At 41.0% G+C, this 70451-nt stretch overlaps 4 protein-coding genes and 2 long non-coding RNA genes across 7 annotated transcripts; 4 read left to right on the top strand and 2 right to left on the bottom strand.

The window, feature by feature from the left end:
• The first annotated feature begins 13461 nt into the window (after positions 1 to 13461).
• On the top strand, positions 13462 to 18008 carry LOC148159626 (uncharacterized). Its single transcript, XR_015762827.1, has 3 exons — positions 13462 to 16714; positions 16903 to 16982; positions 17347 to 18008. It is a non-coding gene; the product is annotated as an uncharacterized LOC148159626 (long non-coding RNA).
• Positions 18009 to 19234: 1226 nt separating this feature from the next.
• On the top strand, positions 19235 to 21050 carry celf4 (CUGBP, Elav-like family member 4). The gene is made up of 3 exons (XM_015009376.2): positions 19235 to 19370; positions 20046 to 20198; positions 20555 to 21050. The coding sequence occupies exons 1-3, from the start codon at positions 19253 to 19255 to the stop codon at positions 20803 to 20805; spliced, it is 522 nt and encodes a 173-aa protein (XP_014864862.2). The 5' UTR covers positions 19235 to 19252; the 3' UTR covers positions 20806 to 21050.
• Positions 21051 to 21971: 921 nt separating this feature from the next.
• On the top strand, positions 21972 to 34610 carry LOC148159625 (uncharacterized). 2 transcript variants are annotated; one of them, XR_015762826.1, is made up of 4 exons: positions 21972 to 23016; positions 24242 to 24385; positions 26502 to 26697; positions 28598 to 34610. It is a non-coding gene; the product is annotated as an uncharacterized LOC148159625 (long non-coding RNA). The 2 variants fall into 2 exon arrangements; XR_015762825.1 differs by lacking the exon at positions 21972 to 23016 and having other exon boundaries at positions 23596 to 24385.
• Positions 34611 to 36746: 2136 nt separating this feature from the next.
• On the bottom strand, positions 36747 to 58001 carry kiaa1328 (KIAA1328 ortholog). Its single transcript, XM_015009388.2, has 11 exons — positions 57922 to 58001; positions 56933 to 57207; positions 56705 to 56796; positions 56457 to 56572; positions 49237 to 49361; positions 47208 to 47596; positions 45895 to 46113; positions 45601 to 45675; positions 45385 to 45476; positions 45045 to 45156; positions 36747 to 37377 (listed from the first exon to the last, which is right to left on the bottom strand). The coding sequence occupies exons 1-11, from the start codon at positions 57974 to 57976 to the stop codon at positions 37149 to 37151; spliced, it is 1779 nt and encodes a 592-aa protein (XP_014864874.2). The 5' UTR covers positions 57977 to 58001; the 3' UTR covers positions 36747 to 37148.
• A 122-nt stretch (positions 58002 to 58123) lies between these two features.
• Positions 58124 to 62457, top strand: tpgs2 (tubulin polyglutamylase complex subunit 2). The gene is made up of 7 exons (XM_015009389.2): positions 58124 to 58297; positions 58394 to 58473; positions 58554 to 58641; positions 59068 to 59208; positions 59352 to 59465; positions 59580 to 59743; positions 61639 to 62457. Exons 1-7 carry the CDS (start codon positions 58216 to 58218, stop codon positions 61855 to 61857), a joined length of 888 nt encoding a protein of 295 aa, XP_014864875.2. The 5' UTR covers positions 58124 to 58215; the 3' UTR covers positions 61858 to 62457.
• Positions 62458 to 64220: 1763 nt separating this feature from the next.
• On the bottom strand, positions 64221 to 68721 carry aqp7 (aquaporin 7). The gene is made up of 6 exons (XM_015009391.2): positions 68294 to 68721; positions 65922 to 66048; positions 65691 to 65828; positions 65483 to 65601; positions 64668 to 64885; positions 64221 to 64554 (listed from the first exon to the last, which is right to left on the bottom strand). The coding sequence occupies exons 1-6, from the start codon at positions 68417 to 68419 to the stop codon at positions 64410 to 64412; spliced, it is 873 nt and encodes a 290-aa protein (XP_014864877.1). The 5' UTR covers positions 68420 to 68721; the 3' UTR covers positions 64221 to 64409.
• Between the last annotated feature and the right edge of the window lie 1730 nt (positions 68722 to 70451).

Raw genomic sequence — 70451 nt, 5'->3', positions numbered from 1 at the left:
GGAACAGAAGAGAAAAAAAAAAAAAAGCATATTTTAAAAATTTGAACCTCTCATTCAGAAGCGCTCCAGAAGCCATCCCACTGTAAATGCCTGCATTCAGGCGGCACGCCAGTGGAGAAAGGAGAAAACAGGAGGAGATAAAGAAAGAAGTGGGCTGGTGTGAAATGGATCAAACAATGGATGTGAGAAAAGCTTTGCTGTTCTCAACCCAACTCCAGGCAAATAAGAAAAGGCACGGAGGAGGCACGGGGGTGTGTGATAATGTGCAGCTCTTTTAAAATGTCTCTGTAACTTTCTGGGTTTTCTTCCTCGAAGAAAGTTGAAGTTTTTCTTTTTTTCTTTTTTTTTTTTGAAACCGTATCTGTGTGGATAAGAAATCATTTTACACGGTAATCAGGAAAGATATTCAGGAGGAATCTGTGTGGGAAAGCTGGCATGTTTTTCACTCAGAGAAATCTAAAGATGCTCCTTTATTCTGAACGCTGCTGTATCTGTGTGTGTGTGTGTGTGTGTGTGTGCGTGTGTGTGTGTGTGTGCGTGCGCGTGTGTGCACAGCTGTTTTTCATTCTCCTTCTTTATCTTCCGTGTGCGCCTGAACGGCATGCACGCTAATAAAGAAATGAGGGATGATCAGAGGTTCGGACGGAGCGGCTCACCTCCTTTTGTGTGTTTTTCTTTCATCTACCTTTGTGGAGACGTCGTGATCTTGGCAGAGACGACTGGGGGAGGGGGGGGCAGCTGTACCTTAAGAGCTAGTGGCGGAAAAAAAAAAAAAATTCAAGCCAGCAAAAAGATGCCTTTTTCAGTCTCATGGAGGCTTTGACGACAATTTTAGGATCATATAAGAAAAAAAAAAAGACTTAAAATCAACATAATTGATATATGTTCACACAAATCTTCACAATTTGGTACTTTTTTTCGCCCCCCCAGATAAATCTGTTCATGTGGCAAACGAACAGTTTCACGCATGCTTTGTTTCTGCAGAAAAAAAGCCTGCACCGCTGCTGCATCATAGAGCATTTTGAATGGATGAAAATGCTTTAAAATGAGAGCTAGTGGCTCATGTTTAATAATGCACGCTGTTGTAACTGAGCACGGGCGGGTTACTGACATCTGGCTATGTCGAGACTTCAAAAACTCAGAAAAGACTCGGCTAGGATTTTCAACTTTATGAGTCTTGTGGTTTGAAGTCCGCTTAATGAGAATGTACAGAAAATGCAGGAATGGCCAGAGGTTTGTAAGACTTACTCTATCACTAAGTAGGTGCTTATAGTACATTTTCATCAGCATTAAAATGACACTGTTTTCTGTCCGTCCTGTCACATCTTTGAAGCATGTGATTAGCTCCTATGTCGAATACTGCAAAGTGTAAGGAGATCAATCTGTCTTTCTGTTGGACGAAGTCACATTTATGCCACATCACAACCTAGTTTGTTTTATATGCATACGAAAGATCTAGCGACCTTCTGAGAATTCAGTTTTATATTATCTATGAATTCCTCCAACAGCTCAGATAATTATTCATCCAATTAGACAGGAAATAGGTCATGCCGTCACTGAAACTTCTAGGTTCAAGCACCCAGCATGTTGAGGGGAATGGCGCGTCTTTGTAGTTTACTGTGATATAATGTTACTTTGGTTTTATTCAATCGTTGCTGCAGTATTTGAGTCACGGTTGCATTGATTCTGTAGCGCTGGTGGCGTACATGGGGTGTGTGAGTTACGGCGCTAACGCGGCAGAATTTTAATTTTAAAAATTCATGAAAGCCTCGCTCAAGATATGATTAAACGCTACATTTTTAAATGTGTCACAAAGCAGTGCCGTTGTGTTATTTCGGGCTGGTTTTGCCTATTCCTGCACAGTTCAAATGAAAGGCAGATGTGCAATACTGCGCCAGGAATAATCATTTTTGTCTGCAGTTTAGGTTTAAACTGTAAAACTGTGACTTTTTTTCTTCACTCGAGGCTATCACACTGTGGCAATATCATACCAACTCGTTGGAGCTAGACTTTCTTTTGTAGTCTGTAATTTTATTTAGAGATTTCTTCGAGATGTTTTTTCTTCCACTCAGACCGGCTCCGGTACTCCACTCAGTTCCAGCACAAACAACTGGGCCGGACCTGCCTTGTTGTCAGAACATACTTCTCTCACTCTTGATCTGACGCAAAGCACATTGCACATCTCTATTGGAAAAAAAAAAAAAAAAAAACAGAAAAGGAAAGGAAAAGATTGTTCTCCTTTATAGTGCGGTGTGTTTCACTCAAAAATGAAGGTTTTCTGTTTTGTCATTCGTCAGAATGAAGAACAACAGCAGCGAGGAAAGAAAGTGAAAAACTCACTTTCTCCTCAGAAATCTGATAAACCCTGAGGGTGAACCAGAGAAGGATTTGGCCACTTAGCCATTAAGCAATTCTAGTTACATTTCTAATCTTTAAAGATTTTATTTAAAGAACTGGGATAAATAAACACCAACGTTGCATCATCAGAATGTATTGGATACAGGTCAGTATGCTCATTTGTAACCCAAATCTGTATACATTTCACACTCATGTGTCTTATTTATTTTGGTAATTAAGTACCTCGAAGAACCGTGGAGATAAATTATGAGTAAAAATCAAACATCAAGAGTATTTTAGATTAACTGTGCATCAGTACTTTAAGATTTCGACGATGTCATCCTGATGCTCATTTGGAAGAGCTGAGATCACGACCTCTGATCCTACCAAGTTTGAAATTAATTGCTTCAATATTCAACTATTGAAGACACATACCACATTTATTTTATTGTACACTAAAAATAGACTAGCTAATGAGTGAAGCAGCAACAGGACAATGTTTTGAGCATTTTTAGCCTAAAAAAATACATCAAAATTATAACACAGATACAAAAACCGATGGACAATCATCTAAGGTTGCCAAGTGAAGAAACATAGGAATGGGAAAGTAGCCTAGCAAAATACCTAAATAGTCAGGGTTCAGTGCAAATCGATGTATAAGTGACTGATTTAGTATTTTTTGAGTGTGTGTGTCTCATTCTAAAACATTTCGATACATTGCTCTATTTTTATCTACACTTCGTTACAGTAGGACTTGGAAATTGTTAGATAATATAAGTTTTGGGACCCAAAAACGTCTCTTCTGACTCTGGCACCAATCTGCTGCTCATCTTATAGCAGCGTTTAGGGAGGTCCTTTAGTGTCATACGCTGTAAAAAGCTTGTGTGGCTAAAGGAGAGCATGTGCCTGTGCTTTTGGAGCTTTAATGGACATGCAGAGGATCATCACTTGTGAAGTATTGTGAATTGAATACTTTAAAACTCGTCTCTTATTGGTCGAGGCTGTTCATACCTACTAATTTTTTTATTTTTTTAAGTCAGTCAATTAATCTTTAAGCTAAAGATTTTCTATTCTCTTCACACCGGAGTCCAACTCTCCAAAAAGGATATGGAGGGGTTATAACCATATTCTTGTTCAGCTAATGTTTCTGTTGGCAACTCTCCATCCCGAAATGAGTGTTTTGCATGCTGAGATGGTTTGGAAAGCAGCTCTGGGTTCGGTGCCAGTGGTTCGTTTGACACGAGCGCTGGCATCCTGTTACACGTAACCCGGGCCTTCGTCCCCTTGCAGAGAATTCAAACGTTTGCGAAAGGCGTGTTTTAAATGTTCGCTTTTAAACGCAGCGCTGTGAAAATATGTATGAACAGAGACCACAGAGAAGGAGAGGAGAGGGGGGGCAGAAAAAAAAATCAACATTCAAATTGGATGGAATAACATTAAGGCAGTTGGCATGTTTTTTAAAAAGGCTTTTAGCTGCAGAATGTAAAACAGAGAGAGTTGTGACAATGGTAGAGGTGGAATATTATGAGCAGCCTTCCTTGCTTCCCTGGGAGAGTTTCATGGAGTGCTTTCTCACTGTGATAATGAAATGACCTGGCCTGCACCGCTCTGCTCTCTCTCTCAAAAACACATCTGCGAGACGAGGGTGAAAATGAGAAAATCCTGCCTCCTCTCTCGAGTTTCGTAAAGCATACTTTCAATATTCTCTTTCTCGGAGAATGATGGCAGTTTGAGTGAGTGCGGACTTCTGTGTCCTTGTGAGCTCTCTGCGTCGCTCCGCCTCGGCGTGCACGCGCTACTTTGTGTGTGCGCGCACGTGTGTGTGTGAGGCTTAGTGGATGCTAAAACCGCTCCAAGTGACTTGTAATAAAGTGCATTTGAAGCATATTGAACATAACAGGGCAGCGTACAGAAATCCAGCTGCTTGAAATCCCATAGAGTTGTCATCGTAACAGTGTTTTCGTAACTTAATTTCTGCAGCTTTCATGCAGCGAAATCAATACAATAAGCAGTAAAACTCAGATCAAAGGCTGCAGTTTTGTCCCGTATCGCGGTTAAATCCAATAAGGTAAACTGTGGAGCCGCTGTTGAGGGGCCCTGCTGGACTCTCAGGCCGTGCCAGGCTGAGTCAGAGGAGTGACTCACCAGTTTTGGTACAGCACACAGCCTGCATGCAGACTTTGTACTCCCAACCCTTCTAGTTAACGGGGGGGAATCTATGGCAGAGCTGAGGCAGAGCGCCGTCATTGAGTTACATAATCAACAGAGGCGAGAGCGCGCATGCGAGAGCGCGCATGAATGCAGGCCTCGTGCATTCTTGAAGCTGCGACTCTCCTCGCGCGGCACGCCGAAGCCAACCTGACGCAAAGCTGCTGAAGTTGGACTTTCAGCAACTGTAGAACAATGAAGTCCATGTATGACAACGCTGGTGTTTCTACGTTAAAAAAAAAGGTGGTACACCACAAAGGGATCTCATGAGAGAAAAGAATATTTTCAGCACTACTGGTTTTTATTTGAAGCAGAGAAAAGGAAGACGTGCGTCAAAAGAACCAAAGACGGGAGTCGAACTCAGGATGACCGCGCCGAGGTCAATGGCCTCCGTATGCTAGTCGTGTAGAAAAGCTAAAGTCAGTCTCTAACAGGTTTTCTGCAGCCCATTTGAAAGGCCAGTTAATGGGAACGAGCGCCGGACATGTTGACCGACGTGCCTTTCGTCTAACCTTGCAGATATATTTCCATTATAAAATCTTGAAAACCACAGGGCTGCATTGAATCTGTAATGAAAAAACTAAATGTGCTGAATTGTTGCACTGATGCCGAACATGTCCGTAGAAAATGTTCTGCAATTTGCCAAAAATCACATTGATGTTTTTTTTTTACAAATTACTAAACAGACCATTGCAGCAACACGTATTCAGATATTGTTGCAATACTCGAATATTTTTAGTAGCGAGAAGCTCCTGTATCACATTACAGCTTAAACTATAGGAAGTTTCTCTAAAGCTTTACTCAAAAACGACTCTGAAATCAGGAATATGAGTTGGTCTCAAAGCCGTGTGAACCAAAGCTCTCTAATCATCATCATCAGAATCGTTGCTGTCAGAAATATCGCTGTCCTCTTCAGAAGCTGTAGCCATTTCTTGTATGTATAAGATTCTCATCTACGATGCTTAGCGTATGACATGAAAATACAAACGTCAGAGGTCACTGCTATTAAGTAGATTCAAACCGGCCGCATGCCAGTACGTTGTTCTATGTCTCCTGTCTGAGATTCTCCCAATGCAGGTTTGGCAGACGGAGCTCAAACGTTTTCTGCCTATCTGGTCATTTAATATCAGATGACTATTTTCAGCTCTTACTGAATCCCCTGAGTTACACAACAGAAAGGAGTTGTTTTGTTATTCTTTGTGATGGGTTTCGCTTCATGACTTTGTCTTATTTACGGGGCTGCAGGAGGACAGACTGGCCCAGGGCTCCGTTTATGCGAGAGCCGCCATCGTTCCCATGCATGGTTGGTTGCTTTCGTTTATTTGCGGTGCTGTGTGTTTGTGGACGGGCCAAGCTTTTGTACGCGCTCAACTTTACATACATATGTATAAACACCCGAACCCCCCCCACAGTTCCTTTTCCTGTGGAAGGCAATTTTCTGCCCACTTGGCATTAGACGTTTCTCCTGCTCAACGCTGCCATCTGGATTCGGCGGGCGCCGTTGCAGAATTCCTCGAGGGGCCCATCCGGGCGAGTCAGCGTCTGCCTTTAACAACAGTTTTGGGATCGGCCGTCCGCTGGGCCGGTGCTAACTCACCCCATTATGAGCGGGATGATAAAACTGACCTTGAAGCAGTTATGGGCCTTGGGATAATGGAAACCCACTGATAGAGAGCCCATGAAACACCACTCGGGCTTTGGTGACAAAAGAAAATAATGGTTTAACCACATCGCCACGTTCAGAGCGGTATTTAAAATTTTATTAGCGGACATTTTGCACTCTGTTGCTCAACTAGCAGTGACGAATTAAGGGATTCATCGATGTATCTATAATCACTGTAATTCTGCATGTTAGGAATGAAGACTTATGGTTTTAATAAAACTAGAACTAACTTTATATGATTTTTTTTTTAGTGTATTCTCCCACTGTGAAATTAAAACCAATACAGTCAGCTCCATCATGGACTCCAGGCTGAAATCTGCACTTACATAAAATAATACAGCAAAAGCCACCAGTGGAGAAACACAAGTAGGTCAGACTGAGGCCGCAGCATTTGTATGGGTCATGGTAAAAGTGCTCATATGTATGCAGGCTTATGGGCCCCCTGGGAGCATTGGGCTGACCTTGTGGCGTACTCTGATCTATGTCCTCATCTCCCCTCTATGCTCTCTTTTCCTGATTCCTCCCTCTGTCTTCCCCTCCTTTCTTTTTTCTTTATCACCACACTTCCCTCTCCTCAAACACCTGCCTCACAAGCAATCCGACTCCACCTCATTCTTTTAATGTTTTTTTTCTGTTTGCCTTCTGCACCCCCCACATCCCCTCTGATGACTTCCTTTATTCGCGCGCTCTCGCTCTTTTACTCGTTCCAACTCCCCCTGTCCGTTTTCCTTATCCCCGCTCGTCCTTTTTTCCATATCAACAGCCAGTCTGATAAATAATGCATCACAGCACATTACAAACATTAGTAGGGTTCTCTCGGCCCGTCAAAGGGAGGGAGGAGACGAGATGGGGAGGGATGGGGTTGATCCGTTTTTTTAAGTAAAGCGTTGTGGAGAACGGTCGGGTTTGATACGAGCCGCCGGAGAAGGGCGGAGGTGTGGGCTGAAATGTTTCGCCCCGTGTGGACGCGAAAAAGCTCGCAGCGTCGTAAAGATGATGACTTTATCCACAAACTCAAAAAAAAAAAAAGGAAAAAAAAGCATATTGGCGATTTGCAAAACACAGATCGCACCAGAAAATAATAATAATAAAAACCTCCAACTCTTTTCTTTTACCTTTCATCCTTCAGATTGCACCATCTCCTCTCCTCCCCTCCTCCTCCTCTCCCTCCATCCCTCCTGGCAGCGTGGCGATTGGCATTATTAAAAATTGATTGGCGGAGAGCGTTTAGCAGGGTGGCGAGGCGGAGAGGGAAATTTTGACAGGCAGGAGTGAAATGAAAGGAGAGCCTCGGCGGACATAGTGTGGAAAGGTCTCAGTGGGGGACAGAGAGTGTGTAGACGTGTGTGTGTGTAAGTACTAAAAGAAGATTGGCCAGGACATTTTGTAGTGTGAACCAGCAGTTTGAGAACTAATGCAGGAGGAGTTTGTACTGTGGTGGCCGACTCATATCGCTTGAACTTTTTTCACATTTTTCTACTGTGAGGCACAAAATGTCAGTGGTAGATATTGAACGTTAGTGAACAAACAGCATCGTAAAGACGAAGGAACGCACCAGGCAGGAGAAAGACGTGGAGAAATTTAAAGCAGGATCAGGTCATAATACTTAAAGCTTTCAACATTCGATGAAACGTCAATCGAGCCACAAAAACAAAAACTAACAATCCGCCTTGCCCTGTGCCGACGATGAAACGCGGTGGTGACGACACCACGCTGTGAGGATGCGCTTCATCAGTATGTGTAGAGAAGCTGGTAGGACTTTGAGACAAATGGAGCAAAATACAGGGGAATCATCAGAGGAAACCTGTGAGGAGCTGCAGATCGGAGGTTCGCCTTCCAGCTGGTTAACAAGCCTGAACATACCACTACAACGAGCTACAGCGGCGCAGTTTAGAGAGAGAGAGGAAGTGGGTTAGAATGGCCGAGTTAAAAAAAAAAAGTGACCCACGTCCAGCGTCCAGAAAGACTTGGGAGACGGTTGCATGCAGTCCTCCTCTGTTCAGTCTAACTGAGCTCCAGGTATTTCCTAAAGAAAATAAGGCAGAGCTTTCAGTGTCTGCAGCTGCAGAACGGGTAGAGGCGTGCCTCACAAAGACTTCTGAATAAATGTGTGTGTGTGAATTCGTATCGATATTCAACACAGTGAATTATGATGGCGCTCGCATAGCTCCGCTGACCCCCTGTTATCTCTCCTCCATCGTTCCTGTCCTCCCTCTGCTGATCCCTTCTCTCCCCCTTTCATCTCAGATCAAATAATATTTCCAGCCCAAACTCCCAACAAGCCATTTCCCCAACGGCCACGAGCGCTGCAGCTTTGGAGATTTCTAATACACTTAAATTGTCATTTGCTTGAGTCATTCTGCGAAAGTTGTACTGAGGGGAGCGAGGGGGTGGGGGGAGGTGAAAGCATGCAACCATTACATGATGCTAACCGGTCTCTTCTTCTTTCTCTCTTTTTGTTCCCTCTCCTCTTTTTTCCCCCCCCTCAAACTGTCACAGATGAACAGACCGATCCAGGTGAAGCCAGCAGACAGTGAGAGTCGAGGAGGTAGTGTATGCCCTTCCTTGCTTTTTTAAAATTTTTTTACTTTATTTTCCTTCCACCCTCCCTTTCTTTTTACTCCAACCATGCTGCCTGCATACATCAGCTTCACCATTATCTGTCCCGTCGAGACGACGGCCAGCGCCTCGACGCGGGCTGACAGCGCAGCCTGGCCCCCGGACCCTCCAGCGCTCAGAACGCATTATGTAAACAAACCCCACCGCCCCACCCCAAACACATCACCTCCCCCCCTCCCACCCCCTCGCCCCACTCCGGCCGGCTCAGCCTGCAGCTCCTGTCTGCCGTCGTATGCAACGTGAAGAAAAGCACACGTCTTGTCATGCAGGAAAACAAAGTTGCCTCCTCTGTCAAAAACACCTGTAAAAATCAGTTTGCAACAATGCGAACCCTGTTTGACTTGTGTCACGGCAAAGCGCAGATTAAATGAGAAGTTCTGCAGGGGTAAAAAGGTGTTTGGTTTTTTTTGGGGGGGGTGGGTTTCACGCGGGGAGCTTTATTGACAGCCAAGATGGCTAAAAGGAAATTTTCTACGTCTAGACATTTGGCGACCCACTCTTGACATCAATCACAGGGCTGCGCGAGATAAGACCGAAGCCATCTTTTTGTCCAGAGTGTCTCAGACCTTCAAGTGGTTAATAAAATTGGCAACAAAGTGATTTTTTTCTTTTTTCTTTTTTTTTTATCCTCAAGTAAGAGGGGAGAGAAACAGCAACGGAACATGGAAGCGGCTAAAGGTTGATGAGCAGCAGAAGTCTACGGAGAGAAAGGAGAAGTGTTACCCTGTAGTAAAAAAAAAGAAAGAAAAGAAAATAACCTTTAAAGAAAGGAAGAGAGGCTGTGCAACATCCTCCTCTATTTAGTCTGCCTGCTGCCGGTGCGTGTGTGTGCGTGCGTGTGCGTGTGTGTGTGTGTGTGTGTGTGTGTGGGGAGAGGGGCGGGGGAGTGGAGGGTGATTGATGGAGCGGGAGAAAACTGAAGCAAGCAGCGAGCGTGAGGAAACAAAGAGCGAGCGGCGGAAGACATGCATACGCGTCTGTACGGGAGGTCTATCTGCTCCCGTACGGATGTCCTTCCCTCACGTCTCTCATCTGTTCTCCACGCTGCGATGTTTCAACGCTAAACGCCGCGCCACCAGGGCACAGACGTTTCACGGAGCCGAGTGGGAAAGGGGAGCACGGTGCCTGGCAGGGCGGCTCAGACGCAACAGACGTTTTATCTGGTGGGTGGACGCGAAGCAGTGCATGATTGTGAAGGGGAAGGAAAATAAAAAATGTTTTAAAAAGTAAATGAATACAGGTGGTCCCTTTACTACGAAACAACTAAATAAAATGCAGTGCAGCTTACTGCGTAAATCAGAGAAAAGTAGACCCCCTAATCATAAAACCATAAAATCCACAGTAAAATTATCATTAGTTGTAGTAGTAGGAGTGGTAATTGGATTTTTATGACCTTTTGAACTTTAAGTGCCTTTTGGTCAGCCTGTTGTGCTTAAAAGTGCGTGATTGATCGTTTTGACTCTGAACTTTAATTTTTACTTAAAAAGAGACAATGTGCAATTAAATTAAGTAAACGTCGCCATGTGACGCCCGGTGCCAGATTATAACTTTTAGGCATCACATCTGCAGTCCTTTGACAGGTCGAGGTAAGAAAAGAAAATTTACAAACACTTACAAAGTTCTCCTGGCAGGATAGATCAATTTTTGTTCAGAAATAGTTTAAAGTAAGGTAAAATCATTCACATCACAACTATACAGTACTTTGTGTTGGTCTGTCGTAAATTAATGGCCACTTTTGCAAGCATATCATTGCCAGCGTTCGTAACATGCTTGCTGCAGTTGCCGAAAGGATTCACAAGTTAGTGATTTGAAACTGGAATAATTAAAGTTCGTAACGTAGTCCAAAAGTAAATGCAAATGTATTGCTCAGATCAGGAATGCGGAAAAACAGGACACATTTAGAGGAATGGCAGAAGAGTAAATGTATGGAACTAAAGACTGACGAGTTTAACGGCGCCTCAGAGAAGGAAAGGCTTAAATAGAGAGATATCTGTTTACTGTCTGTTCAGCAGGATGTTCAGGAAAGTATTTCTTCCCTCATTGTTCTCCCCAGAAAACACAAGTTTGAACTTTGTTTAGCTTGGACAGAAATCAGAGCAAATCCAAATCTGTCCTGCATTGAACATAAAACACTCAGCTGAAGTTTACACATCCATCATGAGTACGGATATTATAACGTTTTGAGATATTTAATTATACATTCGGGTTTGTTTTTTTTTTTCAGGTAGGAATATTCATACAAAAAGCAACTTCATTAAATCCCCCAGATGTAGAAATTGTGTGTAAAAGTTTTAAATGAATGCAAATTTTCTAAAATCCATACACATACAGGCTCACACATATACATAATGCATAACCCCACTAATATCTAATATTTGGATGAATGTTATTTAGCACGTTACAGTCGAGGCTTTGTTCAGGCTGGAGATTTGACCACTTTTCTTTTCTTTTTTTTTTTTTTAGAAAGGGTAGAGAGTTCATTTAAATAGTTTGGCTTCCTGGCACTGACTCTGATTTTAATGACAGTCCACAAATTATGAGTAGGACTGAGATCAGGGCTTTTGGACCGCCACAGAGAAAGCTTAATGCAAGGCTACCGTGATTAATTTTGATGCGTTTTGGATCGTTGTCGGGTCGGGAACTTCGGCTTCCAGGCCGTCTGACACCAAAACCGTCAACTTTAGATGAGAGGAGACGCTCATGATGTTCAAGACCCACCCAGGAGGAAACACGGGGACACCAGAGTCACAAACAAATGCCCACACGGGTAAACCAAACTGGTCAGATTTCATAAAGATTGAGCTGTTTGGTTCCAGTGACAGAGAAGTCTAGACACGAGGAGGCTAGCAGATTTCATTTTGCATCAAATGCCAAACATGGTGGTGGTAGCATCATGCTGAGGGTCTGTGTCTCTGACAGCGATACTTATGAACTGCACAAAGTGGGTGGAATAATGAAAATCAAAGACTACCTTGAAATTATTTCACTTTATCTCAGATAAACAGCTTTGTGGTTGAAATGTTCGGTGTCGCAACTGGACCACGATCCCAAACACACACACACACATCCAAACTGGGTTTGGACCGGACAAACCAGAACAACATTAAGCTTCTGGACCGACTCCAACTTCAGCCCCATAAAAATAAAAAAAAATAAATAAAAAAATGAATAGATCACACGTTAAAGCAAGAGAACCAATCGATTAAAAGGAGCTTTACCGATTCTGATAAGAGGAGGAGTGAAACCTTTGGCCAGAAACATGCCTGAGGTCCTGCTGACGGCTGCAACACAAAGAGTCTTGGCTGCAACTTGCTGGAGGATATTCGTCCGAATATTTGTGTGTTGTAGTGTTTTGTAGTTCTTGCTCAGTCTGGGGGGCTGACCGTTCCTTTTACGACGTTTGTTCCGCCGGAGAAACACGTCCGACTGTCGGGACGGCAAAACCAACTCACAACTGAAGATTAAACGTTGAAAATAAACTGAAACATCCGCCAAGCCTTTAAAGAATATTAAATATTCACAAACGTATCCGGGTTTGTTGGAAGAATTGGAAAGAAAACAAATTCAAGATCGACACTTTGTCTGCCTGAGATTATAGCTGAAGAATAAAAAAAAAAAAAACACTATTAGAAAATATAAAACAAGGCACAGCTTATTTTAAGCTATTCCTTTGTAGGTATTTATGTGCTAAGCTTTCTAATAAAAATTGTGTTTTAAGGCGAGATGCTGGAAATCTATAAAGCATTACGATTAAAACCAACGCGACTGTGATTAAAGAGGATTTCTGATATCAGCCATAAAATAAGACAGTTTTTAAACATCCTAGTAAAACATCAGTAAACCTATCAGGACGATGCGCTGGCCTGTACTCTCTGCGCGTGTGTGAAAAAGTGAAAATGCACATAATACTCAGATTTCACCTCATGGTTCCCATGAAGATGCTAAAGAGTCGGACCTTCTGAGACTCGTGTGTGCGTGTGTTTCTGCATAGGTGTGTGTCCCTCCAACTGTGATATGAGGAGCACTCTTGTAAACACTCGTCGTTCCAACCCAGCCCACCCGGTGCAAGGCCGGAGCGCAGATTAGTCTTGTTGACTCGGCAAGGACGCCCTGTTAAGCACAGGCAGACGGGGGGGGGAACGCGCGCCCTCACACTGCAGGCGCCCGCACAGAATCCGCATCTGCACACACGTTAATTTGCAGAGCGCGTTTTTTTGTTTTTTTTTTGCAGGCGATTGCTGTGCAGCTCATCAGTTTCTAAACATACACATCCATTCCCCGCAAATCCGAATGTTTATGGGATGCGAGGAAAGGAAACACGTCGACGCGCTTCTTTCGTCAAACGTAAGCCGGTGCTCTAGTCCACCTTTAAATCATAGATTTGACTTGTGTTAGATTGAAAGATCACTTCCTGATCTTTTTGTATATCAAAAAATGTGACCAGTAAATTAGTCCTAAATATTATATTTTAATATTATATACATTCATAACACAAACGATGTATTTCAAGCATCGTTTTGCCTTGTCCCGTATAATTTCTGTTAAGTTTGATTACAGCCGATGTAAACTCAAGATCCGGAAGAAGATTTTTCCTGAGACGCATGTATCTTAATACAGTACAATGGTCATGGTTCCTTTTCCCTCAATTTCCTGAGTTTGCTGAATGATGTTAAAGTAGGAATTAGTAGTTTTGGGATAGTAGGCAGACGTCGAGACCTTCTGGAAAATGAAATCAGCATTTCACAAGGAGATGTGATCAGATTTTTAATTATATTTCTCGTTATTAAGATATTGATTTTCTTAAAAAAAAAAACATGCCCAACCCTGTTCTGTTCTTTAACATCTTGCAAGTTTAGAATTTTTGGTCGAATTTAAGAGACCTACAGACGACAAAGTGGCTCGTAAGTCTGCAGAGACTAAAGAATTGTTCAAACTAATTATAGGAAAAAATGTTTTGTTGTTATTTCATACAGTTTTGCTGCTAAAACTATATGATTCTATGTTGTAAAAATGTTATAATTCCATGCAGATCAACGTAGCCATGAGCTGCACTCGGGCTGGTCTTTGGCTGGAGATGATTGAACTGTAGTTTTTGATGCGCAGTTAATAATGATGCCGGCAAGCTTGTGGTTTCCACACAGAGTGAGATCCGGCGGAGCTGAACTTAGACTGCAGCTAGATTTGAGCCCTGAGGACAGGAACACCAACGCATCTGTCTTTTCTCCTGCCTGACACCTGCGACAGGTGCAATTCCTTATCTACAGGAAGTAGGATCTTCTGATTCTGAGAAAAAAAAAAAAAAAAAATGTCAGATTTGTGTGACAGGTTCCGGCCATAAAATGTAACGTGTTATTTTAGTTTCTTTCTCCCTTTTATTAAACTTTCAAAAGAACCTGTGCCGTAGCTGTTACTCGCGTGTTGCAGACAGGAAATGATCTCTCAAAGCAAAAAGCTCTAATACGCGCCGTCCAACCTTCAGAAAAGAGCTCTTTATCCTCCTTTGATTTCTCTTGTATGTTATTGTCGTAGCAGTATTATATGTTGTAAAATCAAGCAGGAGTGACTACCCAGATCTCAATAGAGTTAAAAAAAAGAGCCTTTTTAATGACCTGCAACATTAAAGCACAGCCAGAAGTGGAAAGAGGGAAGCTTTGCACAGCCTGTTTGTGCTGTGGCATTATTACCGGCACAGAGTCCAGATGGTACAAAGCAAGGGGCTGCAGATGAAGTCCAGAACTAATTGAATAACTGCAGCATTTATTTACTCCAGCGCCACCGAACCGGCCTCTCCGGGTGTGGAGTCCATGAACAGAAGTGAGTTTTCAACCGATGGCAACGTTTTCCCTTAGCCGTGAAGGGTTTGGACTCGCTGGTAAAAAGCATTTCAACAACAACAACCAAAAAAAAAAAACACTATTGAGAACAGCTGGCAACTTTTGGACTGGTTTTAAATGGCATTTTGAACTACTTTCATTCCTCAGTTATATACTAATAAAAACGGCAAAAGGACTTTCAAGTAAACTGGAATTACCTATCATTGAACTAGTATTTCTGAGTATCTTTCTATAAATGTTTTAAACGGCCGTTTGTTTTTCTCCTCACTGTTTTGTTTTCAAATGGATGTTCAGCATCGCTAAAGTGACCCACCGCCGCCCCACGTCTGCCTCGTGTTTCAGCGGTGAATTAAATAAACGTTGTCATCCCTACAAAGAACAGCCAAAACGTTGACTATGCCAGGCCTCGTTTGGAGCAATGTAGCGCGGCCCAAAGAAGGAGCTGAGATGAATCCATTGAAAGTTAACTTTCTTGATATGTTTGGTGTTGAAGGCTACGTTAAAAGAGAGGCTGTTGTTTTTAAATAGTTGCAGATTGTCTCTCTGCACACAAATCCATCTAATAACTCCTCTCACAGTGACATGGGAAAACACATTTTCTTTTAAAAAAAATAACACGTCTTCTAGCTATCAAATTATTTCGGCGCCCTCCATAATTGGGGCCCGGATAAGCCTTTGCGAGACCCCATTGAGGACTACACCATCTGCATTTGTTATTCCCAATTCTGCCCAACTAAATCAAGCTGCCACGGATTCATAATTTTTTGACACGTTGGGGGAAAAAAATCCTGCGGCATGAGATTTGCAACTCTGAGACGCCAAATGTTCGGCACTGGTACGAAACGAGCAGAAAGGCTTTTCAAATGTATCAGCAACAACCTGGTAACAAACTTGTTTTACGTCTTGCTACGTTGTGAAGACGCTCCGTCTACACCGATGAAGATGTACGCCCATTGGGATGCTGCAACTCATGAAATTAATTCAGCTAACAATCATCGACCCAACCTGGGGTCACTCATTAACTTTGTTTAGGCCATTACACTTTCATCTCTTGATGGTCAGGGATGAATAAAACAAGACATGGTGAAATTCTGTCTCAAATCAGTAAAATGCTGTAACTTTTACCCGTTATCCCAACACACAGCCATAAATGAACATGTACTTTGAAGATATAACAGCATTTGACGGCTTACCATAAAAGAGTGCGACCAAAATTTTCAAGACTGCACCGTTTTAGCTACCATATTTTGCTTTTGCTGCGTTGCGTAACGCACGGACAACACGCTCGCTTGTGCATTACCTCCAGTATCAAAACTGATCCACGCTAAGGCTTTCGCTAAACCTGCCTTTGATTCCTTTTCTGTGTATTCCTGAGGCTTCCATCTGAAGGCACATCTGATCCTCTGATCATGACCTCCTCTCCCTTTCTTTTTAGAAGACAGAAAGCTCTTTGTGGGCATGCTTAACAAGCAGCAGTCAGAAGACGACGTGCGGCGCCTCTTTGAGTCCTTCGGCAGCATCGAGGAGTGCACCATCCTCCGAGGTCCCGACGGAAACAGCAAAGGTAGACTTTGTGACAGTGGCGGCTTTTTTTTTCTTGCCCCTCTGACACAAGCGAGCAAGCTGATGACCACGAATACAGAACAACCGTTTCATTCTGCAAATTTGAACATGACACGAACCCGAACGAAGGAGGGAAGATTAACTAAACTTCCTCGTTTAACCTCAGGCTTCATGTCCCGGTACATAAAAAATGGAAAAAAAAAAAAAAAAAGATTGTTTTAAAATGCTTCTCGGGGTGCTCCACAAGTTCACTGGGTAAAGTTCAGCGGTGGGTTCAGCAGCCAATCAGTGAGGTTCGGTGACAACTAAGCTTGATAATTGCAGCGTGCTTGATCATTCCGAGTCCTGCATGAAGCTCCATTAAGAGGCTCCGTCAGCCCGCTTACTCAGCTGGATTTGCCCGATAATTACTGCGAACGTGACCGTTCAGATTCATCAGTGACACTTGTCAGTGTGAAGCGGCGTCAGGACGCTGCGGATCCCAGACTCGGTAATGGTGCCAGAGCGGCTCGTTTTGTCGACCATCCAGTAGTGTAACAAAATGCTAGGAACTGGACTCCTACTCAGTTTTTGTTTTTTGTTTTTGTGTGTGTGTGTGTTGTTGTTGTTACTAGAAATGCTGTTGCTTTTGTTCTCACCTTACTCGTTTTTTTCTACTCTCCGGGTCTTTTTCCTCAGGTTGTGCGTTTGTAAAATACTCGTCTCACGCTGAAGCTCAGGCAGCCATCGGTGCACTACACGGCAGCCAGACGATGCCTGTGAGTATCCTGTGGCTGTGAAGAGAGAGAGAGAGAGAGAGAGAAAGCAATGAGTCACATAGACAAAACAGTTAAATAGAACTTGATTGCCTTTTTAAAGTTTTAAACTTTATTATCCCCATGGAGGGGATTTGTCCTTTGGATGCAACCCATCCTAAATTTCTCAGTGGAGTGAGCACCAACTGTAGCCCTGAGTCCTCTGCCTTGGCAGGAAGCATAGAAGCACATGTGTGTGCAGCATGGGTGTGCAAGTACAAATGAAAGCTTATGTCCTCTGTCAATCGAACCACACTAACTTGTCCTGCCGGGTGTGTGTGTGTGTGCGTGTGTGCGTGTGTGTGCGTGGGTGTGGGTGGGCTTACAGGGTGCCTCGTCCAGTCTGGTGGTAAAGTTCGCTGACACGGATAAGGAGCGCACCATCCGCCGCATGCAGCAGATGGCTGGTCAGATGGGCATCTTCAACCCCATGGCCCTGCAGTTTGGAGCCTACGGAGCCTACGCTCAGGCAAGAGTCACATTGATTCGTTTTGTTTTTTGGGGGGGTTTTTTCCGTCGAGGGTTATTTATGGCAAATAGTGTGTTAAACGGAAATTGTGGTTATGCCGTTCCCCCTTGAACCAGTTCATATTTGTCATGTTGCAACCGACAAACTTTAAAGCTGCAATTTTTATAGAATTTTTTTTGTTTTTTTTTCTGTTAAATTGTGACAGTAATCTGTGAAAGGATTGATCTCCTCCACTTCCTCCCTCTGCTACTACTGCTGTCTGAAGAGATGCACCGCTTCCACACAAAAGCAATCAACCAGAGTGTGTTAGTGCTGTCAATCATCCTCTTGCCTCTTGTACATGCTGCTAAACGTACTAATAACTTAAGGTTAAAAGAAAACTGTTCATCTACTGTCATTGATGCTAACTAGACTTTGCTCTGCTGTCTTGAAGAAGCTGCAGAAGCGATGGGGGGTGAGCAGCGCATATATAAGCATGATTGACAGTAATAGCCCTCCTCCACACGCTGATTGGTTGTTTCTAGTTGGCGCTGGGAGAAGGCAGAGGTGTTTGCTTTTTTCACAGATTATCTGTTTACCATAGCATACTGTCACTTCACAACATAGTGACAGTTTCAACAAATTAGCAACAAAAAATTTATATTTTTAGAGGTTACATACTGCAACCGTAATGTACGCTATTTGGATTTCAGATCCCATACTGAGGAAAATAACAATTACACAAAAAGAATTAAGGAATCGAAACTAGAAGTTCGGAGATGTTTTATTTCCACCTCCCTGAGTCGATATTTTTGTAGAGCCGCCTTTCGTTGCAAACACAGCTGCAACGAAGGATATTTCTACCAGATCCATCCGGTCCAGCATCTGAACTTGAATTCTCAGTTAGATTCAGGTCTGGAGTTTGACTGGGAATGCATTTTGATCTAACCAGCTTCACTGTAGCTCTAGTTGTAAGCTTGGGGTTGTTGTTGTTGTCCTGCTGGAAAGTAAATCTCCACAACAACCTCAAGTCTTCTTCAGCCTCTAACAGGTTTTCTTTTGACTGTATTTAGCATCTCTGACCAGCTTCCTACAGTCATCTGGCCAGTGACCTCTGTGGCAAACTGTGAACAGGATTTCTTGTGGCTTTCCTTCTTGCCGCTCTTCTATAAAGTTCAGATCTGTGGAGAGACCTATTTCATTGCTATTTAGGTCGTGCTCCGTTTTATTTTGTGGCGTCAGAGTAAAGAGGCTGAGCAGGAAAGCGTTCGGCATTTCAACTCGTAAAGAATTTTGCTGGCTGCGTGTCGCTTTCCCTCCGCTTCACGATGAATCGCCATTCGGTGAAAGTCTCTGTAACGCCAATAAAACACGTCGAATATGAGGTTTTGAACGTGGCAGAACGTGGCAAAAGTTCAAGGGCTGCGTATGCAGTTCCGAAAGGCTCCATAAATACCAAATAATGTCCAAAGAGGAAATGGAGGTCATGTCAGATTTTCGCGTTAGTCTTAAAAAACAGAAGCTCGGTTTGGGGAATAGATATTCTGTAAGAATCAATACCCGGTTTCTACCTAATAGCCTCTTTTTCTTGTCTCTGCGCTGTACCTCATTTCACTTTATAGCCCTACTTCTTCCTTTTATCTGTCTTTCTCATCTCAGTGACCTCACAGACAGCAGCATTCCTTTTATTACTCTCTGCTCTGCTTTCTAATCCCATCTCTTCCCCTTCCTCCTCCTCCTCCTCCTCCTCATCCTCCGCCTGCAGGTGCAGCAGCAGGCGGCGTTGATGGCGTCTGTAGGACAGGGGGGCTACCTCAGTCCTATGGCGGCCTTCGCAGCAGCCCAGATGCAGCACATGGCCACCATCAATGGCCTCCCCGGAGCACCACTGACCCCCACGTCAGGTAACAGTGCCGGAGGTCAGGGGTTAAAGGTCTGTGGGGGAACAGCTAGCATGGAGGTATAGCATTCTTAATTCTAACAAAATAGAAGAATTTCAGGGGACTTTTTTTTATTTCTTTTTTTTTATATATATATTAGGTGAAACTGGTCATCGGCGATTCGTTCCCGATGAACATTCACTTCAAAAGCAAACTAGATATTAAGAAAAGAAAGAACTTCCACGAAGAATAGCAGCATTATTAGCACCGAGCAAGTCTCTATGACAACGGTTTATTTTAAGTCTTGTCAGAGGTGTCAATAATAACCGTTGGAGCCGTCGCTGAAGGTGAAAATAGATCCACTGCGATTGGCTCAGAATGCATTAAAGCAAATGGTTCAAATTCCAAGAATCCATCTGCAGCTGGAAAGATGCCCACACCTTTTTTTTTTTTTTCACTGCTCTGCAGGATTAGCTCAGCGACTCAGGTCTAATGGCTGTTGTGTAACCCTGAGGGTCACACGGGGCCAAGGAATCAGCCCTGACATTTAGCGTCTTACCGGTCCACTGGACCAGCCCCTCTGACATTTTCGTGACTCTGTAGCCGGTCGAAACCGAACTTTCCCATCATGTCTTCAGGAAGAGATAAAAAAAAACAAAAAAAAAAAAACAATGTTTGTCAATGTTTCTGTTATTGCAGGTGGCAGCACTCCTCCGGGCATTAGCGCCCCCACAGTGACCAGCATCCCCTCCCCCATTAGCGTTAATGGTTTTACTGGCATGCCGCCGCCCCAGGCGAACGGGCAGCCGCCGGCAGAGGCTGTCTTCACCAACGGGATCCACCATTACCCGGGTAAGGTTTGATCGTCTGCGTAGCATCCATTAAGAAGTCACAGAAACAGCAGCTAACTTTATTAGCACCTAAATACTGTTTTTTTTTTCCATTCTATTTGCTGTGCTTCAAGATAGCAAAACTTTATAGACACAGACCAGTTAGAAGCATGGCTCCAGATTGCATATCTTACCAGCTCTAAAGCATGTTGTTAAGGGGAAATAAATGGTGTGGAGGTGAGCGCCTCTCCACCGTCCCGACGGTGCGAGTGTGAGATTGTGTGGTGAGCCGTGGCTCGTGCTTTTTTTTTTTTTTTTGAGGGGATGGACGAAGAAAACTCTATCTGCTTTTTCCCTTTCACGCTCTTGTCTCCGCAGTGTTGCAGGAGGTGGTTTTTAGGGAGGACTCAGAGAAAAACGGCTTGGGCGTGGCTCCGCGGAGTTGTTTTGGGGTTCAGGGTGGCTGCTTCCTCTCCTCTCTCTCTGAAGGTAGCGCTCCTCTCCCACCCGCCCTCACTCTCATCTCTCACCAGGCTCAAAACGGTCGGGAAGATCAGAACCCTAAATATTTTGTGGGGGGTTTTTTTGGCTGTTGTGACATTTCTGGAGAAAACTGGGAGGGATTGTAATCTCTGAAGATGAACAAGATGAACCGGTAGGCTCTGGGGGAGCTGCAGTGATTCACAGCCAAGACGGCAGAATGTGTTCGCAGGACATCGTTCAGATAAGCGCTCCACAAATATGACCTTTATGAAAGAATGACAAAAACACTTTGTTTGAATCTTTTTAAAGTTTGTAGAACATTAACAAAACATAAGCAACATGTCAACTTCCCTTCCCGACCCACACCACCAAAAGTACAAAGATTAATAAAATTCAGGAGAGCAAAACAAAGGCAGTTTGTGAAACGTAGAAACCTTTTAACATGACTATAGAGAATCTAATGGATCACTAGCATGGCGTCTACGTAGGTCACCATGCTAGTGACCCGCCACGCTAGATCTCTAGCAACTCTTGTTGAATGTGTAGAAATCCTTGAATTGCTGCTCACAGATAAAACTTTGTCTAATCAGACTGAGCTGAAGAAGCAACTGAGAAAGGTTTCACTCTTCGTCCGTCTCCCTGGAGACAAACCTGGCGGATCTGCGAAGTATTGACCCAGCATGCCAGACACAAATTATGAACCACATTTTTCCAGACTTTTACTTGTACAAAATGTTAAAAAAAAAATCCCTTTCCTTCCACTTTAAAGCAATTCACCACTTTATGTTGGTCTATCAAATGAAAGATTACAATAAAAGGCCATATAAATGTGCAAAGTTTCAAGGTGTACTTCTGCCAGGCGCCGTATCAGGGAATGACAAAATATCCTCTAAAATTTGCAATTAAATGACATTTTGAAAGTCGGATGTTTCCAAAGTTTAAACAAGCAGAAACTTCCAGTGAGACACGTCCACTCGAGAAAGGCAAGAGTGTGATCTCGCCCTTTTCGCAAACCGTGACCTGAGAGTAACCTTTGCCTGTTACCCCCGCCCTCCTCCCCTCCCCCCCCGAGCAAAAGAGCGCCTTCCAGGTTGGAAAAGAAAGCTACAATATGATTTCACACTCTGTAACTTTTATAGAGCTCTATTTTAGCCCTCACCTCTCCTCTTTCCTCCAGGCCATCTGTGACTGTGTGTCAGTGTTGCTGTCGGTTCACAGTGTGTTCGATATTTTCTCGGCTGTTTCGAGTGATGTTGGGTCTATCGGTGTGTGTCTCTGTGTGCGTCCTCTCTCAGTGGTGTGTGCTCTGTGTGCATGCGCTGCCTGTGGAGACAGACGGGTAGAAAAACACGCGCGCGCACGCAGCTACGAGCCGGGATGTACGGCGCCAACTCGTGGCGACAGATGCGTCCGCTGCTGTGCGTTTAGCTCTCTGCGGAATGAAAACCGTTTTGTAGGATCTGGATTTGCATGACAGGGAGTTTTTGTTTGGTTTTTTTGGGGGGGTTTTCCTGTGGTGTGGTGGTGGTGTGTTTTTTGTCTTTTTACTCCCTCGAAGTTGTACTTGTTTTCAAGAATAGCACACTAGAGCTACTTTGAAGATGCCTCAGCAGGAGCATGAAGTGAAAAGTTTTGGACACACTGAAGGAAAAGCGAGCTGCCTCTAACCTCCCTGTCTGTTCTCCTTCTCCTTCGCTCCCCTTGTTATCTTTTCCTCCGTGCCCTCTCTTCCATCTACATTCTCCGTCCGTCTCACCTCTCTCCTCCTCCCTCCTCCTCCTCCTCCTCCTCTCTTTTTCCCGCTGAAGCAGCTCAGAGTCCCACTGCGGCCGACCCTCTCCAGCAGGCTTACACAGGAGTCCAGCAGTACGCAGGTCTGTCCGTCACTCTGTCCCTCCGCAGCTCATCCGTGTGTCTGTCTTGAGTGGCACGGGTGGCTGCGAGTTTGCATCCGAGACCCTTTAAAAAAAAAATTAAAATTAAAGGAGTGCTAAAGATAAGCACTCCTGTTTTCAAATTAGGTATTTTGATCATGTAGCCCTCCCGTCTTTTCGGTCCAACTGGATCAGTTTATTCTCTCCCGGCGGTGTTTGTGCAACACGCAGACTCCATTGTGTACGCTATCTGATCGATTGCTTGCTGTGCTCCTGCATATATCACATTGTTTGTATGTATTCAAGTGTGCGCTGTATTCATGACTGTTATCTGATGCGCGGCGTGTGTGTGTGTGGGTGTGGGTGCGTGTGTGTGTGCGCGTGTCTTTGTGTGGGTCTCAGCAGCCTACCCCGCCGCATACGGTCAGATCAGCCAAGCCTTCCCCCATCCTCCACCCATCATTCCACAGCAGCAACGAGAAGGTAACACACACACACACACACACACCTATACACGCACACAGACAATACTGCAAACATTTCATTTTGCTTTTGCTTTTCTTTCAAGCTTTTACTGCGTTTTTCTTCTTTGTGTCTGAGTGGTTCAGGCAGCTATTCTACACAACGTACTATTTTAAATCAGATCAACCGAGGCGAATCTAAATGCCCCAATTTTGTTCTCCGTAATTTATGACAAATAATTTTGAAAAGATGAAAGGCCCTTAAAAGTGAATTTTGAATCAAAGTAACAGGATTAAAAAAAAAAACGGAGTATCTCCAACTTTGCTGTAAACCTGCTCATATAAACTTGATGACCCCGAGGAGCAGCAGGCTCATGTCTGGGGCATCACTGCCCTCTAGTGGAGAAGATAAAAAGCGCTCCAATCCACCATGACGGAGTCTGTGGGTTTTAGGCTTTTAGTGGTGATTTGGTAAAGGAAAAACTAAAAATACAGAGAGGGGTGAACATGTTTAAAATTACTGTCAACTAACCAGAAAACACCCAGATACAAAAATACGAGGAGAGGCAGCTGTTTACTACAATTTCAGTCAGACGGCTCTGTTACTCTCAAAGGAAAGTTATATTCTTACAGTCTCTTGGTTGAAGAATCGACACCGGGTCATTGCATAATGTAATTTGCAGAAAGTGGGACCGCTGTGAAACAAAGGCCGAACGAGTGAGAAAGCATCTCAAAGCGGTTACCGTGGAGAATCTGTGTGACTGTGACTCTGTTTCGAGATGTTGAAGTTCCTGGTGTTATGAACTCTTGAAATACTGCGAAGCTTTAAAGGGAAAAACAATCAAAGGAAGAGTTCACTAGACAGTAAGTCAAGCATCTTCCATGGCTATCTCTCTCCCCAGACCTGAATCCTGCTGAAAATGTGAGAAACAAGCAAAAAAGAGAATCTGTGAAAATATTTTACTATTTAAACAAAATTACATATAAAATTAGAGGTTTTCTTCATGATTATACTGAACCCCCCCCCCCCCAAAAAAAAAAACAAAAAAAAAAAAAACAGGAGTTTTGACAAACCTTTACCAGGCGTACCAGTTGTTTTGACTGAATCTTCTCTCATGGTTAGTTTTTTTTTTTTTTTTTACTTTTGCCTTTTTCTCACCCTCCATCTCTCTTTCTCTTCTCCCGTCTCTTCCCTGTTTTCGTGTGCGTGTGTGCATGTGTGTCTCCTTTTCACTGTTCCCATGCAGGACCAGAGGGGTGCAACCTGTTCATCTACCACCTCCCTCAGGAGTTTGGGGATGGAGAGCTGATGCAGATGTTCCTGCCTTTCGGTAATGTCATCTCCTCCAAAGTGTTTGTGGATCGGGCGACAAACCAAAGTAAATGCTTTGGTGGGTAAAAATGAACAGAATAAAAAAAATATATATATATATTTATATATACTGATTACTGTTTTCTATTTATTTTTATTATTTTCATTTTCACTGAATGCATGAGGCGATTTTTTTTTGTCTCCTTTCCATTTTAAATTAAAGCAGAACACTTTGCTGCAGCCGTGCAGAAATGCATGCATTCAAAAATGATTTCTCTCTTTATTCCTATTAACGCCGTTTTACTCCGAAGCTCAACTTGTTTTCATTTCTGCATTCATATGACTTTTAATTCCTTTATTCCTGTGACATTTTTTTTTTTTTTTTCTTACAAATATGTGATCTCGGACTGAACTGCTGCTGTGTCGCTTCGCCGCTGACAACGATGAGCTCAGAGTGATGGAGAGCGTTTGATGTTGAGTCCATCAGCTGCAACCAATTAGCAAATTAGCTCTCTCATTAATATGACGCAACATGAATGTGCTTGGAGGAAGGAGCTTTCTGTGAAACCTTCGTGTTTGATTGGTAGCTGTTGCGAAGCCACTGTCACTGTGCTGTAAAAAGTATTCGCACCCCTTGACCTTTTGTCACGTTTCCTTATTTCGTCAGTGTATTTCACTGAGGATTGTACAAAAGCAGTGCAAAGCTGTGCATACATGTTAGAAAGAAAATTGTATTTATTTTTTTTATTCCAGCATTGCTCAGCTCTTACACGTCCAACATGCTGCTTCAGGTCTAGTTACAGATTCTCAGTCGGGTCTGGGGTTGGGGTTTGACCAGGCCATCCTGGCACGTTAACGTTCTCCAAGCGAAGCCGTCCCTCCGTGGCGCCGGCTGCGTTTTCCAGGCTGCTGCTCTGCTTGGAAAGTAAATCCGGTATCTGCCCCAATCTCACTTCTTCTGGAGCCTCTTTTTCTTCCAGTGTTGCCCTGCGTTGTGCTCCATCCATCTTCCCATTAACGCTGACAAACATCACTGTTCCTGCTGCTAAAAAAAAAAAAGAACAAGCGCCCGTCCCATGGAGGTGGCGGCGCGCTACGTCCACGTGTTGCAGTGGGGATGATGTGTTCAGGGTGATCCAGTGTTAATTTCAACATCTCAGCGTTTTGTATGTAGGTGAAAAACATTGGGGGTTTTTTTTTCCCCTGATCATTACATTTCAGACTTTAATTGGGGCTTCTAACACTCTTTTTTTTTTTTTTTTTCCAACAATGGCTTTCTTCTTATTACTTTTCCATTAAGACCAGATTGTTGTAGTACACAGCTGGTATTTCTGATCTCTGCAGATCCTCCAGGGTTAGCGTAAACCATTTTGCTAACCCTGACCCTTACTCCCCCTTCCCAGCCTCTCTGTTAAGGTTTTACACTTGTGCCACACTCTTTTCAGTTATTTTCAGACCATGGATTGAACAGATGTCCAAAACTCAGTCATTTCTGTTATAATTTCACCCTGATTTAAACGTCTCCACAACCTTAATATCACAGGATGATATTTGCTCACTCATGTCCTCTAACAAACTTCTGAAAAGCCTTCACAGAAAACGCTGGATTAAGAACGGGGATTAAACCACACACACACACACACGCAAACACACACACACACACACAGACTCTGTTTACTAATCGGGTGCAATTTATTGTGCACTTGATTTTAGTTAGGAGTGTCGGTGTAAAGGGGCAAATCAGTCCAAACCGTTCAAGGGATGTAAACACTTTTGCAAGGCACTGTGCATGCATTGCTTTATTTTTTACTTTTCCTATATGATTGTATTTCACACATTGGTGACTAACTGATGAAAGATTGTGTTGCTGTCTCATACTTTTTCTATGCTATTTGGTTGGAGGCTTCATGTAATATCTTACTGCACTGTTATAGTTGCTTTTTTTTTCATCTTAGTATCATTTATCTGCAAAAGATTTTTAAAGAATTTCATTGTTGCCTTCAGTTTTATGCTTTGCCACACTATGAACATCCAAAATCAAGGATGCGTCTCTTTTTCAGGATCACAACTCCTTCGTGAAAAGCCACGTCTTTAGCCGCTTCTAACCCTTACTCTGTGTTGCCTCATGAACCCAAACTCTTCCTGCACCTTCACCTGACGACGCTGTGTCCTCCTCCTCTTCCTTCTCCCCTCAGGATTTGTGAGCTTCGACAACCCAGGTAGTGCCCAGGCTGCCATCCAGTCCATGAACGGCTTCCAGATTGGCATGAAGAGACTGAAGGTCCAGCTCAAGAGGCCAAAGGACGCCAACCGCCCCTACTAGCCCCTTCTCCCCTGCCCCAGCCGGCCACCGCGGCAGGCGGGGCAGCCGCCGTCAACAGGAAGAGACAGGTCAGGTGTCACTTGAGCCGAGTTACCGAACCGAAGCGTGCGCGGCCGCTGCAGTATTAAACTGGCAAACGCCCCGATGGCGAGCCCATTTATGGTGCCGCCTGATGTGTTTTCCATAACCTTTTATGTAAGTCATAAAACACTCGCAGGCACCTAATAACAGCTTGATCATCTGTAAAACGCTTGTAAAGATTAGTGAAGTCTTACTCCGGCGCAGACAGTTTAAGAATATATTTGGTAAAGGTTATGCTAATGTGGCTCGTCCAGGACTTGGCAGGGAGTACGAGTGAGAAACTGGTTTTGAAAGCGGACAGCATTTTAAAAAAAAAAGAAAAAAGTAAAGTCTTTTCGCTAATCTATGAATTTAAAATCGGTAAAAATGGGGGTTTAGCGTTCTCTTTATTTCTGTAATACAAAGATCCATGCCCCCTGGAAAAGGTGTCTGATCTTGGAAACAGATGGGGTCTTTTTTTATATTTTATTTTATTTTAATGTCAGTCAAACACAAACAAAGCTGTAGAGGCATTTCCTTTACACGCTGCCTCCTCTGTTTGCAGAACATCTTTGCAGTAAGTGACCCCGCATGTTACCCTGTAGGTAAAAGATAATTGGTAAACGGCTCGGCGTGTTGCGCTGAGAAGGAAACGGTTCCGAGGGGGTGAGGGGAGGCATTTATTACCCCTCAGGCGAGTAATCGTGCCGTTCCTCTTTGTCTCCCCCCTTCATCTGTGTGATGGAGGGTTCAGGCCACGTCGTTCATCCACCGCTGATGACTTCATTCAAGGGCAACTTATCACCCACTCACAAGCCAGCTGAACCATACCGCACAGTGTCCTGGGGCAAATCACTGGCAAAATATTGCATTCTCATACGAGTTTGACAAAGCAAGCACAGGGGCGCAAGTTTTATGGCGTTTTTTTCTACTCTTTTTACATATCTAAATATTTTATTTCTTTTTCTACAGACTCCAAATGCTCCAGTTCACTCTCCCTGCGCTGTATTTCTTTGTCGTTGTCCGAGAAGGTTCAGAAAAACAGGTGCAGCTAAAATAGTCTGGCATTATATACAGTCATGGGAAAGAGACGAAGCGCACTTTAAGATTCAGTGGCTTGTAAAACCACTTTTAGCCACAATAACTCTCGGTAAACACAACCTGTGACAGACTGGTATTTCGTGGCCTTTGATTGTTTGCAGCTTTGCTAATGTCTTCTCAAAGCACTTAATTCATGTTGATTTCCGGCCTTGGACACTGAAACGCTTAATCTGTCCAAAAGACAGAAAGCGTTCCTTCACTCAGATGCAACTTTTGAAAATCAAAATGTGTTCCAGGAAACATTTTCTTTACGACAGAAGAAGCTTTTTTTTCTGCCGGCAGCTCTGCTAAACTAACCAACCGCTTCAGTCTTTTTCCGACTCCGATGTCGTGGAGTTTAACTTTTAACATGCTAGCAGGAACGTTGCACAGTTAGGGGTTTTTCGCAATTTCTCCGACCAGTGCAAGGTTGAACGTAGTGACTTGGGGTGACTCTTGGTAAGATTGGTAGCTGTCTTAAATATTTCTAATCGTGATCCTTCTTATTGTAACGTAGAATGATGTTTGAAAATCAGCCTTTAAACTCTTCCCAGAGTAATCGGCAGTAACAAATGCTCCTCGAGGGTCATTGCTGGAGTCTTTCCTCCTTGGCGTTACACTAAACCTCACCGGTTTCCTCCTGACCAGCCGACTGACACGACTCCTGGTTTTACAGAGGTGGTCAAACTTGACGGTGACCAGCTAATCATCAGTGTGCATTACAGGCTTTGTTATGTCGTTTTAAATCTGTAGGGCAACTTTTTAGTGAAAAGAGTGGCAGATTTTCTATGTCGTCGTTGACAAAACCATTTCTTCTGTGTTTTGCAGGATTTGTTGAGCTGAATAATACGTTGACCACTTGCTACCCACCGCTGAGCGCAAACTCAGCTTCTGGACCACAAAGTCTGCTTCAGAAAAAGAGAGAAGAGAGCGCGAGCATTGACCCGGTCCAGGACACCTCCCTTTGGATGTACTAAAACTTTTGAACTGAGAGAACGTTTTCTGGTTAGCACCAGGACTTCTTTTCCTCCTGCACACATATATACACCTCCTCCACCTAAAAAAAAAAAAAGATAAACAACAAAAAAAAAAACCTGCTTGAATGACAGCTACCTTTTTCTGGACCACAGACACTTTTACTTGAACGCCGAGATGGGGGGAAAAAAAAGAAGTAAAAGATCCTCCATAAAATCTACTGATAATGACCAACTCCACTAAACTCTCCAAGGGGATATGGACGCCAAAAGTCCAACAGGAAAAACAAACTTCTTAAAACCTGAACAGTGGATTGCCGTAGGGGATCCTTCTGAGAGGGACGGTTTCGGGGGTGTTTCTTTTTTTTTGGGGGGGGGGGTGTTAGGGGGTCTTTTTTTTTTTTTTGGACAGCTGACTTTTGAAGGCCAATTTCTAAGACTTCAAGCCACCAGGTGCAAATTGAGAGAGAAAGAGAGCCGAGGTAGGGAATGTGACATTTTCGGGACACAGATTTTGGGATGGCCACCTTCAGCTCGGAGTGCCTGTCCGTTTCCAGGGAACACCGTTTGCCGAGGAGAGCCACAGCAACGGATTCCAGGGAGTCTTATCCGTCATTCCTTAGTTGTTTTAGGGACCAAAAGACCAAACGTTTTTATCGCTGAGGACTTGTAGCGCTAATATACTCGGACCACTGCATCTCCTTTCGGTCAGCATCGTCTGCCCGGAGAGTTGCACTTAAAGCAAGTGTACATTTCGAATATATACAAGAAACCTGTATATATACACATATATATATTGCTGATATGCTTTTTTTGAATACAGGCAGAACTATTTCAGACGACCAAAAGGGGGGTCTCTCACTTCGCTAGTTTACAATTACGCAAAATGTTTATTTTTGTTCCCCTTTTCGTTTTTTCGTCTCGGGAGGGATGGCGAGTGCATGGGAGGGGCTGCTCCGTATCACAGCCTTATCTTTTTTAAAATCGACATCCTAACCTCACAGATAAAATAACATCCGAAACGTTTGAAATATACAAACTTGTTTATATTTGCAGTACATATATATGTATAACGAGCATTCAAGCAAATGTATTCATATATATACGGTATATATGGATAATAGATATTAATCACAAATATATGTATTTATATGCACATATTTTACATATGTGCGACTGTACATAGAGCGGCTACTGACTACGTTGAGCTGTTTTTTTTTTGTTTGTTTATTTTTTGTAGATTTTAGAGGAGTTTGAAGCATTGCTCTGCTTGGGAAGAGAACCACACATCTGGCAGCTCCCCAAACACTGCAGGCATTCCTGTCTCTGATAACCTATATGCTGACACACGACATGTTGCTAAAAAAAAAAAAAGAAAAAGAAGAAAGATCAGCGTGTGTGAGAAAACGTATCTTCTGTAAATATTATCTGAAAAATGCAAAAAGCCACCTCTCAGTAGCAGACTTTAAGGGAATCAGGCTAAAGAGGATTTTCTTTAGAGGAAAAGGACAATTATCTTCGACTCTATTCCAAAACATATCATGTGAGCTCACACACACACACGCATACACAAACTTCTCTTTGAAACTTGAACCAAAACGAATACGTCTCACAACCCTTGCTCTCTTTTTGCATTCAGTAAAGTGCATGTAGCGTATGGGCTGTCACCACGTCGAGGTGTGCCTTGTCACCTGCGGAATCTGCCATTCAGCACTGTGCTCCCACAATGAAGAAAAAAAAAAAAAAAAAAGACAGACACAAAGAAACCCGAACACACACACTTCTGCAAGCAGCCACTGCGCTATTATGATGTCAAAAAAAAAAAAAAAAAAATCCAGGCGGATCCATATCATTTCTCAGCCATGTGCAGAGCTTTAGCGCACGTCAAACGGAGCAAACCGTCCCGTCACTGCTGGGTCCACCGGTCTTTGGAAAGAACAAGACACAAAAAAACATCTATTCAGAGCTTAAAGGAGACACACTCTATGAAACGTGGGCATTAGGTGACCTGTCGGCACGTAAACTATCAAAGCAGCGTGCGGGGCTCCTGTAAACTACCTTCTTTCCTCTTGTCGAAGCTGGAGCAAACGAGGCCGAATGAGGGAAGTGACCGAGCGGTATTTACAGCTATGACGTTATTGTAATGTTGGTCAGGAACGTGGTAACATTTGGCAGTTTGTGAGCAAAAATCTGCTTGTGACACGAAGCATTTACTTTAAAGATACGTCAGATCGCCTTATCCCCTTCCAAATGAATACAGAAGCACCGCGTCGGCACACAGTGACGGAAAGCCCTGGCAAAGATGCGTGCACAAAGCCTTAAAATAAACGGTTGTTACGGAGACATCGTAACCCGTAAGATCCCACACTCTCTGCAGCAATTGTCCAACAGTAAACTTTTGAGACTTTTTTTGTTTTTAATGCGTTTCCTCCCTAGCCATGCTGCTCATTGTGCATATTGGCAAGTTGCAGGTGCATCGCAACAGATTATAATGTCTTTGAAAAGTTTATATTTGGTTCAAAAAGTCAACCTGGCAGGTTGCATGAACACAAAATTATATTTCAGGGGTCCATTTAGCTAACTATGTCCAACAGCAACTGAAACCCCAAAATTAGTTTTTTTCAGAAACTTAACACGACAAGAAAAATGTTTTAAAATGTTTAAATTTACGCTATGGCCTGTGAAATCCTGGGGTAGACTGCAGACCACTTCATTGTTGGACATATGATTATTTAAAACACGAAATAAAACAGGATTAGAATACAAACAGAGTAATGCAAACTAACAACAAAATCCACCAACATCAAAAAAATTAAAGTTTACAAATGTATGTGTATTTTTTTTAAATGAATTAGTATTAAACGAAATACATTTTTCACTGATATTCTGATTTAATGTGATGCACCTGTTGGGCCTTCTAGGTTGTACCTCCAGTCGTAAAGTTTATGTTTAAAACTTTTTAGCTACTTTTCTTGTAAATATGTGCATGTGCACATTTAAGTGGGCAGATTTCTCTTTTTTTCTTTGCGGATATTTCCCAAGTTATGAAGACGAACAGACATCTGCCCTTCTTGAATGATACTTTGTATCCATCCCATTCTGAAGCGTTTATAAGAGAAATTAACCATCTCACACATTCTTCCCACCCAGAGAGAAGCTCTGGATTTAAAGTCCCTACAAAAGTAAATTGAAATTGCTTCAATTACATTTACATTTGCAGGAATCATAAAGGGTGTTAATAATTATGTCACTTTATTTTCCCCTTAGGAAATAAATGTACTCAAATTAAAGATTTATTTTTTTTCCCTTAAATTTTCAGTTAGAGATTATAGTACTGCGAAAGATATTTTTTTAAAAAGTATTTTATATTTTATTGCTTTTTACACATCTTTACCAGGGGTAGCAGTTGAACTTGAAGGACCGGTCCTGGTACCGAATCTGCTAAATGAAGCAAATCCTTCCACTCAGTGCAGCTGCTATTTCACTTCATGGTTCTTCAGCATAAACTTTCCTACAGTATTTTACAGAAAAATGCTGTAAACACCTACTATACACTTCCAAAAGGTCAACAGACGTGGATTTATTGGACTCCCCTCAACGCGTATCGAGCTGGTGGAGAACACTTCATGAATATTTATAGATATGCATATTTATAAGGCTACATGACACTTTTGGAAGACGACGCTTCCCGTTTGGTATCATTACTAGTTTTGGTGTAAACTGTTCACTATGCCGATGTCCCGGCGTTTGCGTATAACCGTTTTTTTTTTTTTTTTTAGCTGTTTGAAGAATTTGGCATTTACCTTTAAAGTCCAGCGACGGTTAAAAAAAGAAACTTGCACCACTCATTCTGGGTTACTTCTCTTTTTCTTTTCTTTTGCACGTACCGGTAATTTACTGCGCGTGTCATTCAGAGGAACCCGGATGTCCAACACGATTGGGTGCATCGGAATAAACCGTCTCTAACGATAGCATCGTCGGCCGCCGCATTGTGTCCCTTTTCGACTGCCCCACTGCTGCACCGAGAAAACTTCAAAAAAACACAGAGAGAGACGCGTTCACGGAGCAATCCTCCACGTCTTTTTTAACCCGTGCTTTCACGTTGAGGGACGTAGGAAGAGATGAAGCAGTCGCGTGACGCATTCGTCATCTTCATTTGCTCTGAATCAAAGCTGCAAGTTTACAGGTTGGGAAAGGAAAAAAATAAGTAAAAACAAAACAAACTTGGTTCAACAACAAGAAACAGAGCAGAAGTTTGAATATAAATATATATAAATATATACATAAACTGATGAATATACTGTAAATTATTTCTTTTTTTGCTCTGTTTTCTTCTGTACATAGGTTTGCATATTTTATAGGACTTTTACTTCTATCTACAAGGACTGGATAAAGTACTTTAAATACTTTAAATAAATAAATATAAATATAAATATATGAATGAAAACAAGATAATGCTCATTAAAACCAGGTACAAAAAGAAAAGGTTAAAAAAAAAAAAACAGTTGCTAGGTTACGGTGAAAACTGTAGGACTTGACCAAGGCATTTATCCAGAATACAGTCAGGGAGAGCATTGACCTCAGTTAGAGCTTAGACACACATTGACCTATTTTATAAAAAACGAAACATTTAAAAAACTTCAGTGGGTTCTCTTCATTTATTTGTTTAGATATTTGTTTAGAAGTCATGTCTGAGATGATATGCATGCTTTCACAGCATTATTTTTCTATGAGTTGGTACGTGACCAAATCTTTTTTTATAATGACATGCACGGGCCGCCGTTGTGGTCCGCAGATGAATCCTTGTTCCTGCCTTCAGCACTTCTTTGGTGACGGAGAAGAAAAACGTTTAAAAAGAAAAAAAGGAAAAAGAAAAAAAAAAAGGAGCTCCTATTGACCAAGTGATGTCAGAGACAGATTTTAATCATTTATTTATCTTATTTATTTAATTTATTGCGTTTTTATTTATTTATTTGCGCTGTTTGAGTCAAGATCCGAGCTCTGCTATCGCCACTAATCCTTGAAGGCGCTAATTTGCATCCCTCTGAATTTAACTTCCTCAAAGACTAATTTTTTGTTGTTTTTTTTTCCTGTCACTAGTGAACTCTCAATGACAATGCAGTACTACACTAAAGCCTTATACATACTGTAACGATAGATCCATGCCGTTATGAAAAGGACTCTTTGTAGTTAGTATTAATAAGAAGAAAATTAGTCCCCTCTCAGTAGTAGTTACAATTTGCCATAAGAGCTTTAAACGTGCGGCAGAAGAGGTAGTCGTCCAGTTGGATATTTGATCAGTGCAAGGTCATTTATCTGGCGCCGATACGTATTGCAATCAGAACGAATGGTTAAGTTGTTCATTGTTGATTACCGGTTTATTTTCCATTGTGTACTCCAATATTTGACAGAGCTCTGATCTTGTTCAACCCATGTTTTCTGCCAAACAAAATTCAATGATGACTGCACTATTTCATCAACAAAAAACAAATGAGAGAAAAATCTGAATTTCTTTTTGTTTTCTTCTTCTGATTCTTTTTTTTTTTCTCTAAGGCTCAGTAGTGTTGCTAGAACCACATTTTACATCATGTGGTTTTCAAAGTGTTCTGGAAATCTACTGTATTTCCCAAATTTCAGCACAGATGGAGGGCTGGGGAATTGAATGTTGCATATTAAAGCTTCGCCAGGTTCCTAATGAGCTAAGCTTCTGATTGGGCAGTGCGCTTTAGGCTCCCGCCCCGTCCCTGCCCCCCCGTCTCTCCAGACTGCACCATTGTCCGGTCCCCTGGACTCCTCTTTTTGTAATTTTAAATGAATGATGCGTCTCAGCTTAGCCCAATAATAAAGCACAGTCTAGAATATCGTAATCTGTGTCGTGTCGTAATTGCCATCGCATCAAGATTTGTTGTTTGCTGGGCCTCTTACTATTTTCAAGGTATTACAGGGTTTTCAAAAAGTTCTGAAGCGCTAATATTTTCTGTCAGAATGTTTCTATGGTTTTAAGTAAAATGCCTGAGTTTTACTTGGGTTTTCTCCAGATGTTTCTGCATACTGCCAGTCAGCTGGCTGAAAAGTAAGATGCGACCAGAAACAAAAAGGGGTTGGCTGAGTCCCTGTACTAAACAGGTCATTTCAGCACACAAATATTAGATCTTTCTTAATAAATCCCGTTTCAAACACAGTCCTGGTTAAGCACTGGAAGCATAAAGTTGGAAAAACTATCAAATTTAGCTGTTTGAATATATTTTTGCTTCATTAAAAACACGGTCGTTAAATAATGTAGCGTGGCAATTCAATATAATTAAAGGTAGCACTGTTTTAAAGCTACGGTTAACAAGCTTTGAGTGGCATGTCTGTTCAGCGGCTGACTCCAGGCCAGCTAACCAAGCAGATAAGCTTCATTAGCCATCTATAATCAGCTCGTTATGTCCAGCACGATAAGCTGTTCAAATACAGCCGATATTTATTCTGGTTTTTAGGAACTGTCCTACTATGTTTTTCTGAAATAAAACCAATTAGTTTGTATTATTTATGTACTTTTCATGTGTAAAGACTGTCAGATTGTTTTATTTTAACTTAAATTTGAAGGTAATGACTTGAAATCTACACACACAGACACACACACATGGGTCTGGCAACACCGATGCGTCGGCGCATGCATCAAGCCCACAGACCAAAACCCGTGTCGGTGCGCGTATTGGTTTCAGCAAGTCACGTGACCGATACAGGAACTGTTTCAAAATGACAACGCGCCAAACTGTGTTTATAAGGAAGCCAATCTGTCAAAAGCATTTGCCAAACTAATTCTTGATCTTTTACAGCGTCAACTATGGAGCAGCCTCAAAGGAAAGGTTTCCTCAGTGTGGGACCATTTTGATCTTATGTTGGAAAATAAATTTGTTTTAATTTTTGTTGTTTAATCCAGTTCTTGTCAGTTTCTACTTGATCTATCTGAATCCAAATTCAGCTGAAACTGACTTTTAGTTCACTTTCATATTATGTTCTGCAGGTTAAGTGTCGCATATGTTTGACTAAACTGTCTTATTTAAATAAATCCACCTTTTCAATGCTGAGGCATTTTGAGACCAGGCATGAGAATGCCTGGTCTCAATTTTTAATTTATAAAAAGCAACTGCGTAATTTGTAGAATGGCTGTATAAACTCAGATATACAGCCATTCTACAAATTACTCAGTTGCTTTTTATAAATTATTTCATATACAGTGAACCCTCGCTGTAAAGCGGTTCACTTTTCACGGTATCGCTGCTTCGCAGATTTTTTTGTGGAGTTTTTTTGCCCCCCACAGCGTTCTGCGTCCTGATTGACCGTAGGATGTGTAAAAACAGTCTCCGCGCTTCTTCTCTACCTGAGTGCCATGGAAACTGAGACTTTGAATGCCAACTGGAATTTAACTGTGGCCAGAAGCAGCGCAAAACCCGACCGGAGGCTTGACGAGATCTAAGAAAAACAAGGGTTCACTGTAAATGTAATGTTTACTTCATTTTTTTTCTACAGCCGGAGACGTTTTGTCAAAAAAGCGTAACAGGCTAAATTTCAAAATGTTGTAAAACCTCTCTTTTTTTTTCTAAATAAAAATCTGTGGGGGGGAAAAACAGTCCACAAGCATCCTCATCGCAAAAACATTCACTTAAATTTGTCACTTTACGGTACATGTTCACATTTTTTATTGACTGTATATCAAATATATTTTAAATTTAACTGAAGATATGACATAATACAATATATAATATTCAATAAAATACGAAGACTTAAATCTTATTGTATAGACTAGGTCATCAAATCACCACGTTGCCTGTAGGAATTTTTAATGTCCAGCAGGTGTCAGTATTGAGTGAAACAGTATCGACACAGAATCGACATGGTTTTGCTATGTGTCGAAACGATACATGACGCCTCATCGACCCATCACTACACACACACACACACACACACACACACACACACACACAGACCTCCTCGGTAATGAAACAGAAGGAAAGGTGTTGGTTGCAAATGGGAGCAACTGGCTTGTATTTCCAGGGATTTACTGAGGCTGCAGATTTATGCATAATACATTGAGTCAGATTCAGAATGGACAATTGTGAGTCATGAGATTCAGTTTGCATTTACATTGCCAAGGTCTTCAGAAGCAATAAATGCAGCTCAGTGTTAAAAAAATTTCCAGGGGAAAACATAATTCACCTCACAAACAGAGGAAATTCAGAATAAATATACATTTATTTGCATATAAGAGGGGAAAAAAAAGAACAAAAAAAAAACAACTACAGTGGCCAATAAGAACACGATCGACAGAAATCAAATTCATCCTAATTTCCGAAAGAATTGAAGACAATAAAAAGGCATCATTGAATCGGTGAACGTCAAGTGACTCGCTTTACTTTTTGTTAGCAGATGAAAAAGATATCTTCCAGTATCTGGCTCTCTTCGAGGTCCTGCTGAACGCCGTGTGAGTAGTTCCCACCTGGAGTGATCAGGCTCGTTCCTCCGGGTTTGGGGCCGGCGAGGGTTGAACTGCGTTGCGCTGTCTTGGGTCTCCGAGCAGCAGGCTTGTACTGCTTCGGGGCAGAGATGGGACTGAAGACACCCAAAATCTCACTCAATGAATGGTCCAACCTGAAAGAAAGCAACACTTTTTATTTCTTGTTTTGTTTAAACCTTATCTTTGTTTTTTTTTGTTTGTTAGTTTTTTTATGTGTCTGACTTTAATTTGCTTTGCAGGATATATTTTAGCGGAGCAGGTTCCAGCACAAATTCAAAACTTTTACAGACTGAAATTTCCAAGTATTCCTGATGAACAAAAACCCAAAAGTTCACAATGGATGGACGGACAGAGTGAACAAAGGACAACACAAGCCGAAGGATCAAAATAGGACAAACTGAAATCTACTTCGAGGGGAAAATTTGTCATTCACCTTTCACTTGTTAACACAGACGGTCTGAAAGCAAAACACTTTTGAGTATTAACAAAAATTCGTTCTTGCCGAAATGCCTGTGGAACGCTAACAAGCAGAGTTAACAAGTCCAAACCCACTGGGGCGTCCCTGCAGAAAAAGAAAGAAGAAGAAAAACAAAAAATCTGATTTTTGCAGGTGTGTGAGAATAAGTGGGAGAGGACGTGGCGTTTTTCTCTCCCGGAATAGAAATGAGGGAGTGTGCAGCGAAATAAATAAACCAAAACGGGGGAGATTAAGCTAATAGAGATTCAATCCCGCAGTCTGGCTGGCTTGATAAATTATTCAGTGTATACACAGCCGAACGACGGCCATTCCAGATACAAAACATGAATTCTTTAAAGCACGCTCCACTGATCTTGCCAACATAATTCTCTGCTCGTTTAAAGCTGCATTGATTTGCATCGCGCGCCGCTCTCCGCACACAGCTCTCCCAGGTAAAGGCGATCTTCGGGAGGCACTTGTTGATATGCATGCAGGTGGCCGGCGGACTGACGCAGCTTCCAATCAGGGTGCATATTGGTGTTCCTCTGCACGTAGCTTTGGACCTTGATATGTCATGTTCTAAAGCTAAATCGAAAGCAACGCACATCAGTAGCTGAAAAGCTTTAAAAAGAACAACAACAACAAAAAAATACGACCACATTTTGCTTTGGATTAATTTATGCATGTACAGTTCGAGAGAGCAAGAGAGCGAAGGAGCTGAAGGGTGATTGCTGATGGGGATAAAAAAAGCTGAAGCTAATTGAAGTAAATCTGTCGTCCTTATTTTGGTCTGCGCCCCGTCAACCAGCAGGGGAAAAAATAGAAAGACAGAGAGCGGGAGAGAGAGAGTGGCTAATGTGTGTCTGCTTCTATAGGAGGGACTGGAAATGAGCACTGCTGTTTCGGATAGAAAGCGGGGCAGAGAGGGAATGTGTGTGTGTGTGTGTGTGTGTGTGTGTGTGTGCGTGTGTGTGTGTGTGTGTGTGTGTGTGTGTGTATGTGTGCGTGAGTGTGTGTAGATGGGGGGGAAGGAGGAACTTTGGACGGGATGCCTCACTCGAAATGTGAGAATTTGCATTTTTATTTGTTGATTTATTTAATGGACGGGGCTCTCAAACAGCCATCCATCAACAAGCGACATGTCTGTAATGAATAATGCATCACTTACCGGCGGTCACAATCTATAACAAGCGAGAGGTGGGGGGTTGGGGGGGGCGGACGTAGGAGGGGGTTAGGGGGTGGCGTACAGTTTGGGTAGGAGCGAGGGAACAGTCATGGGTGGGGTGGCGGCAGCAGAGACAAGTGAAGGCACAGAGATTGCATGAAGACTTAGAGAAAAGCAAGTGATTTTTTTTTTTTTTTTGTAGAGCAGCTTTTCTTTCTTGAGCAGACTTTTTAAATGTAGAAGTTTTGCAAAAGTCAAAAGCTGCCAGAGATTTTCTTTCCCCGTAAATAGAGTTCAGGAAAGTCTGCTTTGCTTCTGATGCTCAGCGGTTAAAGAAACAAGCTTCTGGCATTGCTGGGGAAAAAGAAAAGAAAAGAAAAAATGCCTTTGGACCTGGAACAGTGGGTCATGTCGAGGGCATCCAAGAACAGCGGATGGCTGATACTTAAGTGCTTCCATCTTCACAACAACTCAATACAGTAAGAACATTTCATGAAAAAGAAAGTGGACTCTGAGTATTTCACTTTTGTGGGGGGAAAAAAAATCCCATACGAAGTACTTTACCAAAGTATTCATACGCCTTGAACTTCTTTTTTTTTTTTTTCCCAGCTACAAAGTTGAACGTTTTTTATTGGGATTTTGTTTGACAGACCTGCATTAAGAAGAATGTAATTGTAACATGGAGAGAAAACGGCACATGGTTTTCAGTTTGTTTCTATTGATTTCTTTTTTTTTCTTCTTTTTTTTGTGTAGATGGAATTTGAAACGACATTGAGCATTTTTATCAGAACTTTTTCTACTTTTTCACTTCAACAACTGATCAGACACAGCAACAAAACATTACGTAATGGTTGGGATGATTAACTCATTCGTTTTGGACAAACATTTAATCTGACCGAGCTTCTTATGAAAATGAAGCGGCTACATTTCACTTTTTAAAAATAGGTTTACCTCAGTCAGTCTGTATACTGCCTTCTAAGCCGCTGAAGATAAACGCACACGATACTTTTCAGGCCTTTAGTCTGAAAAGTCGTGCATCATTTACCTTCCTCTTCACACTTCTGCACTTCTTTTTGTTGGTCTATCATATAATATCCAAAGAAATACATACAACTTCAAGACAATGCTGGAAACACTCAACACTGTAAACATCATTACTGCCCGTGACAAATTATTCAGACTTTTCTTAGAACTTGCACTTCCTTCTTGGCTTGTCTCTTTCCTTAAAGACGGCCGTCTCGCCCCGGTGCCTCTTTTCATTTGCAGTCCAAACAGTAAGATTAAAAATAAATAAAAAAATCCCATAATGGCCGCTGCGTACATCCCGCATGACAATTTCCAAACCAATCAATAGCAGGCGGGCAACAGCAGGATAGATGGAGATGAGATGGGCAGGGTGTGCTGGAACTGTCTCATTACTAACTAGCACAGGATTCATGAAGGGATTAAGGAGGTCACTTAATGTTAACACCTGCTCTGGATTTGCAATTCACACATCAAGATTGTAATGGTCGAGATTAAATGTCCATAAGGGAGCTGTTGCTGTCCAGCTGGACGGAGAACAAAAGTCTTTACCAGAGATAAAACTTCACTTCTTAGTTTCATTGGTTTATTTTTTGGTCTTTGTAGCATGTAGGATCTGATTATTTATTACAATGTTTTGATTAGAAGACAAATTATAACAGATTAAATAAATACACACTCAAACGTATTTGTTCTGTAAAGGACATATATTTGTTTTCTATTATACATAAGAAAGAGAGAAAGAAACAGAAAGACAGAAAGGAAGAAAGAAAGAAATGTAAATAAAGACAGAATGAAAGGAAAAAGGAAAAAAATTAAGTAGACCATCTTAAAAAAAGACAACAGCAGACAGCAGCTATAAAAACGGGTTCAATCAAATCCGGGTATTATTTATCAACTGATTACAACTCACAAAACCCATATTAGAGGCAAAATTCCTCATTATAGTTAGTGTAAAAAAATACAGTGTGCAACTAACAGTGTAGTTATTTTAATGGGCTTTGGAGGTGAAAATGGATGCTAATAAGATCTGAAACCCTCGGTCCCCTGTTGGAATTAATGGCCCGCTGCCAGAGCTCCCAGCTTAAACTTGGACCACGCACCACTTTGATTAAGAGTTAATCGTTGCAAGTAGTAAACTTTCAGCCGTTTTAAAGAACTGTCTTTTAAAACGGTGAGTCTCCACTATCCTACACGCACTGCATTAACAAGCAGACATTTTTACGAAAGGCTGCAGAAATGTGAGAAAGATCTAAAAAATATAGAAGCAGAGATAATGTTTTATTAAATGTCTACATCATTTTTGAAACACTTCACAGCGTTTCGTATTTTTTATTTTATTCTTTTTAATTTACAGGTCCAAGGCGACCGACGAGTCCTCCCACTGTGTAAAGAATGTGCACAAGTGCATGCAGTGGGATGTTTTGCACTGGGGTTAATTACCATTTAGTGACTCGGACTAAAGCCCGACACTCTCCACCTCTTATGTCTTTCTCGCCGTTTCCATTGTCCTCCATCTGGACCTAATCTGGCAATTCCTCGCTCCCCATTTTTCATGTTTTCCAATGTGCGAACCCTCAAACACACTTTTAACATCTCTCCCTAACACTTCCTGTCTCGGTCTCATTACTGTGGCAGGAAGAGAGAGAGAGAGGAGGGAGAGAGAAAGAGGAGGGAGGGCACCGTGTGCATCCAAGTCTGTTCAATTACACCTGATGCAGGATCCCTGCTAGGCCGACTAATGGAACGCAGCATGTCTCCTGACAGGCTGGCCACAGCACCAAGCTAGCCCTGTAAAAAGCTTCATTTAGCTTCTTACAGCTCGAGAACGTAGCCTGACGGAGGAAGATCTTCCTTTAGCTACCAGTTCTGCAACAACTGCAGGCCAAAGAGAAGCTGCAAGATCTAAAGTTTCCATTTGTATTCCTTATGTGTTGTTAAGCTGGAGATTCTATTTTTTTTTTTTTGGAAGAACAAGGGGTTAAAAAAAAAAGGAAAAAAAACACAGCCCAAAAAAAACAACACTAACTGCCTTGAGGAATCACAAACAACTAATAAAATATAACTAATTATCTCCCCAGTGTTTTTCCTCCCTCCCTTTCCACACCTTTATCTACATGAGTAGCTTCAAGTTTCTGATCTGAGGTTATTCGCCCAACAAATCGACCGAAAGCTTCTTTTTGTGCTGTTAATTGCCTCTCGCAATTCTGATTTTTAGATCCTACGTTTCTTCGTGTGAACAAAAGAACGCCGAGCCGTCATTTAAATTAGAGCTTGACCAAAAAAAAACTGTGTTTTTAAGGCCAATGTTGATGTAGAATTTCAAGGGTTTGGCAGCAGATGGTTGATATCATACTGATATATTTAACTTACCCATCTGTTCATTTCTTTTGTGTTGTTTGTTCAATCCAAGAAGCAGACTTTTGTCAGTGGTGGGAGTGTGTTAATAAACATCTACGCACCAGTGGACTGAAATGTAGCCGCTTCTTTCTTCTTCTAACGGTGGAAACATTTCCGTGCTCAATAAGCAACAGCTATTTGAAGGTTTGCAATTAATCGAGCCACGGATAGAGATCGATGTCTCGCTGACCGTCTGCTGGGGTCCGCCTGCAGCTATTTGACTGACAGGAGGCTGTGGCTTTAAATGTTTCCATTCAGCCACAGGAACACACTGCTGCTCAAAGGCGCACCTCATTTTTTACTGCCAGGCAGACATGCGATGAGAAACTGACTGGTCAAACACTCGAAAACCCGATCTTTTTCCAGTCAGTCCAAATAATATACCACACATCACACACCCTTCAGTGAAGAAGTTGATCCTGAGGAAGAAGGCTCAAACTTCGACACTTTCAGTGTAACTGAGGTCTTCCAAATGAATACAAAAGGGCAGTGTAAGATCTAAAAGGCGATTTAAAAGGGAACGGCGCCTCTCTGTGGCCTATGTAGGCTTAGAGAAAGAACGAGACTTTCAGCAGATAATAGGAAGTCTGAATGGACTACGTCGAAATCGGTCTGGTTTAGGTTTTTTGCTCTTACGACATCTTTTAACCATTGAATATCTGGGATTTGAAAAACATTTAGCAGAATTTTGGAAAACTTTAATGCAGGGCTCTACTGATTATTACTGACTACTGATTTCTAATGCTAGCCATGCTAACTGAGCTTTTCCTACAGGATGCTAAAGATTTTTTTTTTTTTTGGTCCTTTTGTTTCCATTTTTCAACAGACTGGAATTTGTTGATGGACTCCAAACAAACATTGCGTTCTGGAGTGATCACATGGAGTATTTCTAACCACCTTCTCTGTTAACAGCACCTGGCATGAAAAGCCATGGTTAGCTCTAGTGAATCACAATGAGCATGTCTGTCAAATATCTAACTTAAAACTAATTTTACTGCTGAAGAAGAAGCACTACGAGAGTAAAACCTCACATTTGGAGCGAAGGAGAAGGATTATCCAATCAAAACAGTCTGAGGTTGCTCAAGGCAGAAGTGCAAGATAAAAAAACTGAAACAGTTTGCATATCGCCTTATATTGAGGTTGTTAAGAGAAATCAGAATTGGCTACAACTGGTGGCGGCAAAACTTTAAAAAGACCAGGAATAAGAATTCTGATCTGTGCGTCTCTAATGATTCATATCCATCATTAGATGGATATGGATATTAGAAGTCGGCCTTCTATCACCTGAAGAACATCTCCAGGATTAGAGGACTAATGTCTCAGCAGGATCTAGAGAAACTCATCCATGCGTTTATCTTTAGCCGTATTGATTACTGCAACAGCGTCTTCACAGGTCTGACTAATAAATCAATCAAACAGCTGCAGCTGATCCAGAACGCTGCTGCTCGCGTTCTCACTAGAACCAGGAAGATAGAGCACATAACACCAGTTCTAAAGTCCCTACACTGGCTCCCTGTAGCTCAAAGAATAGACTTTAAAATACTGTTGTTAGTTTATAAATCACTGAACGGTTTAGCACCACAATACATTAAAGATCTGTTATTGCTGTACCAACCATCTAGACCCCTCAGATCTTCTGGTTCTGGTCTGCTCTGCATCCCCAGAACCAGAACCAAACGAGGAGAAGCAGCATTCAGTTTCTATGCACCACGGATTTGGAACAAACTTCCAGAAAACTGTAAAACAGCTGAAACACTGGGTGCCTTTAAATCTCAACTTAAAACCCACCTGTTTACAGTTGCTTATGGCAATTGATGCCTTCTATGTATTTGCGAGTGACTGGGAGTCATTGCGCGTATATAAAACCCTGTAAATTCTAGACTAACAGGTAACCAATTAATGCACAAAATCCGCGTAGGACAGCGAAAGTCCTAGCGCAAAATTTTTGCGAAACAGGCGGACGGAGCCTGGTGCTGCAAGGCTGGAGGCCTTGTCCTGTTAGGCTGTGATTTTATTATCTTTTTATTACTTTCTTTTTCTTTCTCACTGTTTAACCCTGTAAATTCTAGACTAACAGGTAACCAATTAATGCACAAAATCCGCGTAGGACAGCGAAAGTCCTAGCGCAAAATTTTCGCGAAACAGGCGGACGGAGCCTGGTGCTGCAAGGCTGGAGGCCTTGTCCTGTTAGGCTGTGATTTTATCTTTTCTTTTTATCTTTTTATTACTTTCTTTTTCTTTCTCACTGTTTAAAATTATGTAAAGCACTTTGAAATGCCTTGCTGCTGAAATGTGCTATACAAATAAAATTTGATTGATTGATTGATTGATCTGTCAGCTATCCATAACTCATCCTGGCTCCCGTTATTATAAGCCTTTGCACATCTCCTTTATTTTTGTTTCCACCTAAAAGTTCAACCTAAAAGCTTTGAGAAAAGTGTTCAGCAATGAGAGAGATTTTATCAGCACTCAAGAAATGAAATTGAAACATTTACCAGCTTTTTATATACATATTGTTGGTGAAAGTGTGCTATATGTCAGTGTCATTTAATGAACTGATTATTTGTCAAACAAAACTAAGGACAACTATGGAAGAACTATTACAACCCATGCTAAAATAATATTACTACTGTTCAACAATTTGTGAGTTCAGGGATTATGGTAGAAATAAAAAAAGGAAAAAAAGAAAAACTAAAGAATGTAAACAGAAGATGTTTCATAAAAGTCTAAATAATATTACATTAAAACTTGCTCACCTGTTTTCAGGGATGTTTTGGATTACAGAGACCGAGGTGGGGAAACTTTGTGTTGAAGGGGTTCTTGCTGGAGATGTGGCCATGTCTCTTCGAGACCGTTGTAAAGGATTATCTGTGAAGAAAAAAACACAACTGTTGTAAAAGAAATAAAAAATAATAGCAAGTCAGGAAACAAAGAGTATATGGTACTTAAAGAAAGTAGCATACAGTCTCTGTTTTATAAGCAAAAGCATAGGGTTTTATAAGCAAACGGAATAACAAAAATAAATCAGTGGTATCCAGCTCCTGCATTAGGGTTAGAAATGAAGTGGATCTTTTTTATGTGCACTGACAGGCTTACCCTTTCCACTGGCAGAAGGAGCAGGAACAGCCTGGGAAGTCTTTTCGTGCAAATTCTGTTCTGCAGAATGAGTTTCCACATTCCCAGACGACCTGCAGATCACAAGGTTTTGTTTTTTTTTTTCCCAATAGTTCGTATAGAGACAGGATTCGATGGGTGTGAACTGCTTATTTGATGACAGGTTTAATGTCTGATAGAAACTATTATTTGACTTACGTGGAGGGAAAATCTCGGTGGGAAGGAACCTCTGACTCTGACCCAGCATTCTTTGAGCTGCTGTACTGAGCTGGACTGGTTCGTTCGATCCAAATCAAAACGAGGGAGAACAAAGTCAGAAAAACAGATCTGCAATGACTGACGCTTGAAACGTCGTACGAAGGACGGACAGCGACCGACTGGGTGTGTGTTAATTCAGAAACAAAAGTAAACAACTCATCAACTTCAGCCCGTAAACGTTTCCCAGCGGTCTCGCCGCGTACGGGCCGCGTTTCTTTGGCTTGTGTGTTCTACCTGCTGTGAAGAAGTCGTGACTGTCGAAGCTGCTCTGTCTGTCTGCTGAATCGCTCCTCCTGCTCAGCCAGCCGTGCCTGCAGCTTCTCCCTCTCCAACTCCAACTGCATCTTCTGCAGCAGCAGCTGGTGCCGTTTCTCCTCCCAGTCCTCATGACCCAGCAGGGGCCTGGTCAGGGCTTCCTTTGCTTCTGCAGTAATTATATTCCTACTTGGCAGCCTATATGGAAACACATGCAATACATGATCTACATGTTTCCAGTTTGGTTGTGTATCAAAATTAGAGAAAAAAAAAATTCATACCACCCTAAGCTTTTCACTGTTTTGTTATATTACAACAACAAACTATGTTTTTTGTAGTTTATTAAGATTTAATGTGATAGACCGAAAAATAACACGTGATTGTCAAGTGGAAGTGAATGATAGCAAGTCTTTTGCAGTAATTTTCAAGCCATTTTGACTTTATCTTGTTGCAAACTGTCTTATACAAGCTATCTGCAGGTTTCAGCAAGTCAAATTTAAGACTTTTTAAGACCTTTTTAATGCCACATTGAATAAAATTTAAGAGAAAAAACTGTAGACATAGGGGATGGTTGGGAGGACTTGCTGCATTGCAATCAAGGAGAGCAAAAACTGTGAACCCGACTTTGTGCTTCTCACACTGCAAATGGCTCTCTACAGTCTTAACCTTCACAGTGACAAACTTAAACCTTTTCTTGGCAAAAACAAACGTCGTCCAGCCAACTGCTGATCAAATTTGTATTTACCTATGATAAAGTCAAAAAAGCTAACTAGCTAGGTAGTAAGAGTATATTAGATAAAAGAGGTATCCTCAACCACCTCAAGTCACAGAACTCAATTAAGATGTTTTCAAGCGACTGCAACTTTTGCCTGAGAAAAGTTCTGCAAGACAACAAAACTACTTTAAAGAGTTCTACCACAATCAAATTTAAAACATGTGATTACTGTATTTAAGGCCAACTTAATTTTTTTAATGAATTTAAGACATTTTAGACCATAATTTTAGATGCACAAATGTAATATTTTTTAAGGATCTGCAGACACCTTGCTAGCATGTTGTAGCTTTCTTTTAACAATTACCTTTTCTGTTATTTTTTAAGGCTGAAAACAAATGCATGCCACACTTTTCAGATCTATCAAGCACACTTTTTTTCTTCCACTTCAAAATGACACACTACATTCCTAATAAAACACTCAAATCCTACATTAAAGTTTGTGATTCTAGCGTATAGAGGCAGTACAGGGAGCAATTAATAATTTTTCCAAGAGTCTGTACGTCAACACTAACATTACCTTTGATGCTCCCTCGCAGTGAAGGACTCATGATGACAGTTCGCTAGACAGCAGCTGCTTTCACCTCTCCTGTGCTGTGTACCACAGCCAGTGTCATGACAACTGCCTTGGCAGCGCTCACATGTGTAGCATATGCGTGGCTGCCTGCAGCCTCTTTTTTGACTCGTGTGCCGTTTGGTTGCCCCGTCGTTTGGACTGAAGTCTCTGTCACAGGAAAGAGAGGCAGGGTTCCTAAGCGTCTCTGCAGCACCTCTTCTTCCGATAGGGCTCCTGTACAGCGAAGCCTGCTGCGCTTCGGCAGCAGCGAGGCCGATGTACGAGCTGTCAGAGAATGAGCCATTAGCTCTGCTTGTGGAGAGCCTGCTGGGGGTTTCCTCAGAACCGAGCACCTGCACAGAAACCAAAAGAACAATTAGTTCTGTTAAGCCCATTTAGAAAGCCTCTGAGAGTTTAATGAAGTGCTTCAGCCAAAACAGACTGCTCTATAAAAGTTTAATTTACAGCTGGGTAACAAAACGCAAATTCTCCTATACAACATTAGGACTTTTCAAACTAACGAAAGCTAATGCCGTATGCTGCCACAAAAAGTTTCAAGCCACTGCTGGAGTACGGACGTGAACCGCAGTGTTTGGACACACCGTGTGCAGACACTGTGTGTTTGCACATTATAGCGTCACTAATCTTTCACAACAGTAAAATTTAACAGACTAAGAGGAAAGCTTGGCATTTACTTCAAGATCAAGGAAATCATGAGCCAAACACAGGGAAGAACGCCCCACCTCGTATTCTAATGGGGGAAGAGACTGAGTAATTTGCTGAGGGTCAGAGAGCAAGCAAACACTTATTATTCAGAGCCGCTGAGGGACGACGAGGTTGACAAAGTCACTATTACTCACAGAAGCCTTCCCCCGAGTTGCATCTTTGCCTCTACAAAGTCACCTTGAGAGAGAAACGGACTAGATATGGTTAGGTCAAATACTCTGAATTTACTTTCCTGAACCCTTTTGTTTGACTCCATTTTAAAATGTCACAGCTCAAGAACAGACGATATGAGAAATTTGCACTGACTAAAGAATTGACAACTTCAGAATATGACCTCACATGCACAAAGCTGCGGCAATAAAAATTAAAGTGGTTTAAATATGATCAACAAAAAAAAGGCATTAAGAATTTAGACTAATGTGTTCAGAGAGGTGATTATATAGGTTGTATTCATAAGATTATGATAAAATAGTCCTTTACCACAAGTGTGAATAATTGAAAAAAGAAATGGCAACAACACCTCAATATGTCTAAGCTGCTTACAATCTCATTTCCTTGTTAGAGAAGTAGTCAATTTTTTTTATGATTGTAGAAAAGAAATCTCCAGATTTTAGAGAACTGGCTGCAGTTCAAATACAACCAGGACATTTCGTTCAGTTAGTATTCTTCAAACAAACAACTCTGACTCACTGTCACATTCAGCATGACAAATCTGTGCCTGAGAACATGATGGAGGTCAAAGGAGGACGCTCTCTGAATGTTGTCACAGCTAGAGGAAACCATTATACATCACACGGTCAAAACAAGTCAAGCTGGGCATTTTCCACAACAGTCCATATTTTAAAAACATCGATATTGTCCAGCAGACTCCTAAAGACGGCCAGTGGGCAGCAATCCCTCTGTGTGCTACTGGGACGGTCTCCAGCTCCAGTCAGCTGTAACTTGCTTAACAATGAGTTACAATCAGCAGAAAGTCCCAGAGCAAATAGCTCCAATGTATCTTCGGTTACTGGGGGAATCACGCACACTTTCGGAGAACTGCATGTGTGGCAGATCTGAACTGAAATATTTCCACCACCTCTCTAAAGACACAGAAGGAGAACTTTGAGTCAGAAGTTCCTGCAACTGGCTGCCCTGGTTTCAAATATTTAAATACCAGCATCAGTCATAAAAAGAGTGACCTTCAATCCCAGCCTTCAGTTTTACACGGTTCGTTCAGAACCAACTATAGTGACGTTATATACATAAACAACACACCATGCCTTACCTTAGTGAGGGTTGCTGGGTGAGTGAGGTGAGCAATGGACTGGTTCAGTTTGGCCTGCTGCTCAGAAAGGTACTGCTGGTAGAGGCCAAGCAGCTCCTGGCACTCTTTGTATTGTAGCTGTAGGCCTGGAGGACCAAAGGTTAAGTAGCAAACAGCAGAGACTTGACTTGAACAGGTGAGTCTTTCATATCCTTTACCCAACATCCACCATGTTGGCTAACATCTTGTTACCCACGATGTTAGCCAACATCATGGGTAACAAGATGACATTAATTAAACCAAAAAAAAATCATATATAAATGGTTGCACATTTATGTTACAAGGTTATTATAGCCTTATAAATTTTGTTTTTCACTTGAATGTACACAGTGCCTTTGAAAGGTGGTCATGAGGTGATTTAAAATAAATTTCAGTCAGATTGAATGAAAATATTTGACCACAGATTCCCAATTGGACTTAGGCCTATACTTTGAGCCACTGTGAATATGATGCGATTTATTTTATTTTAACCCTGCCTGTGTGTTTAATCTAATAAATTAATGGTTTATTAGATTAAAATGACTTCCAATCGAATAACTAATAATGTTCGCTGGAGCCTATTTTACTGCTGTAGTTTGGCCGCCATCCACAAGATGGTGCTGCTGGTCATTGACGCAAGAATAAAGATGGAAGGGCTATGCCCATACTGGAAAGTAAAGCGGTCCAATGAGGAAATCAAAATACACTTTATGTGGTTCTGTTTTGAAATATAAACACTCGACAAGCTCCTTAAGTTATCACCTTAACAGCCTTGCTTATTCAGTCAGTATTTAATACAGCGAACACAAAATAATGTTAAAAAAATTTTTTTAATTAAAATTCAGCATGTTATAAAAAATGTTGCCCTTCAAACAGAGAACAGCCGGATTTATACTGAGTTTGTACTAATTACAAATAAAGTGACCTCTGAAGTCAGCCGGTTGCACTGGAAGTTAGTTATTTAGGGCAATTAGTGTCAAGGGAGCTGCATATGTTACAATTTTCCAACTATTATTGAAAATATCTGTTAAACAATGTAACATTTTCCCTTCACTTCACAATTATGCCCTATCAATGTGCAAAATATAAAACCCCAAAGAAATACATTGAACTTTGTGCAACGTAATTGAATGGGAAAACGTCCATGGGGTATAATCCATTTTGTAAGGAGCTGTAAAGTTTGAAATAATTTATGATGGTCCCATTTTGCTGCCTAAGAAACCTTGTTTTTTTTTTTGTTTTTTTTTTTAAGCTTCAATGCATTCTTGGCTCTGTACCTGCAAACTGCAAACTGAATTTAAATCCTCACTGTACCACAAAAGGTGGAGAGAGCTTCAACTCTCCAAACAAATGGAGGGAAGAATTCAGCAAAATCAAAGTTGTTGTTGTGGCATGTAGCTTTTTCGCCATCTGGGCTGAGCCAAGCTGTGTCGAGCTGAGCCGGGCTGTGCCACGCCAGGCTATTTGCCAGACAGAGAGCTGGCAGCCAGAGGAAAACTAATCTGGAACGGGAGTACTGCTGTGCCTCAGGAGCCCACTAATGACAGTGGCAGCACCACACCAACACCGACACATACAAAGATAATGAGCACGAGAATGGGGAGACTGCACACAGGCACATCCGCACGCGTGCAATAATCAACTCTGACGTTCTAGGACACAAACACACGTACACACAAGAACCTCATGACACTAGAGTGCAAATTCCCCACATGCACAGTAAACAGTCCACACATAAACACAACAATAAAGCAGGTTGTGCACAAAGCAAGTAGCAAGTAGCACACACACTACCCCCAGGCTGACCATAAAGTGTATTCCTCCAGGTCATATCTTTTTATGATGGTGGCCATGTTCTCCCATCTGATGAGTTTTTCTCACCATCCATTTGCACAAAAAAAAAAAAAAAAGAGCTTCCGTTTAAAGAGAAAATCAAAGTTCAGAGTAGAGTCTTATTGAAGAAATAGTTGGCGGAACACTGAATAAGAAAACACTTTCCTTGTTAGACGACTTCAATCAGGCCGTGGAAATGAAACGGGGGAGGGAGGGAGGAGAGAGGAGAGAGAGGATGACTTTGAATTGAGGACCAGACACCGGGCAAATGCAATGTAGCGACTTCCATAAACACTGAGAAAATGTGAGAGAACACTTTGATTAAACCCTCAGCCTCACCCGGGCTCCCGGATGCCTGCGCTGATCTCCATGAAAGCAGCGCTATATGGAAAACCTAAGGACATCACAAGGGCATCACATCAAGCAAATCTGCACTGGGAGGTCCGTTTATGCAGCGCGGGAGATTGAACATGCCTCCTCGGCTATAGATTACCTCAAACCAAGGTAGAATATGAAATTTGAAACATATAAATAAACCAAATTCATTTCGTCATACCAACGCAAATGCCGCTTCTACACTTTCTCTGTCTTAAAACCACTCAGTAAAGCATACTTGATTGCAGCACCGATGTCATTACGCTAAACATGCTTCCCCTCCCCCAGGGCCTTGGACCTCAGCCAGTGGGAGCACTTTGCAAACTCCCAGTTTACATCCTAACTACAAAGTGCTGACAATAACACACACGCACACCCTCCCCATCCAAAAATATTCCAAAGCGAGGTGTTGGAGTGAAGAGGCTTCAGATGGAGCCTGTCAAAATGATTCACTTCCCTGTCAGGCAGAGCCTCAAATGAAATAATGAAATCCATTTCAAGGTGGAACAAATTTGCACAGAAGGAAGGGGAAGGGGGGGTATTTTAAAACCCGCTTTAGTACTCTGTGTCAAACAGATTGAGCCTGAGCAGGGATGCAAAAAGGGAGCGGGGGACAGAGAGCCTGATGCATGATGGCTGTTGAGTACATCAAAAGTGTGTGGGGAAGAAAATGACAGGGAAGTAATAGGAGATGACAGTTTACATAATCGTCTCAATAGTACTGATTCTGGAGAATTGAATTCAGAAAGATGTGAAAACACGTCTGGATTCAAGCAAAAGAGAAAAAGAAGAAGAAAACTGACAAAACCACCGATAGACAGACATGTTCGTGATTCATAGATGACAACTAGATGGAGTCAGAAGTTTGGACTCGTACAGATCAAGTTGTATCTCACTGAAAGTTCAGGAAAGCCAACAGCAGGTGCAGCTTTACGGCTGAAAAAATGAAGTACAGAAAGCAAAATTATCAAAAACATTTGCTAAGTTTTAGTGCATCATGCAACGCAGACAAATTAAACTCTCCATAGTTCCGGTTCAGTTATCACTCTAACTGTATGGTGACGATGGACCCAGTGTCCCCCATTTCCTCCACCTTGTACTCCTACAATGACAATGTTTACATTCTTGAATAGGAGAAGGTGCTGTCAATGATTGCTTTTTAGTGGAGGTGAACAGCAGGAGCCATCGAGCCACTCAAAAAATGTCCTTAAGGGGTTATGAGAAGAGATGCAGCAAACCAGAATTTTTGTGCCTGATATCCTGAAATTTGTGCTGCCAATAGCAGTAAATAGAAAGAACTATAACCTAAGACGATATAAGGACACCATTCAAAATATTTTTCAGCCTTCCTGCAGTGAGCGGTCATCATTTATTTATAGTATGAGCACATCACATTTTATGTGAGAGAACAGTCGCCCCAAAATGAGGCTTTACTATTTTAAAACAAAAACAAAATTATTCAAAAGTTCACATTTCAAACCATCTTTGGCGAGAAACCCGCCACACCTAGCATGGCTACCATTACTTAAACAGCTGTCTCCATATGCATGCCCTGGATAACGTGGGCCCTTTACTCTAACATTTCCAAAGCCAGGATGTTTCATGAGAAAAGCCGGAAGCTCAAAAGCATAAAACAAACCAATTTCACTGTACTTCATTCAGTGTTCCTGTTATCTGCTTCAAGTCGCATTCTCTATTGCCTTCTCGTAGCCAGGAATAAAACAGAAAAAAGACTCCATAAGCTTAAAAAAAAATATATATATATATATATATATATATATATATAATATATTCAACTTTGTACAGAACAAAGTATTCAATGAGAATATTTCATTCATTCAGATCTAGGATGTGAAATCATTACTGTTTAAACTTTACCTATAATAACATAAAGTTACCTAATTTTTAAAGTGCAATCAGTAATACTTTTATAACAAATTTATATCAGTAATGATTTCTTGGTTAATGTCAAGTTGTCATAACAAAGACATTTTGAATAATGTCAACTTTGTATTAAAAGTGTCATAATTTACCGAATGACACTTTATGACAACAGTCATAAATATTCATGAAGGCTTATTCATGTTCATGACATGTGTTATGTCATGTTAATGAAAGTGTCATGTCAGTCTTATTCAACCCCCTTCAAATAAAGTGTTACCATTAGGTTTAACTCGTAAGACGTAAGATGCACATGAAAAGTGAAATGTTTGTATTGCTCATTACAAAAACGATTTTTAATTAAAGTTGGGTTTTATCCATCCATCCATTTTAATCATTGTAAATTCAAACTCAACCAGAATTGAATTATGCCGGTAATTTCTAATGGAGCCTTTTATAAGACCACAAGTTTCCTTTCATATTGTTTCCTCTCACTAAATAGCAGCAACAACAAACCAGACGTCTACGCTGCGTTAGAAATCCCAAATGATTTCCACCCAGGCCAACACGCCCTTAAGTACAAAACGCTATCTCTGCCACAGATTGACTTCTGTATGCCAGTCAGTTGCAAATGTCAGCCGAATATCCCTAATATCAAGGGTACTTTTCTAACTTATCCTGGGTGGCTGGGGGCTAACGTATAGTCCCACATCCTTTATACCTCAGACAACCCTGAGTCTTGGTTAGATAAGATAAGCTGAGGCGTAATGGAATTAGACTTGACAAGACCCTCACTCAGTGCGCTTGCCTTTGGTGTCTCCTTAACCTTTTCCAAGAAGTGCGCGAACCTTCTTCCTAAGAAGGGCCTTCCTGACTTTTGCACACACATTAAAGACTACGTTATCCCCCCACCCCCACGTACCCCAAGGTGCTAGGATTCAAACACTTTCTCCTCTTAAATACCTTTTAATGAAGTTTAGAAGTTAGCTGTAAATGCCAAGTCTCCAAGCTAAAGTGGCTTTAATAAAGTTGTGCTTTCCCAATTTTCTCCGCTGCTGTTGCAAATTGTGCAAATTACCAGCTGGGTCAAATAGACTTCATATTCTGCTGCCTTCTTAATGCAAAACAGACTGACGGAAATGCTCAGGTGGTGCCTGAGTGGGAACATGAATGAGCAGAGTTCAGACACACTTCTTGTTGTAAAACTGACTGGAAAAAGACTGCATATTACCTATTTTATAATCGTTTCATTTAATTAAATCAAGATGAGGAGATACGTTGTGCTGCTTATGATCTCCCGACCTGTGAATTCTTACAGACATCCATATTATCAAATTAGAAACAAGCCTCATTTTGTCAGACTGAAGTAGCTTTTGAGAATATCAACCTTTAAGTAGGCATTTAGGAAAGTTTTTGCTAAACCCACATTTCTGCAGTAAATGTTTTAATATTGCTATGATGTAGTATTTAAATAATAAATGTGATTTTAAGCCATCACAGTTAACACAAGTAAAGCCTTGAAAACATCAGTCTGTATATGATGTGTTTCACTTAGTGAACTGAGTTACTAAAATGCATTAACCTTATTCTAATTTATTGAACACAACTGTAATCTTTTAAAAACATTTTCAGGTTAAAAGGCTCAAGGTTTTCCAGGGGAGTGAAAAATATTCCGTATTCAACAAGCACCCGCAATAAGAAAGGGCTTACAACAAACACAGTGAAAAAGCAAACAACATGGTCCTCCGAGTTAATATCAAACCTCGCGTAAGATAATTTAGACGGCAAAGACCACCGGCTCCAACCACGAAATTGATTCTGAGCACAACAGTGGATAAACTGCGAGCAATTGAAAAAGGACAACCGCAGCAAGCATCAAATAATCTAAATGCATCTATTTCTTTGCTTTTTGTGTCAGACTGATGGGTCTAGCCCAAGGCCTTGAGGTACCCTTACTTAAAACAACACTGCCCCCTGCAGATTGCTTTGTGAAACATTAATAAAATAGTATTTATTTAATAAAAGTGCATTGATATTAATAAACAGTTATTTTTGTTTTGAACAGTTTTGATAACTTATGCTTATGCAGTGTTGATACTATCAACAGCATAAAGGCATTTTTGATATGATTTTGTATTAAAGCTAACAGCACTAGTGTGTTTGGTCGTTAATTTTTTGTTCTTTGCATGTCAAAAATGACCAAACTTACTTGCCTAATTGAAAAAACTAAGGATTTTGTTCTTATCCTCTATAGTATAGAGGATAAGAACAAAGTCCTTAGACTTAAAGTCATTCAGATGTTTGACTTAATATTACTAATACATCTAATCGTCTCAACATGTCGAAACCTTACAAAAGACCTGCAAACGTTCATAAATCAAATCTCCAAAGATCTAAGCCTAACCTTTGGAAGTTGAATTGTAGCTGTAGTTTTTGTATTTTTTTTTCTTTTTACATTATAAAAGTGCATTTCGCTAAATAAGGATCATGGCAAATTGTATTTAATTTTAATTCGTCACACACAAATTGGCATATAAGTGTTTGTTTCCATTCATTTTAACAATTATGGCATCAGTTAATGAAAACCTACATTGAAGAAAGGTTTGTCTGGAGAAAGAAAGGACAAAATCCAAGATGTTTGAGATCCAGTTTGAATTTTGTACAGTCAATGATGGCTTGGGAAGCCCTGTCATCTGCTGGTGTTGGTTTGTTATGATTCATCTTGTTCAAAGTAAGCGCAGCAGCCAATCAGGAAACTCTGGACCACTTCCTGCTTCCCTCTGCAGACAAAGTTTACACTTACTTGCTGTTTCAGCAGGATTTGACTCCTCTCTGCTCTGCCAAATGCTTCATTAATGCGACATTCCCATTTTCTAAAACTGAGTATTAAAAGTTCCTTAGCTGTAGCCATAATCATCAAAATTAACAGAAACAAATGCTTATATACGAGTTTAACTTTTTAAAATCGATTTACTAAAATAATTTAGCTTTTCAATAATGATCTAAGTTACTGAGAAGCACCTGAAGGACTTATAAAACACAATGATTACCCCCAATTACATATAAATAGCAACTGTTTACAACATTTTCTGCCAGTGAGTTTGAAAGGATACTCTCTCTCTCCTTTGCTATCATCAGGTTCTGCTGCTCTAGATCCTGGATCTTGCGTTCAAAGTTTCCCTGTTCATTTTTCAGACGCTGCACAGACTCCTCTTTCTCCTCACTTACTCTGTAAACCAGCAAGGCGCATTGTTAGAAAATAAGGAAAGGACAGACTGTCTACATGTAATCTATGACACCAAAAGAACTTTAATTACGAACAACATTTCAAAGACGCTCTCTACCATATGATTTCACATACCTGGCTAGCTCTTCAATGAGGTTTGCAATTCTCCTTTTGTCTTCAGAACACAGGTCCTTTAAAGAGATGTCGCCCTTTGTTCTGCTGCTCACCTATGTAAATAACAATTAAGAAGTACACAGAGTTAGCGACGAAAAGTTGAAGTGAAAATCTGCCAGCCTTAACATGCTGAACTCCGTCATCTATGAGGAGAGAAAAAAACGCACCGTGTACCGGAAACTGATTTACCTGTGGCAAAGGAAGATGGGTACCACTGGGCTGAGAGAGGCTGTGTATTGTAGGTACAGAATCCCTTTCATCCCCCAATGCTTCCTCTGTAGTATAACTCTCAGAGTAATCACTTTGATAGTGGCCTTGTTTTCTCCCCGTCGCTTTTAGTGAAGCTTGATTTTTGCCATTAGTAGAATGCTTCACTCGGATCTTGGTGTCTTTTTTTCTGGACGAATAGATCCTGTCTGGGTCCAGACCTGCAGCTGTCTGACTTTTCAGTCCTCCATCAACTCCTAAGACAGTTAACAGAAAGAAACAACAAGCAAATACAGGAGTGTTTATACATGATTCACACATCTAGGTGTTGTACTTTGGTCAAGAACTGATAAAAATATTCTTTCCAAATATGTTTTGTAAATAATAATGTCAAGTAAATCTTAATAAATAACATGGATAACTCAGTGGATGGATCATACATGAAGTATACTTCAGGCTTTTCCATGATCTCCTTTTTGCCACCTTAAACTAGATAGTTAAAACTATCTACTCAAGTTGGAAGAGTTTACCAGTGCAACAGAGATAGTAGTTCAGTTGAGCTAAGCAACATTTCAAAACTCCCAAGATTCAATTAAGTTAAATTTTGGGATTATTCAAACATATATAAACTAATATTTCAATAAATTAGCCTTTCTTCTACTGCTAGATGCTCTTCAGTGTTATTCATACTGAAATAACATTAGGAACTGTTAAGACTCGCCGCAGGCTACCGTGTGATTACGGAGTTCGCAGCACTGAGAGTAAAATAAATGTAAACAACTTAAACTTCAAGTAGCCAGCTAAGATTTTTGCCCTACTTCCTTTCATTGAGACAGCAACTTTCCTGTTAGCTGCTCACACAAAAAGAAAGCACTAAAGCAGGACCACTTAAAAACCCCACCTATTTGCAAAGCTCGTACGGACGTAAGATACTCTGTGAACCGTAAAAAGTCAAACAAAAGTAAATATACCGAAATTCTTCCAAAATATCCCCGAGTTTCCACTTCTCTTTGCTGCCGCCGCCATATTGAAACAACCGCCACCACTCCCAGAGAGCCAAGCGTTGCTAAGGAATGGTAGCCCCGCCCTTATTTTTCAACTAAGAATCTCATAGGACGAAATGCAAAAACACGGCGTTCTTATTGGTCAAAATATGTGTCAAGGTTTGCTTGTAAACTGCTCTTGTCGCTTCCTGTGACTCGATGCAGAAGGAAGGATGCGTGAAGGATTTCTGAGAAATTTCTGTTAATATTTGTGCATAAATTATGATAATGGGAGACACAAAAGATGCGTTTGTGTTCAAAGGTGTTGCTGAGAGGCTGACCCTCGGAATTACTCGAATACTCGGTTTGTATTGTCTTATATGCCATTTATGCTGAGACTAGCTTGCAAGAAATATGTTACCTTTTAAACATGTTTTGCTTTTTGTCCATTTTGGTCCAGAAAACATGCCAGGGGTGGTGGATTTGCGGTTCGCAGAGAGAGACCCTGCAGAAAAGAGGACCCTCCTGTCCTGGGAGCAGGTAGAATAAAATTAGCACCTTTTCAATAATTTCGTTTTGCCTTTTATCATATTTATGTGTAACTCATTATATTATTTTAGAAAAACACGTGTATTTTACCAGAGGATTTGCGAGACTTCTATCTGACCACTGATGGATTCAGATTAACCTGGAGTGTTAAACTGGACGGTAGGTGGCCTCCTAGCATAGCTCAATTTCAACAAGTTTACGATGTACTAAAAGGTAATTCATTACAACTATAAATACTAATTCCTTACATGTTTCATGTTTATTTGTATATATATATATAATTTTTTTTTGGTCTTGTGTAATGACGTAGTTTTCTGATAAACATAATTCTTTACCTGTAAATCAATATAAATGATTGAACTACTTAGTGTGTGATTGATCTACATGAGTCCCCATTTTTAAATGTATTATTTGAAATAACCAAAATGTTCCATGAATATTTAGCTTGTTCTACTGATATTTCAACCACTTAATTAGTGAGTTTTTAGATTTATTCAGAACATATTTAAGTTGTATCCACTAAAAACGACTTTTTAATTTTAATTTTTTTTATCCGTTCATCCATGACTGTATGTTATCTTTCAGATGAGTGCGTCCCTTTAGGTTGCATGATGATCAACGGCGTGGGCAGGCTGTGCCCGCTGCTTCAGCCTACGTCTGTTTTCTCTCTCCCTAATGCCCCATCGCTGGCCGACCTGGACTGGGAGGAGAGCAGCTCAGAAAGTGGTAAAACTCACCTGACCGATTCACGCACATGCTTTATTCAACAGCCTCCGTGTGCCACTTTCAATTACATCTATGCTGCGTGTGCTTCTTCGCACAGGAAAGTAAATATTTGTTCGGGATGCATTATTTCCTCTTTTTGTCAGGACTGGAGCCTGCACCGTCTGAGCCTCATTTTGATGCCCGGAGTCGTATTTATGAGCTGGATTCCTGCGGCGGGAATGGAAAAGTGTGTCTGGTTTACAAAAACTGCACTCCAGGTGTTGCGTTCATGTTTACATAATATCACTTTTATTAATTAGAAGCACAGAGAAAACCTGAAGACGGTGAGATTTTCTGTTACGTCATGTTGATCTCGCCATTTTGTTTTTCAGGAGTGGTCGCACAGCACAGTGAAATCTGGTTCCTGGACCGCTCACTGTGCTGGCATTTTTTGACTGCAACATTTACTGCCTACTACAGACTGATGATAACACACCTGGGCCTACCTGAGTGGCAGTATGCCTACACACCATATGGTCCAAGCCCGCAGGCTAAGGTAGATAATGGGAGGATGTACATTTTGTTTGTTGTATCTTGTTTTGCTATTTCTTATCCTCAACCGAAACCAGGTATTTACATACATAATAAGCCAAAAAAAAAGGGAGGGGTTTACACCTGTTTCAAAGCTGTAAGTATATATGTATTTTAAACATTTTGCTGGCATTTTGGTCCCTTCCTCCTAAAATAACTGGTGTAACCAGGTTAGGTTTGTAGATCACCTTTCTCACACACATTTTCAGCTCTACACACAACTTTTCTATGGATCACAACCATGTCATGTTAGAAATTCCTGCATCTGCTGCAGTGTTGATGTGGGTCTCTTCAGTCTTGTATTTTCTTTAATCATGGAGAGATGTTCAGCTTTTTTAACGTAACTGCTTTTTGATATATTCTCCAGTTACTGGCTAACTTCTTCACTATCCCATTGTGTGTGTGCGTGCGTGCGCGCGTGTGTGTAGGACACTGAAACTTTCCCTTTTTCCTTTGAACAATTATATGGATGTAGTAGTAGTAGTTCAAAAAACTATTTCTGTCAGTTTCAAATCTTTCCACACTTGTATATCTGATTATGATTGTGTTGTTTTGTGATTTACCTGTCAATCCTCAGACTGATAGAGAAATACAGTTGTGGAAAGTTTGAAAAAAGAAGTCGTCCTTAAAACAAATGTCCTTTGCATTCATTTTTATATAAATATTCAGGAATAAAAAATGGCATTTTTACTGTTTCTCTTACATCTGGGCTTTAAACTGGACTTGTGGCTGTTAAACTGATTGTGGTTCAGATGTTAAACATGTACCATTAAAACTTCCAGTGTTTTAGAATAATAAAAAAAAAGAACAAATCAGGGCACCACCCATTACAAACTGTGATTTAAACCATTTCTAGCTAATGGGGTATAATACAATTCGATTTGACAAGTTTCCATATTCCAGTTTTCTAAACGGATCTGATTTAACGTCTAGATCTCAAAGAAGGATTGACATAGTTCTTTACCACAAAGCTAAATCACAAGCAAACGTTACTTTTGTGTCGTTTTGTGATTTTTGGAACGTACAGATAAAACCGAAGTGCGTAAATATTTTTGCCCTCCAGAAATTTGACCCTGAAAATATGTTGAATTTTAAATGTAATAGAAAATTTCATTTCAACTTTATTTCATTGTAATTTTATCTAAATTTTGGATTGATAGTGTTGAATGTATATGAATGTTTCTCTTTAACGTTTCGTCGCTGTGTAAATGTGAGAGCACATGAGTTTAGTTCTGCTGTAGGAAGGGAGCTCTAGCGGTTTCTGATAAGACTCCTTGTCAGCTCTCATTTCCTGCCATTCATGTTTGGGTGTGAGTTGTTGTTTTTTTTTCTTTCTTTTCCAACGAAAGTCCAACTGAAATTGTTCCATCGAAGGGGCGGTTGCATGACAGTGGATAAAAATGTGGCTCTGTTGTCCACCTGGTAACAGAGATAAGTTCGGACTTTGGGTGTGTTCTGTTTTTTTTTCGCTGTGTCTATATAAATATGTGATGTTCAGTGAGACGGGTCTTCGAACACTTTTGCCTTCGAATAGAAGTGAAGAGGAAGATTAATCTTTCTCTAGTTAGTGGAACAGACTCTCATTCTTTGATAGCAGAAATTTCCACAACAATGTAAAACTTTGGGGGACCCCTGACTGTAGCTTTATCTTATTTTGTATTTTTAGCACAATGGTTTCTTTTATATACTTTAAAACACATCTAGCTGCTGTTTTAAAACATAAAAAAAAAAAAAAACGGTATGGATATTATTTTATTTCTTAATCCTATGTTCTAATCTTCTAAACCTTTTGTCACAACTCTGTTTGGAGTACCAAGTAGATGTTGTGTTCATGTTCTCATGTGCTGGTTTTCTCTGCAGCAGTGGGCGTCCCTCTACCAGCCCCTGATATTCAGCAATGAGGTTAGCCAGACGGATTCGGCTGCAGACGTCTTTCTAAACAAGCTGGATCCCACAAAGGCCTTCAGAGGCAAAGCCAAGGCACCGCCCCCCAAGAAGAAGCAGTCGGCCCAGTGCAACTCTGGAGGCGCTGCTAAAGGGCAAGGCAGCGTGGGAAGACACGGTGGAGCAAAACGGTGAAACCAATCCGATCTGGAGAGAGACGTTTGCTGCTGTGCAGCTTTCTCTTCGTCTGTTTCGCCACCACATCTTAAAAAGACTGATCTGCTGTCGTCTGCTTGCTTGAACGCAGGTTTTTGTAATACAAGAGCACGTTGTGGAGCATGCGTAGTCCGTAACCAGGATTTAAATGGCCTCGCCTGTGTTCGGTTTGGTATTTACGAGATGTTGACGGATTTAAAACTTTACCAGAAAATGAATCCTTCTGAGCTGACCTTGGGCCAGTCGCTGGTTTCTAGGTATACAAAGATTTTGCAAAAAAAAAAAAAAAATCTCACACCACCTTTTGTGTTGTTTTGTTTTTTTTATGCTCTTGTAAAAACAAAAAACTGAGACAAGTATACCACACATCACCAGCTAATATTAGACATTTAGCTTGAATGCAAAAGGGAATAGAAATGTGTGCAATAACCACTGGAAAACTGCTGCTGCCGTTATTTTATATTGTTTTTCTTATTTATAATGTATACAAGATTGTTAACTTTAGAAGCAATATGTCAATACTGCTGCAGAAATTATGATTGTCTCCTATGTTTTGAATAAAATGACTAATTATTGTTACACTTTTGTTTTAAATGTCTGTGTAGGTGTTGTGATATTTGCACCCGAGGTCATCATAAAGTGTGTCTTATGCTGGCTGATGTCTAATCTGAGCTCCTTTAAATCAGTGTCCCTACTAACTGTTACAAGTTATGTGACCATAACTTCATGGTCCGTGGTATTTCAAAAACTTTGTCATTAAGATAACCCACATGTTTCCGTTTTGGTCCAACGTGATATTTCATCCCGTGTTTTTGTTGAGTAGGATTTTTCATCGTAGTTTTACAGTGTTCGTTTTTGACACAAAAATGAAAAACGGCAAAAATGACTAAAAACTACCACAAAATGGTCAGGATTTTCTTTAATAAGTAAAGAATATTGAAAACCAATTAAATCTAATTTCAACTGTGTGCAGTTGCAGTGTTTCTCAAGATTATATATTTCACTAAGAAATTGTTTTCATTTAAGTCGTAAGAGACCCTAAACAAATCTATTTGTCTGACTTCATAGATTATTCCACTAACTTTTGTCAACTAAAATATAGTTTAATAAATCAAAGCAATTCTAAAAGGAAATGAGAAAGGACTAAATTGGCAATAAAACTGAATTATATTTCAGTCAAAAATGTAGAATTAAGACTAAATCAAAATCCTCTTGCATTCTGATAGTTTGTTTCTCTTTGTAGTTAAGGACTTTGTTAAGATGCGATTGAACATAATAAAACTGAAATCTTAAGTCCATCATCATTATAATATAATTCATAGAATTGTCTAAAGACTTGTGCTGATTGCGGTTCTGATCCCTGTTTGAACCAGTTAGACTCTGAAAATATGAGAGATTTTAACTTATGAACAACCTAAAATAGCACCAAGGGCCCTCCTGTCAGTAGAGATTATATATTCAAGTCTGAAAGTCATGTTATCTTATAGCAAACTATAAGAAAACATTCACAAAATACTTTCAAAGCCACAAGTTCAAACCGACACGTCCTTTCTAAATATCCCGTCTGGACGCAAGATTTTGTAAAAGGACAAGACAAAAAGCCTAAATATTAAACACAAAATAGTGAAAAGGATAAACTGATTCCCCCCAACCCCTATTGTGATTGTGTTTGTACATGAGGATGTAAGGACATTTACTCAACCAACAGGCCAGGACCCAGAAGAAGGTTACTGCCGACGTAATCACTGACGCAGGCTTCAGCTTTATGCATTTTAAACTTCCCAAAGTTTAAAAATGTTTTGGAGCACTGCGACTTTGAGTGTTGTGGTTATTTACTCAACGTTGACAAACTAAAGGCATATATTAATATATTGCAGCATTTCAGGAGCATCTTTTTTCTATCTGTCACACTTTGTGTAAAAAAAGAAAACCTGATCAGACACCATTAATCAATATTTTCTAGACTTCCAGACTGCTGTGCATTGAACTGACGGAAATCTACTTGAGGGAACTTATTTCAGTCCTTGTACTGCTGCCCTTTGAACGCTGTGAGGAGCTGGATCCTGCTGCTTCTATTTATTTTCAAAAAGTTGTTTACGTCTTGCATACCCTGACATTTCACGAAGGACCCCAGGCTCTGATCACTGCCGTATGATCTTTTGCCTCATAATACTTCTGTCTTCCAAGCATGCCTACGCCGCTATTCCCGATGGGAGATAAAAACTAATCACAAAACAATTGTCTTTAATTGTCTGTGTGGCAAGAAACGTCATTATCTTTGTTTTAAGCATGTTAATTCCTTCAAAGTTAAAAAAAAATAGGAAGAATACGTGAGCAGAAAATTTTGTAAATTGGTTTAATTATTATAAAATTATGCGCACTGCAGGTATTGTTCAAGTGCTTCAGGAATGTTGTGCAGCATGTTTCAACAGCATCCTCAGATCTTCACAGCTGCACAAGCTCTTTATTGTTTCCATTTGCTTCAAGTTTCACGTGGAACAGATGTTTCGCTTCTTCTTTGGCGGGAGAGATTATTCCTCACTGGGATCCTTCTCCTGGTACTGTTCAGAGACGGCTGGGTGGTGCATTTGTATACATACCCTGTAAAGCCCTGCTCCCAGCACTGCACCTATGGGAGTAGCCACTATAGGGACCCAGAACCAGCTATTTCCAGCCCTACAAAGAGAATGACGGACATATCGAAACAGTTGGGGGTGACCAAAAACACAGACTTTATCGTTAAAAGTTAACCGGAGCATATCTCAAAAAAGAAATTTCCCTGAGTTCACCTGAATACATCCAAACCCCAGCCTGCTATTGCAGTGAAGAGCCTGGGTCCAAAGTCTCTGGTGGGGTTGATGGCATAACCACTGTTGCTGCCCAAAGAAATGCCAATGAGGACCACCAGAAGACCCACAAAGATAGATTCAGCCCCTTTGGCCGCTGGCTTGTTCTTTTCGTCACCTAGAGCCGTCAGACACAGCATCAGTATGGCCGTGCCAAACACCTGGCAAACACAACACAAACAATAATGACAACTCCGCTTTCCACGGTATGAAAAAGGCAAATATGCAACAACGCAAAACACTGCAAGCAGCAGATTTTAGATTGAACAGCGGGATGGAAAGAAAAATGATACAAGGCTTAACTTTTTCTTCTTTTACAAATAAAAATCTAAAAACTGAAGACCGAGAAACACAGCAGACAGAGAGCAGATGAAGTTGCGGAGATGTTTTTAAAGCCAAGTTGTGTTATAAACCGAGCTGAGATGTTTAAACTGCCTTTAAACATCTCATGGTGCACTGTTTCGTTTATTATATGAGCATGAAAATGGCACAGCTACGTCAGTGCTTTAATGGGTCAAATCAACATCATGCGTTATAATAGCCAAGTCCAAGTCCACAAACTAAATCTGACTTAGAATAGGTAACTGGGAAGTTCATGCTCATAGGTGCTCTCCATACAGTTTCCAGCATCCAGTCCAGTTTGCAGATGGAACTTTACCACAAGAAGGAAGTTTGTAAAACAGTTGAAGAAAGAAAAAGGGATGAACTCAATAAATCTGATTTGTGGTTGTAATTCTTTAGCTAAGTTTCATGGCTACCTGGTCAACAAAGCCACCTAACACAGAGAGGTATGGTGCTGGATAAGTGGCAAATATCCCAGCCGTGGCTCTTTCTCCAGTAACACTCAGGTTTCCACCAGAATAAGTAGAAATGGCGTCTGTAAGTAAAATGACATAAGTTTTTATTTGAAACCATCAGAAAGAACAGTGACAGTGCATGTCAAGTGTATAGTATCAGCAGACTTACCATAGTAAACACCATAAACTGTTGCTGCTGCAAGAAACGATCCAAACAGCTGAGCAAAAATGTACAAGGGGAGCCTCTTCCATGGTAGTTGGCCATAAACACACAATGCAAAGGAGACTGCGCCATTCATATGAGCCCCTGGAAAAGAGAAACAAAAGGGTTACAAGAGTCATGTCGTCTGCATATGAACACCGAAGCCTTTGAAGTCATTTAAGCGATCTATTCTCTCACCGGAGACAGTTCCTCCAATATGAACCCCCATTGCAACAGCCAGGCCGAAGCCAATGTTGATGCTGAAGAAGGTCCCAAATCCTCCTTTACCAGTCACAACCTGGGCCACCGAACCCAGACCTAATGTCTGGCAAAACAGGAAAAAAGGAAAAATATCAACTTTTTAAACACAAGTTTAAGTGAAAGTTAAGGTTTTCTTCAACAAGTTTGTGTGAAAATTTGTAGAGGACCACAGGATTTACTTTTTATATACACTGCTCAAAAAAATAAAGGGAACACTCAAATAATACATCCTAGATCTAAATGAATGAAATATTCTCATTGAATACTTTGTTCTGTACAAAGATGAATGTGCTGACAACAAAATCACACAAAAATCATCAATGGAAATCAAATTTATTAACCGAGGGAGGCCTGGATTTGGAGCCACACACAAAATTAAAGTGAAATGTTCCCTATATATATATATATATATATATATATATATATATATATATATATATATATATATATATATATATATATATATATATATATATATATATATATATATATATATATATATATATTATATCAAACATTCTCCTCCTGAGATTTACAACTTATTAAATTCCCAGATGTTTCTGGAAGGAAGGAAGGAAGTTTTACCATCTTAGTGCTGAATATATTCTGCTGTTTAACTCATTTTACTCTGCTTAATACTTTAAGCTGTTATCTTTGTTTTAGGTGCCCGTCCATCATTAAACAGTAACTACATCCCAACTACTTTTAGACAAATCCAGTAAAGTCTAAAACCCTTTGTACCTCCAAGCATCTGTAATCATCTCAAATATCGATCAGGAGATAACCATCACGTTTTTATCTCTTCATGCCTGGGACTCTTACATGTTTGAATAAGAATAAACTAGACTGTCTCCAATCAGTTGCACAGCTTCTAACAAGCACACAATGGAGACAACATATCGAACACATTTTTGTCTCATTGCAGTGGTTGTTTTGAAATGTCTTTTACAGTGTTAAGCCAACACAAGAATGACATAAACAACCCAAAAATGTGGGAATCGTCAAGTTACTCCAGCAGTCCAGAAAAACAAACTACAATCCCAACCAAGTGGGTCAAGCAAGTCCCAGAGAGGGGGTTTGTTCAGAGGCCACCTCAGTGAAAACAACAATCTCTGGCAGAAAGTTTCTGGTGAGCAGCCAGATAGAACAGAGAGGGCAGAATCAGTCAGTGGAGGAGGCAGATCAGCCTCGACACCGTCAAAGGACTTAGGGACAATTACTTAAAGTGGCAGGCCATCCTCAACCCACTCTGGGAAGGCACTCGCTATAAGAAGCTGGCCATCCATCCCTCTGTTGAAATCCAGTAGCATGAAATGGAAGGCGGCCCCTGCTTGGCCCTTTTGCTTTAGACAGGATGTTGAGGCAGAAGTAAGCAATCCTCCACCGCCTTCGGTGGATCGAGGTGTCTGAAGAGGCAGGCTGCTTAAGCAAAGTGCTGCTTGTGGCGATAAATGATATCACCATGGCTGTCAGTTTAGAACAAGGCTGGGGGTTTGGAGACCTTGGACACTGGGCAGAGGATGGGGACAATGAAAATGATCTGGAAGAACTGCATGAGAGGACAAGTCTCTTTCTTAAGATGGAAACCAGAAACTAGAGTCAAAATATACTAGTCATTGTATTTTTTCAAGCTTTATGATGCTTTTAAGTTTGTTTGTTTGGGGTTTTTTTACATATAGAAAAGTACTATATAGACAATCTCTACTTGGTTATAAACTTATGATTCATCATTGTCTCTTCTAAATCTGAACTCTATGAAACACTGTTCAGAGAGAAAAACGCTGACACTGACAAACAACAGGAAATAGTCAAAGCTGGATTCTCGCTGCAAAATGTGATAAGTGTTTAGGTCAAAGGAGTGTTTAAATTTGACTTTGTTTGCAACCCTTATTTATCTGCTAGTCATTGTCAAGATTTTCTTTTCTACTGAGTCTTCCTTCTAGTTTCTCCTAGTGTATTAGGTATCGGATTACTGTGACCTTTTGACAGATAACATGTGCCTTTTGAAACTCTCTCCATGTGGCCAGCAGCTTGACCATTGCTCTCGTGTCGCAGCGTTTCCTGGTTCACCCACCGGCGCCCACCAATCCCCTCTCACAGAACATGTTACATAAAAAAGCTGCTTGTCTGTGTGCATTAGAGAGTTGGGGCAGGTTATCAGGGTGAAGAGCACAGTATTAATAATTAATGACATATGGTTGTTGTTACATATGCAGGCAAATCATATGTTTTGAACACGAAGGACAGTTATTGATAAAAGAACACTACAACAGAATAAACAGGATTCCTTTCTGAATTTCTCGTCTTACCATCATGACATACGTTGCAAGAAACTCAGCAAGTCCCACTCGTGAGAGTTCATTCAGCCAAATCCTGGGTCGCCCTACTTCCAGTTTGCCCCGCATGGAGACCTCCAGTTCCACTGACTGCCCCATGTCTTTGATTTTCTCCTCTTTGCTTCAGTCTTTTGGTAGAGGTTATAGATTTGGCGAAAAATAAAAAATTAAAAACTTACAGGCCTCTCATCTTCAGACTCCTGTGAAAAATATATAAAGTCCCATGTCAAATTGTGGGGGGGAAAAAACAAACTAAATCATTTCCTCTTCTCTTCTGTTTCCCTTTCCTCCCACTGTCTGTGTGTGAGTGAGTGTGTGTGTGTGTGCGCGTGTGTGTGTGTGTGTCTGTCTCTCAGTCTCCCTCTGTCTCACTAACCCTTTGGGTTTGTCCCACAATTTATAGCCCTGATCCAACCCCACCTTCTGACGGATTTACTCAAAACCCACAGCCAGATCCTCCAATACTTTTTGGCCAATGAGGAAAATCAATTCGCTGTGCCCAACACTCCTATGAGAAGGGCATAAAAAAACAGAGCTACAAGATCTTCACTGAGATCCATCGTGGGCCTTCCCAAGTCTAAATTCATGTTTTTGCTGCATTTTTACACATAAGCTCTGTTGATTGACAAAATGTCCAGATGTGGAAAAAATACAGCACAAAGTATAAATTGCAAAGTATTGCTTCAATGTCACAGATGATGTACACTTTACAACACAAAACTACAAAGTTCACATAATCACATCAATCATGTGCTAAAAGCCTGACACAAAGGGAGGAAATGAGATTTAAAGTGAAAACAGCTGATGAAGCCTCTAGTCACTTTCTGCCAGAAGAATTTACTGTACAGTTTTTAATGTCTATTTGAATTGCTTCACATGAATACGGAGTGTCAGCGCCTTCTGAAAGTCAAATAACCTTCCCTCTAGTGCCACCTAGAGGCTGATATTTGAAAGACGGGGTAAAATGCAAAACCAGTCCATTTGTATGGTTCTATGGATGGATGGGCGCTTATGGTTTATCACTTATGGTGATACATTTATTATCATAGGAATTTTGATTTATAGCTGTCACAATAAATGCTAATTAATGATGCTTAAAACCTCCCAAACTGCCTTTGTCAGGATTTATAGTAAGAAATTCTGACATTAAACTATTTGTTTAATGAAAGTATCAATGGATACCAATACATTTGAAAATGCAGTTTTCAAGTGCAGCGTAGGCTATGTTTACACGAGACCACTGGCTAATTTTCGGATGTTGATTGGGAAAAAGCTGCACTGCAGGGGCTGGCTGGACCGTCCCCCTTTCAGACGGCCCTAGTTGTGTTTGCATTGAGAGTGCTGCCTCGAAAGTGGGCGGGGCCCATCATAGATCTAATTTATGTCTCCAGAGACAGCGGACCACTTTGGTTTTTAGTTCTTTTGTTTATTTCATTGTTCATATGGAGTTATGGGAGGAGTTACTGCTTGAGTTGTGATGGTGCAATGTGGATTCTCCATTCAGGATCCCCATACATTTTTTTAACATTATTTAAACCGAATGAAAATAACACGCTATTGAAAATGTCATTGTTATTTTAAAAATTTATGGGGTCCATAGGTTTTGACGGCCCCGTTAGCTGCCCGTGCAGCCATCTATTCTGCGCATGTGCGCTTTCACACTGGCGGAGTATTTCACACGTCCGCAGGAGGTGTTACAGAAAAGTTTTTCCCTGAGACCAGGTTTCAGTAGTGATGGTATGAGAGACTCTGGTCACTGATGTGTAAACTAGCGAAACTCAGTCATACAGCTAAAAGACATAAGGAGTAGTTATTATCCTCACTTATTGTTTTCGAAATAGTACCGCAACATATCATGATAAAACCTTCGTCGTCACCCCTTAGCCCAATTTGGCTAACACAGTGACTATGGTCCTCACAATACTTGACTATTACGTGTACGTGACAAGGACATTTGATGAATGCAAGGCTTGATTTTCTTAACTGAAGATCTATAACTGAAACTGTAACTGAAACACAACTGAAGGCAAAATACATTACTAGATAAAAACGTACACTGCTGTACGTTTTATCAACAGAAGAAAAACAACAACACATGCCTATGAATCTTCCAAACACATAAATACTTACA

Source organism: Poecilia mexicana, unplaced genomic scaffold (assembly GCF_051168715.1).
Source record: "Poecilia mexicana isolate PSO_F unplaced genomic scaffold, ASM5116871v1 scaffold_5, whole genome shotgun sequence".
In the NCBI taxonomy this organism is placed as follows: domain Eukaryota; kingdom Metazoa; phylum Chordata; class Actinopteri; order Cyprinodontiformes; family Poeciliidae; genus Poecilia; species Poecilia mexicana.
The sequence above is the reverse complement of the archived record's forward strand: the minus strand, read 5'-3'. Positions and strand labels throughout refer to the sequence as shown.

What these genes read in the sequence shown, in the direction of transcription:
- celf4 (XM_015009376.2), top strand. Translation starts at nt 19,253, where the DNA reads ATGGCGTCTGTAGGACAGGGGGGCTACCTCAGTCCTATGGCGGCCTTC. An exon ending in ACCACTGACCCCCACGTCAG is followed by an intron (nt 19,371 to 20,045) that starts GTAACAGTGCCG and finishes CTGTTATTGCAG; the next exon opens with GTGGCAGCACTCCTCCGGGC. An exon ending in CGGGATCCACCATTACCCGG is followed by an intron (nt 20,199 to 20,554) that starts GTAAGGTTTGAT and finishes TTGTCTCCGCAG; the next exon opens with TGTTGCAGGAGGTGGTTTTT.
- kiaa1328 (XM_015009388.2), bottom strand. Translation starts at nt 57,976, where the DNA reads ATGGCGGCGGCAGCAAAGAGAAGTGGAAACTCGGGGATATTTTGGAAG. An exon ending in CTCATTGAAGAGCTAGCCAG is followed by an intron (nt 56,573 to 56,704) that starts GTATGTGAAATC and finishes GCTGGTTTACAG; the next exon opens with AGTAAGTGAGGAGAAAGAGG. An exon ending in ACCCAGCAACCCTCACTAAG is followed by an intron (nt 47,597 to 49,236) that starts GTAAGGCATGGT and finishes GTTTCTGTGCAG; the next exon opens with GTGCTCGGTTCTGAGGAAAC.
- aqp7 (XM_015009391.2), bottom strand. Translation starts at nt 68,419, where the DNA reads ATGGGGCAGTCAGTGGAACTGGAGGTCTCCATGCGGGGCAAACTGGAA. An exon ending in TAGGTGGCTTTGTTGACCAG is followed by an intron (nt 64,886 to 65,482) that starts GTAGCCATGAAA and finishes TGTGTTTGCCAG; the next exon opens with GTGTTTGGCACGGCCATACT. An exon ending in TGGGGTTTGGATGTATTCAG is followed by an intron (nt 64,555 to 64,667) that starts GTGAACTCAGGG and finishes TTCTCTTTGTAG; the next exon opens with GGCTGGAAATAGCTGGTTCT.
- tpgs2 (XM_015009389.2), top strand. Translation starts at nt 58,216, where the DNA reads ATGATAATGGGAGACACAAAAGATGCGTTTGTGTTCAAAGGTGTTGCT. An exon ending in CGGAATTACTCGAATACTCG is followed by an intron (nt 58,298 to 58,393) that starts GTTTGTATTGTC and finishes ATTTTGGTCCAG; the next exon opens with AAAACATGCCAGGGGTGGTG. An exon ending in CCCTCCTGTCCTGGGAGCAG is followed by an intron (nt 58,474 to 58,553) that starts GTAGAATAAAAT and finishes ATATTATTTTAG; the next exon opens with AAAAACACGTGTATTTTACC.